We start from the raw sequence: 72,089 nt of genomic DNA on the forward strand, positions 1-72,089 counted from the left end.
TGGCCCCTCCCCATCCTGAATGGAAAGATGTGGGAGTGGCTAACACAGCCACACATCCCACCCTTTAAAGAGGAACTCCAGTGAAAATAATGCAATAAAAAGGTGCTTCATTTTTACAATAATTATGTATAAATGATTTAGTCAGTGTTTGCCCATTGTAAAAGCTTTCCTCTCCCTGATTTACATTCTGACATTTATTACATGGTGACATTTTTACTGTTGGCAGGTGATGTAGCTGCTGCATGTTTTTTTGGCAGTTGGAAACAGCTGTAAACAGTTATTTCCCACAATGCAGCAAGGTTCCCAGACAGGAAACTGCCAGGAGTACGTACTCAAGAGTTTCTTGTGGGAGGGGTTTCACCACAATATCAGTCATACAGCGCCCCCTGGTGGTCTGTTTGTGAAAAGGAATAGATTTGTCATGGGAAAGGGGGTATCGGCTACTGATTGGGATAAAGTTCAATTCTTGGTCAGAGTTTCTCTTTAAGGACAAGAAAATGAGGTTATATTAATTTGTGTGGTTGGTTGTAGGGCTGTGCAGCAACCTGACAAAGCTGCACAGGCAGCCCTGTGTTCTGAAAAATGGCCTGGTCACTAGGGGGTTTAAGCCTGTAGTCTTGAAGTGGTTAAAAGGAAAAAAAATATGGCAGCTTTCATAGATCTCTTACCTTGGGTTCCCTTTAAAGGGATACTGTAGGGGGGGTCGGGGGAAAATGAGTTGAAGCTACCCGGGGCTTCTAATGGTCCCCCACAGACATCCTGTCCTCACGCATCCACTCCCCAATGCTCCGGCCCCGCCTCCGGTTCACTTCTGGAATTTCAGACTTTAAAGTCTGAAAACCACTGCGCCTGCATTGCCGTGTCCTCACTCCCGCTGATGGCACCAGGAGCGTACTGCGCAGGCCCGGTATGGTCTGTGTCTGCACTGTGCGCTCCTGGTGACATCAGGGGAAGCGAGGACACGGCAACGCAGGCGCAGTGGTTTTCAGACTTTAAAGTCTTAAATTCCAGAAGTAAACCGGAGGCGGGGCCAGAGCATCGTTGAGTGGCTGCATGGGCACAGGATGTCTGTGGGGGACCATTAGAAGCCCCGGGTAACTTCAACTCATTTTCCCCCGACCCCCCCCCCCCCCCCCCCCACAGTATCCCTTTAAGGATGATTGTATTGAGGAATATAGTAAACTGGCGGCGGTGTCTGTTAACAACCAGTTTGGCCACAAGCCAGGTTGGACCAGACTGGGAAGTTTGTCCTCCACAGGGTGAATATGATCTCTGAGTCTCTCCAGCTCACCTGCATTTGGGACAGTTTGGGTCAGCAAAGCAGAAGAATTACTTATAACTACCAGATTGTACTTTATTAAAAGCCTAGAGACTGTAGGTGTACATAATTTTTTTTATCTATTAATGGTCTAAAGAGGCACAGATGGAAAGCTACATACACACTTTTAATGGTCTTTTGCCCAAAATGATCTCAAAATCATCTTAATTTTAATTGGCCAATTCGACCACCTCCATGTAGTATAAGGGCCACCAGATTTTGTATACTATTAACATCCTTAGCGGTAATCACGAGTTCAGCTCAGGGTAGGAAAAACATGTTAGGAGCGGTATCCGCGAGCTGAACTCGTGGGCTGTGCAGAGCAATGCGCGGAGCGGGCGTTTTAACTCTCCGGGGGATCCCCGACGTCGGCCGCCATTCTACTTCCTCTGCTCCGAGGCTCTGCTTCTCCTTGGTGAGATTGCCGTCTGTTGTCATGACTACAGCCAGCAATCTCACTAAAAGGTTACAGCGCCACCCAGAGGGCGGAGGGAAAGCTGCAGCGCTGGATCCCAGGGAGGTGAGTGATTGCTGGAGCTGTGAATTATGCTGCAGAACTCCTTAGCAGCATAATGTTTTCCAGGTTTTAGGATCTAAAAGCATGCAAAAAAATTGCACCGCTTTTAGACCCTAAAATCCGGAAAGAATCATAACATCAAGGGGGTTAACAGATTGGGTAGGTAAGCTCTCATACTACACAGAGGTGGTAAAATTGGCCAATGAAAATTGGATGTGTATGCACCCTTATGCTAGGTAAGCTGCCACCACTTCTTATTTGAGTGCGAGAAGACGCTATGCTAATTTGCTAGCTAGTCCTGTAGGAAAAAGGGTTATTTCAACAACCTCACTAGATATAACACTATATTAATAAAACAGTTATGGCAACGTTCTCTCTGAAAGGCAGGATTCTTGGCAGAGGATATTCAGAACCACCGCGTAAGACAGAAATGGATTAACCATTTATTTCATAATGATTACAGAGTCGACAAAAACATCTAACAAAAAAATGAGATTTGATATAGCAAAATATAGGGTGTAATTAATGTAGAAATAATAGCTAGATAAAGTCTGCGTAGTCTATGGAAATACGGTGTCCTTTGATAATGGGTCCAAGAAGATGATAGAAAGTTATTTTGTTCATAGTCCAATACTCAGATCCAACTGGGATAGCAGATGGATCTGTGATGGAGGGATCAGCATTGAAGGGCCCTTGTGAATCTGCAGCAGAGACTTTGAGCCCTCCTTGCTGGGGTGGAGATTATAATGAGAGATGGGCAAACTCTGCCACATGATCCAGTTCTGCCCCCCTCATTAGAGCAGAAAGAGATGTAAAATGTCGCTAAATATCATACCTCTGTGGAAATACATCAGACAGTGTAGATCCGAATAATTATGTATTTATCAGGTTCTCTGGTGTTCGTAGGTATCACTGCACTGGCGTAACAATAGTGGCTGCAGCCCCTGCATCCATAGGGGGGCCCGGCCAAGGCCGGTTTAGGGGGCAGGAGGGGTCGCAGCATGAAGGGAAAGCGTGGCCACACATTGGCAGGGAGGGGGACAGTCCCCCCTCCTCACCTCGGGCTCTCCCCTCAGCGCTCCCCTCCAGTATCAATCAGTGGCATCAGCCGGCAGGCAGGAACACACCTCCATGCGTTTCACGTGCTGGAGGTTCCGCTCTCTGACGCTACTTCCTGTTTAAAAAGGAAGTAGCGTGAGTCACTTAGAGATCAGACCTCCGCGGTGGATGGAGGTATGTGTTCCTGCCCGCCGCCTGCTGCCACTGATTGATCCTGAAGGGGAGCGCTGAGGGGAGAGCCCGAGGTGAGGGAGGGGGGACTGTCCCCCCTCCCCGCCGATGTGTGGCCACCCTTTCCCTTCATGCTGCGACCCCTCCTGCCCCCCAAAATGGCCCTGAGCGGACCTGGGCCAGGGGGGGCATCAACATTTTTGCAGGGGGGCCCGGTGATTTCTAGTTACTCCCCTGAAACATTGATCAGCTTTTAAAACAGAAACCTTATCTCTGTAGCAGAAGGGGCTGTAAGGAATATTATGACACATTCATGTTGTGTCCAGCGACAATCCCACAAATTGTCATGCGAATGGCATTAGTAGAAATATGGAAATACAATAGAACTTATTTTATCCATTTCTAGGTTAATGAAAGTTCACATCAAATTCCTTCTCCCTCTTTCCTCCTTTGGCATCGGTTTTCTATTCTCTGTGAAGCTGCCAGGGGGAAATTTACAACTTTGTTCTGGACTCTACCTTGTCAGTTTTCAGTGTGATCCCCACATCAAAAATTCCTGCTAGGATCCGAGATGTCGCTTAGTTGGCTCCAGTACAAGTTTTTTTTTTTGTCACCTTTCAGTTAAACAAAAACACTTCCTATAGAAGGCATTAATAGGCTGCTTTGGTGCTAAAGAGGAGAGGACCCAAACAATGGACCAGGCAATTGCACTAAGCTGTGACAGCTCTGGATATTAAAGGGGTTCTGTGAGTTATTAAAACAACAAAAACTGACACTTACCTGGGACTTCTATCGGTCCCCTGCAGCTGTCATGTCCCGTGCCGTCGTCGTACGATCCTCCATTCCAGGTCCACTTAGCCTTCTGACGCAACTGCGGCTGCGCGGCCTCGGGAGCTCCCGCTGCGTCCCTCGGAGCTTATTGCGCAGGCGCAGTACGACAAAACATCATACTGCGCCTGTGCAATAAGCTCCCGGAGACGCGAGCGGGAGCGCGCACTATTCGTCTAACTAGACAAATAATTGACAGTTGCCGGTGGCGGGGAACGGAGGATCAGAGGAGGACGGCGCGGGACATGACAGCTGCAGGGGGCCGATAGAAGCCCCAGGTAAGTGTCAGTTTTTAATTATCCACAGAACCCCTTTAAGATGTTTACAAAGCCCCCCTTTGACTTTGCCTCAATCAAATGATTCATGTGGCTTCATGGTGGAACCGGTCCTGGTTAGTGTCCTTGTACAGGTGGTGCGCAAAAATCAGACCTGCCTTTTTGAACAGTTTTTTATATATGGCCCAGTCCTTGCAATATTGTCACATGACATCCTCATATTGGCATCATCATCATTATATTATTATTAGTTTACTTTATATTTATAGTGCCAGCATCTTCCGCGGTGCTAATTATGCAATATTCCGCAGTGTACTGCCACTAATAACCAGCCTGGGTAATGATCTAATTATTTGAGCTATTATCCTTTTTCTGTGGGAAGGTGAAATGCTACTAATATAGGATTCCAAGATTTCGTAATGATGACCAAACCCCATAAAATAACAGCTCCTGCTTCCCTGACAATATTATGTAATAACCTTTGACAAAACCAGCACGTCTGTAACATGCGGCCGGTGCAGTGTCAGACTCCTTCAATAAAGTGTTACAGAGAGCAATTATCTTACTACACAGGAAGTCAGCTGTGCGTGGGAGAAATGTGTCTCTCTTCAATAACTACTTCATCTCACTTGCCTTCGCTAGGAACGGAATCATATTTTCTCATTTTCAGTTTGTTTGTTTTTTCTCTTTTTGCTATAAGCAAAAAGATGGGTGTGCAAAACACACTGAACAATTTCAGTATCTTCTACATTTTGTTTCCTAAAATATTGTTTAGTTGTATTAAAACTTCTTTCACATCCAGGGCTGGATTTCTGGAAAGGCCACAAAGGCCCGTGTCTTGGGAGGCTGCAGCCCGAGGGGTCACCTGGACATGGAAAAGGAGGTTGCTACGTACGAAAGAGGAGGCGGCAAATGGGGAGCAATACATGAAAGAGGCATGCTAGTGCCCAAGGAAGCTGTTCATGAAAGCGAGAAACTGTACATGGATAGAGGGGGCTGCACATGGAATGGGAGGGGCTGCAGCACAAGGAAGGGGAGTCACAACACACTTGGCCTAGGGGCGCAAAAAGTATTAATCCGGCTTTGTTCACATGTGCCGGATTTAAAGAGACACTGTAAACTCAAAAAGTTCCCCTGGGGGGTACTTACCTCGGGAGGGGGACGTCTCAGGATCCTAATAAGGCTTCCCACTCCCTCCTCTGTCCCACGGGGGTCTCGCTGCAGCCCTCCGAACAGCTGCCCAACAGACCCGACTGTTAGTTCAATAATTACCTTTCCAGGCTCCAGCGGGGGCGCTGTGGCAGCTTTCGGCTCCGAAGTAGACGGAAATATCCGATCTCAGTCGGGTCTGCTCTACTGCGCAGGCGCCAGAAACTTGCGCCTGCGCAGTAGAGCAGACCCGACGGCGATCGGGTATTTCCGCCTACTTCGGAGCCGACAGCCTCATTAGGATCCTGAGGGGCCAGATATGGTGAGTAGGAGGATGGTGGGCTAATTGGAAACCCAGAGCTTTCAATTTGGCACAGCAACCACATTGGATATGTGTGTGTATTGCCTCGCAGAAAAAAAAAAAAAAAGCTCCCTTTGGTGTTTTGTTATTATTGCCTCCTTCAGCTGGTCCAGTAAGTTAGCAAAATACTTTCCGGTGATACTAGACCCCAGAGGTAGGTAGTCCACCAGCAGTGCTGTCTATGTCCCCAAAAGGAGACCATGACTTTTTTGGCCGATTTCTTGGTGCAAAACTTCTTCGGTCACGGGGACCAGGGACGCTCATTTGGATTCCGCGGAACTGAAATTTCCACATTTCCATTTGGAAAATAGAAATCTGATTTACAGCAACTCAATAATTTTAGCCCAGTCCCAGAAATCGGAAGCATTTGATCAATCAGAGAATGCGTCAATTTTAGACCAATCACAAGACTGATTTCCCGTCTTTCCAATTTCCGTTTTGATTTCTATTTTTTTTTTTTTTTGTCATTTTTTTGCATTCTCTAATACAAAAAATGACAAAATACTTTTCAAAAATCGGAAATTAGAAAAAACGGAAAAATGAAAATAGGAAAAACAGAAAATCAGAAATGGGCGGAAATCAGAATTTCTGCAGAATTGGAAATGGCCATTACCAACCATCCCTAACAGGGACCCACTACTGTGGCACCATTCCTTTGTTTCTTGGGTTTTAGGATCATAGATGTGGAGCCAGGTTTCATCCTCAGTCACTAACCTAGCCAAAAAAGTCCTATGTAGCTTCAAAATGGGCCGAAATAGCTTTGGATTCTTCGTTGCCCTTTCACACTGGTGCAGTGCATCAAATTGACTCCAGTGCGGTCCACCAGAAGTCCTCGATCTGACGCTGGTCCAGAACTAAGTTACCATGCGGCTTCTGTGGCGACTTGAGGCGATCTGCGTCAGCCTGGAAGTGATGTTAGTATGGCGACGCAGGGGTTTTAAAACATTTTGCTCACTGTTTAAACATTTTGGCGCTCCCTTTACTGGAAACTTGCATATGTCTGGATTAGTGAAGTTAATAACAGGGCTGTGGAGTCGGAATCGAGGAGTTGGAGCAATTTTGGGTACTTGGAGTCCGAGGTTTCATAAATTGAGAGTTGAAGTCGGATGATTTTTATACCAAATCCACAGCCCCGGTAAGCATTTAACTAAGGAGTCGATGAGTCGGAATTGGAGCCATTTAGGGTACTAGGAGTCGGTGGTTTCATAAACTGAGGAGTCGGGAGTTGGAGTCGGATGATTTTTCTACCGACTCCACAGCCCTGGTTAACAAACCCAACACACTCCCATGAGATGTCCAACATCTATTCAAGGATATTCGCCAGTCCTTAATAATCAGATCATGGACAGCATTGCAGGTTGCCAGGTCAGTTGAGGTTTGGAGGCTTCCACTGCAGGCCTCATCTTCAACTGTGAAATGCCAAATCTTGAAATGAGATATCCAGGTTATGGCAGTACTGTAGGAAGGACACTTCTATCCTTGTCTTTGTGCCATCTCAGTGTAAATATGTTTTGCTGACTTTCCCTGGAGAAACAAAACCTTCATGATGGCCCGTACATAACTCCAACAACGAGAAACGTGCTTGTGTTGTGCCTCTGCCATAACAACTTCTCACTAGAAAAAAAAACTGTTGTAAGAATAGCAAACACCTGATATTTACACAGCTACATACTAAGATACTAGGTAATTGGTATGTAATTGATATTACATTTTTTAACTTTGATACAGTTGACCATGACATCTTGATAAGCAGGCTACAGGAATACTGCGGCTTTGATGGCATAGTTCTAAAGTGGTTCCAATCCTTCTTGAACGGCAGAACCCAAAAAGTGTCTATGGGGCCCTTACTGTCCACCTCTGTACCACTTAAAGAGACTCCGTAACAAAAATTGCATCCTGTTTTTTATCATCCTACAAGTTCCAAAAGCTATTCTAATGTGTTCTGGCTTACTGCAGCACTTTGTACTATCACAGTCTCTGTAATAAATCAATGTATCTTTCCCTTGTCAGACTTGTCAGCCTGTGTCTGGAAGGCTGCCAAGTTCTTCAGTGTTGAGGTTCTGCTATGCACTCCCCCCTCAGGGGGGAAAGAAACACACAAATGATCTCTTGAGATTCAAAAGGAATGCTGTATACAGCCTGCTTGTGTATGGATGTATTTTCTATGTGTGGACATACTGTACATCAACCTACTTCCTGTTTTGGTGGCCATTTTGTTTGTTTATAAACAAACTTTTTAAAACTGTTTTTAACCACTTTTAATGCGGCGGGGAGCGGCGAAATTGTGACAGAGGGTAATAGGAGATGTCCCCTAACGCACTGGTATGTTAACTTTTGTGCGATTTTAACAATACAGATTCTCTTTAAGTATGGGGTGCCCCAGGGCTCAATCCTTTCTCCCCTGCTTTTAACAATTTACATGTTACCACTTGGAAAACTAATCCAAAAACATGGCCTAACTGCTATGCTGATGACACCCAACTATATCTTTCCTTCAAGCCTGGTGTGAAAGACCCAACTCCAACTACAGTATAAACGCCTGCTTAGGCGAACTACAGGAATGGATGAGTGACAACTGGCTGAAACTAAATGCAGACAAAAATGAAGTCCTTCTGATCGGAGGGCAGCGCATGACAACAAACCAACCTAACTTGCAGTCTTCACCACTGAGAATAGGAGACACGGATCTACACAGCTCTGATCATGTGCGTAGCTTGGGAGTTATAATTGATGGGGATTTAAACTTCAGAACTCACATCTCTTGAAGAACATCGCAAAATTCAAGCATCTCATCCCCCCAGAAGATCTGCCAACCTTAGTTCATGCCTTCATCACATCCCGACTGGACTACTGCAATGCTCTCTACACTGGTCTTCCAAAAAAAGGACTTGTACCGCCTAGAGCTGATACAGAATACTGCTGCCAGACTGTTAACCAACCAACCCCATCACTGCCACATAAAGCCAGTCCTGCACTCCCTTCACTGGCTACCTATAAAATGGAGGGTCCTATTCAAGATCGGCCTACTGACATTTAAAACCCTGAATAATCTGGGCCCTGGACACATGAAAGATATGTTACAGCTGCGTAGCAATCCCCGCAATCTCAGATCCACTGGTTCTAATAATCTAGTCATACCCAGAGTCCACTTGGAAACTTTTGATCCCAGAGCCTTCTGTCATGCTGCTCCTACGTTCTGGAACTCCTTACATCAGCAGATCAGGACAGCTCCGTCCCTGGACGTGTTTAAATCCAGACTAAAAACCCACCTGTTCAGTTTGGCATTTGCAGAAATATAACTTTTGTTGTGTGAATACGTCATCCTACTACCAATTACTGAATCTGAGTGAGCCTAAGCGCCTGGAGTCCTATGGGAGAAAAACGCAATAGAAATGTTATTGCATTGTATTGTAATTAACTCCAGTCCACTTTAAAATAACTTTTATACTGGTATAATGTATACTAGTATACCCTGGCATGAGATTTTTTTTAGTTTGGTGTTTAAAAAAAAAAAAAAGTAGCGCTATATTTTAATTTAGGGTGCTTCCATATTACTCATTTAAGAAAGCCTAATTATATATGAACCTTAGCCGCTACCAGTCCTTGTTCATTGAAATCTTTGTCCTGTTTCTGGCCTGTTATCCCTGCCGGGGCATAGATTTCATTTACTGAAATCCTCTCACCGCTACCGCTGATCGTGCCGCTCTCCCAACACTGCAGCCCACTCCTCCTGCTTTCGGTATGACAGCAAAGCTCCATGAACCAATCAGGAGCCGATTTCATTGGCTTCTAGTCCTGACCCTGTGATCACTGTGATTGGCTGTGATTGACTTAGTGATTGCAGGGTCAGGAGCCAATGAAATCGCTGCTGACCAGCTCATGGAGCTCTGCTGTCATATCGACAGCAGATCCGGTGGGTTTTTCGGGTGATGGGTGAATGGCAAAAGAGACGGGTCCATGCTGCGTGACGTCAGCAAGCCCATTTTCTAACCAAAAAGTCTCTGGTCCTTAACGGGCCAGAGACTGCTGGTCCGAAAGTGGTTTAAAGAGGAATTGTAACCAAGGATTGGTTAAGGAATCTTTACCTTCTCTTGAATAGATCGGGGGGGGGGGGGGAACCCCTCCTACAGTGTGGTGTCAGGACAATGGTCCTGACAGTTTGCTGTCTGTGAACCTTGTTGCATTGTGGGAAATAATGGCTCTTTCCGACTGCCATATCACCAGTATCTCCCTCTGTGCATATGTATATCTATAAAGAACAAAACAAAAATAAAACAACTTTTTAGCCTATCTTGTTAGGTGGTGTGGTTATACGTAATGGCAGTTGGTGCTGTCTAGTTTTTTTCATGTCTGCCAGTAGTAAAGATGACATGCAGGCTAATTGAGGATCAAACAACATGAACAAATTACATGGCAAATATCAATCATTTCTTGTTCTCTCTTCTATTGGTGGGCAGCATGGTGGCATAGTGGTTAGCCACCATCCCAAAAACATACAGATAAGTTAATTGGCCCTAGACCATGATACATTTACACTACACGATACATACATCCTCGCGTCCTAAGGGAATTAAGTTCAGTTATCAATAAACCCCTGTATGTTATCTTTTGTGACTCTTTCAACTGGCAGAGTTCCAGTGGATTGGCGTACAGCCCACTTTTCCCATTATTTAAGAAGGGCAAAACATCAGATCCGGGAAATTATAGACCTGTAAGCTTAACATCAGTTGTATGCAAACTATTTGAGGGATTACTAAGAGATACTATACATGACTTCATAGTAGAAAATAATCTTATTTCTCAGCATCAGCATGGGTTTACTAAAGACAGGTCCTGTTTGACTAACATGCTCAGCTTTTATAAGGTAGTGAACGCTAATATGGATATTGGGAATGCTGTAGATGTGATATACTTGGACTTTGCAAAGGCCTTCGACACTGGTTCCTACAAAAGTCTGGTGCAAAAGTTGAGGATGCAAGGACTGGGGAAGAGTTTGTGTGCATGGATAGGGAACTGGCTAATGGACAGAAAACAAAGAGTTGTGGTCAATGGATTTTACTCAAAATGGGAGACTGTTAGCAGTGGGGTCCCACAGGGGTCTGTACTGGGTCCACTACTTCATTAATGATCTAGTATATGCAGTAGAAAGTAAAGTTGCTATTTTTGCAGATAAAAAATTGGGCAGAATCATCAGCACACTGGAAGATAGTGACATGTTGCAACGGGATCTGGATAGGATGGCTATATGGGCACATAAATGGCAGATGAAATTCAATGTTGAAAAATGTAGTCATGCATTTTGGTCATACCAATAGTCTAGCACCATACAAAATAAACAGGATACAGTTGGGGACATCAAACTTGGAGAAGGACTTAGAAGTACTTATCGACAACAAGTTCAATAATCGTATTCAATGCCAAGCCGCTGCAGCTAAAGCTAATAAAATTTGAGTATGCATTAAAAGGGAGATAAAATTGGGGGCCCTGGGGCCCCTCTTTGTGTAATAGAAATCAGTGTGTGATGGCTAGAGTGGGAGGGATGGAGGGACGCACTTTGGTGTCTCAGTCTTGGGTGCTGGAGGACCTTGACCCAGCTCTGTATTCATTTTTTTCCCATTTAGCTAAAGTCCTTCTTAACCAGCCTGGCGGTATGGACGAGCTCAGCTCGTCCATCACCGCCGGAGGCTGCCGCTCAGGCCCTGCTGGGCCGATTTTCTTCAAATAAAGAGCAGCACACGCAGCCGGCACTTTGCCAGCCGCGTGTGCTGCCTGATCGCCGCCGCTCTGCGGCGATCCGCCGCGAGCAGCGGCGATCCGCCGCGAGCAGCGGCGATCCGCCGCGAGCAGCGGCGAAAGAGGGTCCCCCCAGCCGCCTGAGCCCAGCGTAGCCAGAACGAAAAGTTCCGGACAGCGCTAAGGGCTGGATCGGAGGCGGCTGACGTCAGGACGTCGGCTGACGTCCATGACGTCACTCCGCTCGTCGCTATGGCGACGATCTAAGCAAAACAAGGAAGGCCGCTCATTGCGGCCTTCCTTGTTTATTCTGGGCGCCGGAGGCGATCGGAAGAACGCCTCCGGAGCGCCCTCTAGTGGGCTTTCATGCAGCCAACTTTCAGTTGAAACCCTCCCGCAGCCTCCCTGGCGATCTTATCAGAACGCCAGGGTGGTTACAGACTCTTGTAGAGGTCTGTTATTTGGGAACATTATTGCTACACAAATTATTACTACACAAATGTTCATAGCCCCCAACTGTCCCTCTTTTGGAGGGACTGTCCCACTTTGGGAGGCCCTGTCCCTCTTTCCTCCTCATTTGTCCCTCTATCAGGACTGATGTACAGATTTATGTAAATATATGTATTTTTCTACTGAAAAATGTGTTTAACTGACTCTAAGCTTTATTTCCATCCTTTAAATTAATTTATTTCTTATTTTAATGTGTTAATATGAAGGAAAATAAACCAGGATAGAAAGGACCAGTGTGGTTTGAATTATAAAACATATTTTTCTTATAAAATTTTTATGGTATGCCTGACTAGGGGTGTTTTGGGGGCATGATTAGGGGTGTGGCTTAAGCGTCCCTTTTTCTTATCTTTTTCATGAAAATGTGACTAGAAATGCCTTCATTTAACTCATCACAACCTTACACAGAACAGAAATCTGCAGCCTAACTCGGATTTCTTTTAAACTGGGAATAAACCGGTTTATCACAAACCACCTGTGCACACGTGCAGAACGCAGTCACTGAAGGTTTTATTGCTTTGGCTGTTGTTTAGCAGTTTTATGATTCCTTATGGGTATTGTTATATAATAAGTGTTCCAACACTGTAATCTCTAACCGTGTAATGTTTAACCCCACAAGTGCCTTTCTTGTAGTCAGGAGCAGTGCTTCCTCAGTAGTAAACCTGGCAGTAGCCCAGGGCTCCAAGCATTATAGGGGCCCCAAGACGGACTGCAGAGGATCTTCAAGGGAAGTGTTTCTCAAACCTGTCCTTGTGACCCCCCAACGGTGCATGTTTTGTAGGCAACCTCACCTATGCACACAGGGCCAGGCAGAGGCGAGAGAGGCTCCAGCCTCAGGGCGCAGTGTAGGAGGGGGCGCACAACTCACTCAGCTATCATTCCCCTATTGGCCTCAATTCATAAAAATGTGTTCGGTGAAGTAAATCAGTGCGGGGAAACTCCGCGCTCGGTATTTCAGACTTCTGGGTGGTCATTTATAAAATGTTGCCAGTTGCGATAGAGCGGAGATTTCCCGCTGTAGGCTGGCGGTAGGCTGTCGGGAGCCTTGCGGAAACACAGGAGCTGGCTGAGTTCCTCAGTGTGCTGCTCTCTCTGCTGCTGCTTGGGAGGTCTGTCCCATTGACTTACATGTACTCCACACTCTTCTCGCTACATCCGAGCAAGCGGTATTTCCCGTCCGCATACCGCTTGCTCTAATTTTTATGAATGGACATTTTGTTACATTTCCACCTAGAATCGCCGCATAAGGCGGTGATTTATCACTCTGCTCCGGAATGTCAACTCCGCATGCGGAAACAGCCTTTATGAATACACATTTTGTTCAGTGTTCGGTAAAATCGTCTGTTTTCAGCATTTCCGCATGCGGGAATGCTTTATGAATCGAGGCCATTGTGTCTGAAGTAAAGAGAAATAAGAAAAGGGGATACATGGCAGTGACTGCAATCCAGATAACTAGAGATTGGGGGGTTGGGGCCTCTTGGTCTAATAGCAATCAGTGTGTGACGGCTGGAGGGGCGCACTTTGGTGTCTCAGCCTTGGGTGTTGGAGGACCTTGTCCCAGCTCTGTATGCACAGATGGGGTAGTTAGGGTCTCAGTTGGTCTCACTTTGTTATTGATAGTGCCCGCTTCCCCCGTCCATCCCAACTTACTCCCCCTCCGCTCTCTCTCCAAATCGCCGCTCTCAGCGCAACTCCAGCTAGCATGCCACGCTAGCTTTATTAGTGGAGCGCACACGCTGGGAAGGGAGGAGGCGGGGGAGTGTCCGTTCTTCTGCTGTCATGATGCGCCGGCAGAAGGGAAGATTATAGGACATATTGCGCATGCGCAGCGCAGTATGTCAGGGTTAGGGGTCAGTAGAGTCGGCCGGTACCGGCAGCTGTGGGAACCAAGCGGGGTCCGACGGCAGGGAGCGAGGGAAGCGGAGAGTATGTCTTTTTTTTCCCTACGCATAGCAGCATTTATTTTACCACAGCCTGGTAACTATAACAAGTAACTTGTCTATATATCTTCTCTAAAGTTTAGATAGTTTACACAGCAAATCTAGCTGCAAACCGCTTCAATAGAATATGATTCCTGTGATACAGTGACAGCAGCCATGTTGTTTGTAACCATTACACAGAAGCAGGCTTATCTGCATCTTGAGCAAAAAAACCTAATCCCCCCTCCTCCTCCCTCCTCCCCTCTGCCTCTGAAATCTCTGGCTAGTAATACCTCCCCCTCTTCCTGCCCAGATTGAGTTCCCATGCGCCCTTGCTACTGTCTGAAAGTGCCTTGGCTCTCTGAAAACCTGTGGGCGTGGCTTCTTTAGTTTATAGGGAATTAGAGTATTAAAACAAAAACAAAAAAGTATTTGGCTTGAGGAATGCCCTATAAATAATAGGAAAGGAGCACAATTATGCAATGAGTAAAAGTTCATCTCGGATCCAACACTGCTCAAGGGGGTTGTGCTCAAATTCTAAAAGGCGCCCCTATATCCCTGATAGCAATATTAGGCAATCTTTGTGTCCCCTTGCAACGCCCTAGATGGCAGTAATAAGCAGCCTTTTTGCTCCACTACCCAATGATAGGTTCCCCCTATTAGAGTGCACCCTACAACCACTTGTGGAGTTCTGCCTCCTATACATTACTATAAGCAGCCAATATTCTGCTCTCTTTTTATTGGTTACTGCTGGCTGCATTGCCTACACAGTGTATACAGTATACGGTATGTATGTCCCATTTTACAAATGTAAGCACTTTAACCTTCTGAAATAATCATTAGCGATCATTCTGGGTCACAGTTTAGGTACAACTGTTGTACAGGGTCCCTCTCCTTTCTGTAGGTCTGTGCATTGGGGTCGCTCTCCTTTCTACAGGTCTGCTGTATTGTATGATACTGGATCTGGTTTCAGCAGAGACCAGGTACAGTTCAAACCTATGAAACTGTCAATCACACATTGCTTCTGCCCATACCCTCCCATGCTCCCACTTAGGACCCCACTCACCTGCTCACTCTATTAGCTAAAGACACACACACACACACACACACACACACACACACACCACACACCACACACCACACACCACACACCACACACACCGACACACACACAGACACACACACACACCACACACCACACAGACACACACACACACAGACACACACACACACAGACACACACAGACACACACACACACACACACACACACCTCCCAGTTAGAGTCTTACCTTTTAAGTGTTTAAGTGACAACATAATTGTTTATTGTTTGAGCAGGTATTTATTTGTGGATACATTTTCATAAGATTTAATGTTATTGAATTTCACAATTTATATGCTAGAAATTAGGTATAGTGTATAGTGTATCTTGACACATAGAGTTGTCTATTGTGCTTGTTCTTTAACGTGCCCTTTGCATAGTTCCTTTGTCACTTTTATTCTTCTTTAGATCCCATTCAGACCACTAAACCATTTTTTCTGCGCTCCTGAGAGCTTGTCACCACTGGAAGAAGGCCAAAGTATCGAGCCGTCACTTAGAGAGGGTAAGGTCAGATTTCTGAAAAGGGCAGAAAGGCCACAGAGGGAAAGGCATTGGGCGGCTGCTGCCTAAGGGGTTAGTGTCAAGTAGAAGAGGGGTTGCTGCATATGAAAGAATGGGTCTACACAAGGAATGGGAGGGGGATGTAGGGTGTAAGATTGAGCTATTCTTGCCCTACAATATCTATCGTCTGGTTGGCTTTATTTTAGCATGTCATACTATTATTATTTAATATTTCTATAGCGCTGACATTTTCTGCAGCGCTGTACAGAGTATATTGGCCTCGATTCATCAACACTTAGCAAATTTGTTAACAACAGTTTGGTAAAATACCGAATTTGTTAACTTCATTTCAGGATTCATCAAAGTTATCTACAGCTGTTAGCGAACATTCGGTAACGATTCGGTAACGATTCGCTAAAACGGAATAAAGTGCAATTCATGAAAAAGAAAGTGGGTGTGGTTTAGCGTTACATTTAGGATTAGTTATCTCCTTCACTGCTCTGTCGTTATTCCTGTCAGATCATTGCTGACAGAGAAGGTGGAGCCATTTGAAGTGGTTATGTATCAGCTGAGAGTGATTCAAAGGCGCAGAAGGGCAAGAATAAGGTCTGCAACCATATAAATTTGTAAGAGAATAGACTTATTTGCTATAACACGACATCTGCATTTCTCTTGAATCATCTTGTAAGAGAACACAGGCAGTGTCAGGGTTAACTAATTTTGCTAGCTGCACTATAATTTTTTTAGAAAAGGCTCCTAACAAATTGTGGGATTGTCCCAACCACTTTTAGAATCCTGGTCCAGGTGTAAAGCCCTATTCAGAATGTTGCTACGTAGTGCTCAAAGGACTGCCTTTTACCCACAATTCCATGGGAATCTTATGGCCTTGTGTTAAATTACCACTGTAAAATGGAAATATCGACACGTTACCGAATGGTTACCGAATTGTTATCGAATTCACACCGAATGAGGAAAAACCTTGATGAATACAACTAGAAATCGCTAAACTTCGAATTCGGTAATTTAACAAACTGGAAAAAGTTATCTCAAAGAGAATGATGAATCGAGGCCATTGTCTTGTCATTTAACTGTCCCTCAGAGGGGCTCCCAATCTAATCCATACCATAGTCCTATGTCTACGTAGCTATCATGTAGTGTATGTATCCTAGTCTAGGCCAGGGCCAATTTAGGGGAAAGCCAATTAACTTATCTCTAGGTTTTTGGGATGTGGGAGGACACTAGAGTGCCTGGAGGAAGCCCACACAGACACTGGGGTTTGAACCGGCGACACAATGCTGCAAGGCGAGAGTACTAACCACTACCCCACCATGCTGCTACTATATAGAGAATATATTCTTCCCACCCACCCATTGCTCCCTTGATATTTTTAGAACATAAGGCTATTGGAAAAGTAGAATGTGTGAAGATTTGGCCAGCTATAAATAAACTTTCACTGATGGAACTGCTCCAAACTGACTCACTGTAAAGGTGCCAGGCCTGGTTCCATTGGCTGACGGGCTATGAACTGCGCTTGTTGATGGATAGAACAATGGAAAGTTGATTGAGAGGACCTGTATTTATAGTGTTTCATTAAAAGGTCAATGTTCTTATCCAGTAAAACGTCTGACCTGGTAAACACAGTTTTTATCTTCTCCAGTCTCAGAAATTGCTTACAGACAAGGGCTCTGATGCAGTAACTAGCGGTAATATTGCTGTGCAGAGATAGCGCACAGCAATATTACTGGTACTACCGCAGCATTGTACCGCAAGCTACGCTATTACCACGACCCAAGTAGCCCTTACTAATGTAGTTACTAATGCGCATTACTGTAGCGACAACACACAAGGTACTCTACACAGCAATATTAGTGCTTGTTAGTGCATCAATTCACTGTTCCTCCAAAGTTTTCTCCTAGGAGATAATTCTCCATCTTCTGTTTAAAAATAACTTTTCAGCAGTCTGCAATTGAAAAAGTACTGTCAAAATTATTCTGTGCATTTTCTTGCTGGCTGGTGGCCTGAAACGGACCTGAACTCTTGCACTGGACAGGAGGAAACCATAGAGCAATGCACCCTGTATGTATTTAGAGAGTTTAGCCTGTCTAATCCCCTCCTCATCTGTGACTAATCACAACTGTAATTTGATCTCTCAGCGGTGTCAGCTCAGGAGTTTCATCTGCCACAGCAGAGCAGCTAGTTTGTAAACACAGGATGTTAACACTATGTCTGCTTCCATGAAAGCAGGAAGTAGACACGCTGATGATTTATTGCAGGATCTGTATCAGCTGTAACAAAAGAAATGCTTTTCTTTAAAGGCTAATATGCTGTTGCTTATCTTTTAAAGTAGAGTGGAAGTTCTGAGTTCAGGTCCGCTTTAAAAGGCATTTTGATGACAAGTTGTGAGAATAATAACACCTAGGAGAAAAAGTTAATTGAAAACTGTGGTTTTGTAGTTTATCAGGTTATATTGCCCATGGTTATATCAGGGTCACTGGTCACTTGAGATGCCACTAATAATGTTTCAGTCCAGTGTCCCTTTCCTACCATGTCACCTGCAAGCTTCCAAAAACACCCACACCATGACTTAAAGAGACTCTGAAGCCTAATAAAATCCTTGTTTTTACCTTCTAGTTATGTTCAGCAATATCGGGAGTCCTGAAACGCCGTATTCCCGTGGCTGAACGAGGGCTTTATACACCATAAAATCCCGGGGCAAAATTCCACAACTTTCCATTTCGTGGATTTTGCTGCCCGGGGAGGCAGAGCTGAACACTGTAGCTCTGCCGCTACTGGAGTCAATCTGCATGTGGATCTCCGCCTCTCCCCGCCCCTCTCTGTGAAAGAAGACTGAGAGGGGTGGGGAGAGGTTGCAATCAGAGAAGATTAACTCCAGTAGAGGCAGAGCTACAGCGCTGAGCTCTGCCTCTTACAGGAAGCGCTCCCCCATTTTTGCCACTGGGATTTCGGGGGTATAAAGCCCTCGTTCAGCCGCGGGAGTGCAGCATTTAAGGACTCTTGATGTTGCTGAACATAACTAGAAGGTAAAAACAAGGATTTTATTAGGCTTTAGAGTCTCTTTAAAGTACAACTGTAGCAACATATGGGATCCGTGGCTTAGGTCGGAGCATGGCTCCCATATACGCCATCAATTGGGGAATAACATCATATGATAATTACACTGGCCCCTGTATCATATATTTCATTTTGTCTACAAGACTGACTTCCTACTCTACCCATTTAAGAATAGGCCTAAATTACCTAAGCCACAGAACAACATAATCAAACCACAAGATTATATATATGTCATGGCATTCCGACACCAGCATCAGTATTACTATTGCTATCACCAATCGTACATTATGTGCTTTTCTTTATGTTATATGTCATATGTTATTTACTTCTTCTTTACCTCTACAATATGGGGAAAATTCCCTCCAGAAGGACTGATTGTTACTCCTTTTGTCATATCTGTTGAGATGATTTCTATTTTATGGTTTTCCTATATCTGTATGTAAACCTTAACATCTTCAATAAAGCAATTTTGAAAGTAAAGTACAACTGTAGCAAAATAAGACATAAAAAAGACTCATACTTACTAAGGATGAGATAATCAGTGGCTAGGCTCACACTAGATGGGATAACCAAGTTGTAATTAAAGTGTCCCCTTTTACTTACTTGGGGCTTCTTACAGCTTGTAGGTCCCTCACTTTCCTCCGGGCTTCCTTTCTTGATCTACTATGCGGCCCAGTAAAATCTTACTTGATCGTCATCCCGTGGCCAGGAGCATTCTGTGCATGCGTCGTCACAAGTTTTAATGAATTGTTACATAGTTACATAGTTATTTTGGTTGAAAAAAGACATACGTCCATCGAGTTCAACCAGTATAAAGTACAACTCCAGCCCGTCCCCCACATACCCCTGTTGATCCAGAGGAAGGCGAAAAAACCCTTACAAGGCATGGTCCAATTAGCCCCAAAAGGGAAAAATTCCTTCCTGACTCCAGATGGCAATCAGATAAAATCCCTGGATCAACATCATTAGGCATTACCTAGTAATTGTAGCCATGGATGTCTTTCAACGCAAGGAAAGCATCTAAGCCCCCTTTAAATGCAGGTATAGAGTTTGCCATAACGACTTCCTGTGGCAATGCATTCCACAGAACGTTCCCAGCTATAGGAGCGTGATCAAGGAAGTGTGCTGCTGGGTCAGTGCGTGTGTATTAGTAGTATGTGACTTAGCTAAGTCGCAGACTTTACCTGGCTCTACAGCAGATCAAGCAAAGGGACTTGGATAACAACAAAGAACCTAGAAGACTATGTGGGCTGGTAGAAGCCCCAGGAAAGTACAAAGAGACACTTTTAGTACAAGTCAGACTTCTTTAATGGTGCAATTTTTTAATTTTTTTTTTTTTTTAAGCGTTCGATTGTATTTTAGATGAGATCATTCAGATTGAAAGAAAAGATTGTATTTAATCAATCCATGGCTTTAAGAATCCAACTTGTGATCACATCTTAACCAGTAGCGATCGATGAAACTAAGCTGCCATGACCATTTCTTTAGGGAAATGATTGATAATGCAGTCAACGTTTTTCTGTTTACATTCAATATGAACTGATCTGGTAGAAAATATGATTGCTCAGTAAAAATTGTGCCATTATTGGACAACTTTAGTCAAATGGCAATCAACTAAGATAGTTATGTAAACCGTAGCATATAATTTTGGGATGCATTAAAAGGGAAATAAAAACTCGAGATGCTAGCATAATATTGCCCCTGTTTAACTCTCTAGTAAGGCCACATCTGGAATATGGAATTCAGTTCTGGGCACCACATTACAAAAAAGATATTGCAGTTTTAGAGCAGGTGCAGAGACGAGCAACAAAATTGATACGTGGGATGGAAGGTCTCGCTTACCAAGAAAGGTTAGATAAACTGGGTTTATTTAGTCTAGAGAAAATACGCCTTAGAGGGGATCTAATTAACATGTACAAATAAATCAGAGGGCAATATAATAGCTTGGCGGATGAGCTTTTTGTCCCTAGGCCTTCTCAAAGGACTAGAGGACATGATCTGCGCATGGAGGAAAAACGTTTTAGCCATTTATTTAGGAAAGGGTTCTTTACAGTTAGAGTGATTAAGATGTGGAATGCATTGCCACAGGAAGTCGTTATGGCAAACTCTATACCTGCATTTAAAGGGGGCTTAGATGCTTTCCTTACGTTGAAAGACATCCATGGCTACAATTACTAGGTAATGCCTAATGATGTTGATCCAGGGATTTTATCTGATTGCCATCTGGAGTCGGGAAGGAATTTTTCCCTTTAGGGGCTAATTGGACCATGCCTTGTAAGGGTTTTTTCGCCTTCCTCTGGATCAACAGGGATATGTGAGGGAGCAGGCTGGTGTTGTACTTTATACTGGTTGAACTCGATGGACGTATGTCTTTTTTCAACCAAAATAACTATGTAACTATGTAACTATATTACTTTTTTTTTTAGACAACAGGGAAGAATTGGCAGCGCTCCTAAAACCACAAGGCCGACTTTGTTGGTGGTCATTTCAGATGCGGCCTTGTTTTAGGAGTGCTGCCAATTCTTCCCTGTTGTCTAAAACAAAAGTGTAAACCCTTTTATGGCCATCTGCCCCCATGTTCACACTATGTTTGTAATTAGAGGTTAGGGTCCCTTCCAGAAGGATAACCTTATCGCGGTAGAAGGTGCATGAAAACTGGGGGGGTTAGGGTTACTCACCACCAGGGGGAGGTCTTAGGGTTAGGCACCACCTGGGGGGTTAGGCATCATCAGGGGGGACTTAGGGTTAGACACCACCAGGGGGGTCTTAGGTTTAGGCACCACCAGGGCAGTCTTAGGGTTAAGCACCACCAGGGGGGTCTTAGGGGCAGGCACCACCAGGGGATATTAAGGGCAGGAACCACCAGGGGGGGTCTTAGGGTTAGGCATCAGCAGCGGGGTCTTAGGGTCAGACACCACCAGGGGGGTCTTAGGGTCAGGCACCACCAGAGGGGGATCTTAGTGTTAGGCACCACCGGGGGGGGGGGGGGGGTCAAAGAGTCAAGCACTACAAGGGGGTCTTAGGGTTAGGCACCACCAGGGGGGGGGATCTTAGTGTTAGACACCATCAGAGGGAGATCTTAGTGTTAGGTACCACCAGGGGGGTCTTAGGCTTAAGCACCACCAGTGAGTCTTAGGTTTAGGCACCACCAGGGGATCTTAGGGTTAGGCACCACCAGGGGGATTAGGCTTAGGCATCATTAGTGAAGGGTTCTGTGTGACAGTAGGGTTAGGTTAAGCTATAGTAAAGTATCAGTAACAATTACCGATATTTTACTAATCTGTAAATTTACTGATATTCTACTATTGGCATTCACGTGCGCATTGTTTGCCACCTTCTAAACTCAAGCCTATAGGAGAAAATGCATTTTTCAAAAATTTAATATGTTACAGTTAGACGTAATTACATTATAAAACACAAAGAGTGATACTGCAATGTACAACAAAAACAATTCACTTCCTGCATACCACAGAAAATAAACAAAGCTGGACATTTTGATTGGTTGAGAGCTACATGCTCGATACGAGGTTCTTTCACCCAGTGAACCAGCCCAATAAACTGTCAAGGCACGTAGAACACTACATAAAAACTGCTATGCTACATACTGTACAAGCCTATATGATACACCAACAGTACAAAAAATATTTAAAGGGCAACTGTAATGAGAGCGATATGGAGGCTGCCAATTAAGGACCAGGCTATTTTTGGCTGATCTGTGCTGTGTGGGCTCTTCAGCTCACAGCACAGATCCGGATTGAGCCAGGGAGATGAGACTTCCCCCCCCCTCTTTTTTCCCCACTAGGGGGATGTACTGCTGGGGGGGGGGGGGTCTGACCGCCACAACTCTGTGTGGCCTAGCGGGGGGGCTCCTCAAAGCCCCCCTCCGCAGCGATTTTCGGCCTCCCTCTCCTTCCCTCCCTCTCCCTCTCTCTGCGGGCGGCACAGGACGGCGATCCGGCCTGTACTGAAGCCTATCAGATGCCAGCGATCCCCGACCAATCAGAGGCCGGGGATCGCCGATCTCCTTTACGGCGCTGCTGCGACGTAAACACAGGGAATTTCTTCCCCGCGTGGTTACATTTAGCCTGCGAGCCGCGATTGGAGGCTCGCAGGCTGTTCACGGAGACACCCTCCGTGAACTGACATGGAGCGTCCGCTCGAATGAGCGGCCGTTTCCATGCAAATCCACTTACGACCTGCCGCCGCCTATCGGCGTTAGGCGGTCGTTAAGTAGTTGCCTGTCAGGACCTGTTGATCCTCTGCCTCTAATGCTAGGTACACACAATACACTTTTCCGACAGACTTATTGTCAGGCTGATTATTTCTAACAGGTCCGATCTGATTTCTGATCGATTTTCTGTTCATTCCTATGTAAAATAGATTGGAAAACCAATCAGAAATGAGATTGGACCTGTTTGAATTATTACATCTGACAGTAATTAGATTAGCTGCTTGCTTGTTTTTGGTATTATTCAGACACTACTGCAGCCAAATAGATCAGCAGGGCTGCCAGGCAACTGGTATTGTTTAAAAAGAAATAAATATGGCAGCCTCCATATACCTCTCACTACAGTTGTCTTTTAACTTATCCTTCATCATCATCATTTACTTTCTTCCTATGTGTAAAAACATTTACATTGAGACCTAAATCACCTATGCATTCAATAGTGATCATGTTAACACAACTACAAGTTGGTAATAAAAAAAAATGCAATAAAAAAAATCCTATTAAAAATGAATACAGTTCAGTACTTAATTTATCTCCGCTTCTTCCTCGAGTTGCCCGTGAGCAGCTCTGCAAGTCGTCACAGTAGAGAGAATATATCCCCTTAGAAAAATATTATTTTGGAAAAACCTGCTGCTTCGAATGTCACATGCCCACCAGACTTGAAAGATTGACTGCAGCACTCCTTCCAGCATTGTCAGCTCAGACTTGTCTCTGTAGTCCTCTACAAATCCTACTGCCGTTCCTTCCCGTGTCTTACAAATTCCAAAGACTTTTCAGCTGCAAACTTTAGTTTAGAAGATGGCAGTCTGAGAACAGTGCAAAAATAAAGGCAAACTTTGACATTCTGTGTCCTCAAAAGTTCGGCTGTCACCCCGTTGTAGACATCTGCTCGTCAGTGCTACACGTATTGACTTTTAGAGTACAAACTTGATGTCTTTGACGTTTTCCGTATGATTCCTCCTCCAACAGGGGCACTGGCGACGGATTTCGAGGGCACAGTGTAGCTGTACTGTTTCTCCCTCGGTCTGCAAAAGCAGCACAAGATGATACCCCCAGCAATAAGGCACAAAGCGGTTGTCCAGCCAATGTATATGGCTTCCCCCAGCTCTCTCTTCTGGGCTACGTTGACTAGAGGGTTGTAGAAATCCCTGATGATGTTGTTGGCTGTCCATGATACTGGGATGAGGACCACGATGCCGGCTACGATGAAGATGATTCCGGCCAGCAGGAGTATAATGCCTTTGGTGCGTTCGTTGTCTCCCGAACACTGCGTGCACCTCATGCCGATGATGGCGATCATTAAGGCCACGAAAGACAGGCATACGGCAATACACATCAGCGCTCTACCCGCTTGCAAGTCCGGCGTCAGGGCGAGCAGAGAGTCGTAGACCTTGCACTGCATCCTGATGTTTGCTTGCCGGATGCAGTTCATCCATAGTCCTTCCCATTGATTTTCAAAGACAATGATATTGTTTTCTATGAAAGCGGTCACCCGCCACTGTGGCATTCCCGTCACAGCGCATACGCCTACCAGGCCAATCAGTGCAATGACCAGGCCAGCGATTTGCATGGCCCCCTTTTCCACCATGGTTTAGAGATCTTTCTTTAGCAGTTGATGGTGAAGAAGAAGGAGCAACAAGTGCCTGCAGAGCAAGCTGTCCTCTGAGGATAAAGCACAACCTCCAGCACCTGCAGCCGAGCCAAATCCAGCAGAGACTGGCTGAAATTTTTATGTGCAGCGCAGTTTCTAAAATTGAAATACCACCAAGAGCAGCAGCAGGACTCGTCTGTCAGGTTGGACCAGTTCACTGACCAATGACATGATAGCATGGAGGGGTGTGTTTATACCAACAAAGGATTCTTCATCTCAATAACTGTAACCTCTCTCTGAGCTCCTAGCTGTTTCTGTTCTTACACTACATCATGACACCTGACAGGGCAAACAGGTTTTTTTTTTAGCGAGAGGGCCAGGCTGCGTGCATACAGTTCCTCCACTGCTTCAATAAACAGCAAGTATTTCGCATAGATGGACGCCTTCCAAAAAATGCCGGGAAAAAAAAAAAAAGATCGTGATAAGTGACAAACAGGTCTCCGTGCCCGAGAACTGCATTCTTCTCTGTTGTACTGACCTGATTGGACAGGTTGGGAGGTTTAAAGAAAAACACGTTTATGTAAAAGAAACAAAACCTGACCAAGGCCCATGCAATACTGTTTGTTTGTGCTGCCTCTAAATTCATTGTAAACTTTGCACTGGACGGTTTTGATAGGCTGAAGTGCCCTTGTAGAGCAGTTAAAGTTTAAATCCAGACACAAAGTTCTGTTATTGAATTCATTTATTCTCCTAGGAGGTCAATTTCTATTTTCTGTTTACTTTTCAGCACTCAGTTGCTAAAGTACCAAAAAGTAGATGAAAAGGTACTGTCAAAACTGTTCTCATCTTCTTACTTGCTGGTTGCTTAAAGTGTACCTGAGGCGTAATAAATAAACTAGAAAAATCATATAATTAGGCCCAGTTACCACTAGCGCCAAATGTGGCATTAATCTGCGCGGAATATGCAGCGTTTTCTCATAGGCGAGTTGGTTGCGCTGCCTATACTATCAACTGTTTGCCATCCGAATCACACTGTCACCTGACCGCAATGCAGATCAGGTGACACGCTGGGAGCCATACATGGAGGACGCCGGAATTGATAACTACTCACAAAGGCGGGTTGCAGAGGGGCCACCGACCACAGGAAGCGCCTGAGGAAGGGTGACGCCCGAAACATGTTGTGTACCTTGTCATGATGTGGTTGCTGTGAATACAGTGATTAAGAAGCCTTTCTGAGTGCGGTCTTTATTTGTATGAACCACAGGAAGCAGGTGGAAACCACAAACCCGACTCCACTCGGGGTGGTCCAGCCGGACCTGGATGTGGTCGCTCTCCTGAGAAAAATGACAGGCATCCACCGTGGTGCAGACCACGTGTGGTCTGTCTCAACCCCTCCAACCAGAATATGTAGGAGGGGTATATACTGTAAACACAATTTGGGGAAAGAGGTGCCGTGGTGTATATAAAATTCTTTAAAAAAAAGTTTAAAATTGAGAAATACAAGGTAGCTTAACTCAATGACTAAATCTTTGTAATAACAAAAGATTTTATTTAGCACAGGCAAAGCGTTTCACGGTCTGAGTCCGCTTCCTCAGGCCAATAACAGTGGCAAATGAAATAAATCTCATCAGCATAGGGAGCCTCTGTATGGTAAATAAAATCTTTTGCTATTGCAAAGATTTTATCATTGAGGTAAGCCACCATGTATTTCTCAATTTTACATAAATAAAGTGTCAGCATTATTTTGTGTATTTTCCTGGTTCAAAGGCATTTTATTGATAAGGAGTGAAAATCTCACTAAGTAGAAAACTTAGGAGAAAAAGTGAATTCAGGGACTCATATGCAATTAACCTTCTTTTTCTCAATGTTTCTACTTAGTTTTCTCCACGTTAATATTTTCACAAATTGGCCCATATGCAATTACCTGTATTTTTCGCCGTATAAGACACTCCGGCATATAAGACGCACCCAGGTTTAGAAGGCAAAAATCAGGAAAAAAAGAAAAAACTAAACCTTGGTGCGTCTATGATGCAGGGGCGTCTTATGGACTTTTCACCCCCCAGTTACTCTACATACTATTACACTGACCACATAAGGGGACAGTGTAATGATTGCCTATTCCCATGTTGCCTGCCTGTGTTCCCCTATGTGGTCAGTGTAGGGATTGGCTGTTCCTGTGTCCCCCTGTGCCTGCTGTTTCCCCCTGTGCCTGTCATGTCCTCCTGTGCCAACCATGCCCTTCTGTGCCAGCCATGTCCCCCTGTCAGTATCCCTGTGGCAGCCATGCCCTCTGTCAGTGTCCCTGTGCCAGCCATGTCCCCCTATCAGTGTCCCTGTGGCAGCCATGCCCCCCTATCAGTGTCCCTGTGGCAGCCATGCCCCCCTGTCTGTGTCCCTGTGCCAGCCATGCCCCCCTGTCTGTGTCCCTGTGCCAGCCATGTCCTCCTGTTAGTGTCCTCCTGCCAGCCATTTCCCCCTGTCAGTGTCCCCCTGTGCCGTCCATGTCCCGCTGTGCCGGCCATGTCCCCCTGTCCATATCCCCCTGTGCCAGCAGCGTAATTACAGTATATAGTAGGTGCTCGCAGCATGGGTAGCCAGGGATAGGTGTAGCCAGTAGTAGGTGCTCGCAGCATAGGTAGCCAGGGATAGGTGAAGCCTGTAGTAGGTGCTCGCAGCACAGAGAGCCGGGAGGGAGGGAGAGGGGATGCAGCAGCAGGGATAAATACTCACTTGCCAGCAGCAAAGTCCTTCACGATGTAAGGGCTTCATTCTACTTCCTATTCTTGCATCATCTTGTAATAGCACCCAGGGGGTGCTGTTTCAGGGAAATGTGATACAAGAACAGGAAATACAATGAAGCCAGTACATAGTTCAGGACAGAGCTGGCTGTCTGCAAGTGAGTATTTGTATCCCTTCCGCTGTTCGTCCGCGTCGCATCCCCGCCACTACGCCGCCACGCCCATCCACCACCGCCCATCCACCCCGGCGCACGTGTACTGATTGCGTAATCACCGCGCGGCTAATTAGGACTCACCGGCCAGCGATGTTCGGCGGCTGCAACAGCGGTAGATGGGTGAAGAGGATCCCGAAGCAGGACTGGAGCCAGGAGCGTGGCGGCTGTAGCAGCAGGCATCGGTGGATGGCAGAAGAGGATCGAGAAGCAGGACTGGAGCCAGGAGCGCGGCGGCAGGAGCAGGTAACGTATATACCGCTTCCCTGCGCACCTCTGCATTCCAAAATCTGTACCTTCGCCGAATAAGACGCACCCACTTTTCCCCAACAATTTTGGGGAAGAAAAAGTGCGTCTTATACGGCGAAAAATACGGTAACTTTTTCTCCTACATTTTTTCCAAGGTGTTAATTTTTTATCATTTTTCATTGTGTATTTTGGAGAATGCCACCACATTATGTGTATTTTGGGGAATGCCACCGCATTATGTGTATTTTGGGGAATGCCACCACATTGTGTATTTTGGGGAATGCCACCGCATTATGTGTATTTTGGGGAATGCCACCGCATTATGTGTATTTTGGGGAATGCCACCGCATTATGTGTATTTTGGGGAATGCCACCGCATTAGCTGTATTTTGGGGAATGCCACCGCATTAGCTGTATTTTGGGGAATGCCACCGCATTAGCTGTATTTTGGGGAATGCCACCGCATTATGTGTATTTTGGGGAATGCCACCTCTAGGGTTGCCACGGTATACCAGTATGACGATATACCGTGGTTTGATTGTGCATGGTAATCATACCATGCACAATCTCGGTTTACCGGGTTTAGGGGGCGGGGCGACGCGACTGGATGGGCGGGGCGGCGTAGTGGCGGGGATGCGACGCGGAGGAACAGCGGAAGGGATACAAATACTCACTTGCAGACAGCCAGCTCTGTCCTGAACGATGTACTGGCTTCATTGTACTTCCTGTTCTGGTATCACATTTCCCTGAAACAGCACCCCCTGGGTGCTATTATAGATGATGCAAGAATAGGAAGTAGAATGAAGCCCTTACATCGTGAAGGACTTTGCTGCTGGCAAGTGAGTATTTATCCCTGCTGCTGCATCCCCTCTCCCTCCCTCCCGGCTCTCTGTGCTGCGAGCACCTACTACAGGCTTCACCTATCCCTGGCTACCTATGCTGCGAGCACCTACTACTGGCTACACCTATCCCTGGCTACCTATGCTGCGAGCACCTACTACTGGCTACCTATGCTGCGAGCACCTACTACTGGCTACCTATGCTGCGAGCACCTACTACTGGCTACCTATGCTGCGAGCACCTACTACTGGCTACCTATGCTGCGAGCGCCTACTACTGGCTACCTATGCTGTGAGCGCCTACTACTGGCTACACCTATCCCTGGCTACCTATGCTGCAAGCACCTACTACTGGCTACACCTATCCCTGGCTACCTTTGCTGCGAGCACCTACTACTGGCTACACCTATCCCTGGCTACCTATGTTGCGAGCACCTACTACTGGCTACCTATGCTGTGAGCACCTACTACTGGCTACACCTATCCTTGGCTACCTATGCTGTGAGCACCTACTACTGGCTACCTATGCTGTGAGCACCTACTACTGGCTACACCTATCCCTGGCTACCTATGCTGCGAGCACCTACTACTGGCTACACCTATCCCTGGCTACCTTTGCTGCGAGCACCTACTACTGGCTACACCTATCCCTGGCTACCTATGCTGCGAGCACCTACTACTGACTACACCTATCCCTGGCTACCTATGCTGCGAGCACCTACTACTGGCTACACCTATCCCTGGCTACCTATGCTGCGAGCACCTACTACTGGCTACACCTATCCCTGGCTACCTATGCTGCGAGCACCTACTACTGGCTACACCTATCCCTGGCTACCTTTGCTGCGAGCACCTACTACTGGCTACACCTATCCCTGGCTACCTATGCTGCGAGCACCTACTACTGGCTATCTATGCTGTGAGCACCTACTACTGGCTACACCTATCCCTGCCTACCTATGCTGCGAGCACCTACTACTGGCTACACCTATCCCTGGCTACCTTTGCTGCGAGCACCTACTACTGGCTACACCTATCCCTGGCTATCTATGCTGCGAGCACCTACTACTGGCTACACCTATCCCTGGCTACCTATGCTGCGAGCACCTACTACTGGCTACACCTATCCCTGGCTACCTATGCTGCGAGCACCTACTACTGGCTACACCTATCCCTGGCAACCTATGCTGCGAGCACCTACTACTGGCTACACCTATCCCTGGCTACCTATGCTGTAAGCACCTAGTACTGGCTACCTATGTTGCGAGCACCTACTACTGGCTACACCTATCCCTAGCTACCTATGCTGCGAGCACCTACTACTGGCTACCTATGCTGTGAGCACCTACTACTGGCTACACCTATCCCTGGCTACCTATGCTGCGAGCACCTACTACTGGCTACACCTATCCCTGGCTACCTTTGCTGCAAGCACCTACTACTGGCTACACCTATCCCTGGCTACCTATGCTGCGAGCACCTACTACTGGCTACACCTATCCCTGGCTACCTATGCTGTGAGCACCTACTACTGGCTACACCTATCCCTGGCTACCTATGCTGCAAGCACCCACTACTGGCTACACCTATCCCTGGCTACCTTTGCTGCGAGCACCTACTACTGGCTACACCTATCCCTGGCTACCTATGCTGCGAGCACGTACTACTGGCTACACCTGTCCCTGGCTACCTATGCTGCGAGCACCTACTACTGGCTACTCCTATCCCTGGCTACCTATGCTGCGAGCACCTACTACTGGCTACACCTATCCCTGGCTACCTATGCTGCGAGCACCTACTACTGGCTACACCTATCCCTGGCTACCTATGCTGCGAGCACCTACTACTGGCTACACCTATCCCTGGCTACCTATGCTGCGAGCACCTACTACTGGCTACACCTATCCCTGGCTACCTATGCTGCGAGCACCCACTACTGGCTACCTATGCTGCAAGCACCTACTACTGGCTACACCTATCCCTGGCTACCTATGCTTCGAGCACCTACTACTTGCTACACCTATCCCTAGCTACCTATGCTGCGACCACCTACTACTGGCTACACCTATCCCTGGCTACCTATGTTGCGAGCACCTACTACTGGCTACACCTATCCCTGGCTACCTATGCTGTGAGCACCTACTACTGGCTACCTATGCTGCGAGCACCTACTACTGGCTACACCTATCCCTAGCTACCTATGATGCGAGCACCTACTACTGGCTACACCTATCCCTGGCTACCTTTGCTGCGAGCACCTACTACTGGCTACACCTATCCCTGGCTACCTATGCTGCGAGCACCTACTACTGGCTACACCTATCCCTGGCTACCTTTGCTGCGAGCACCTACTACTGGCTACACCTATCCCTGGCTACCTATGCTGCGAGCACCTACTACTGGCTACACCTATCCCTGGCTACCTATGCTGCGAGCACCTACTACTGGCTACACCTATCCCTGGCTACCTTTGCTGCGAGCACCTACTACTGGCTACACCTATCCCTGGCTACCTATGTTGCGAGCACCTACTACTGGCTACACCTCTCCCTGGCTACCTATGCTGTGAGCACCTACTACTGACTACCTATGCTGCGAGCACCTACTACTGGCTACACCTATCCCTGGCTACCTATGCTGCGAGCACCTACTACTGGCTTCACCTATCCCTGGCTACCTTTGCTGCAAGCACCTACTACTGGCTACACCTATCCCTGGCTACCTATGCTGCGAGCACCTACTACTGGCTACACCTATCCCTGGCTACCTATGCTGTGAGCACCTACTACTGGCTACACCTATCCCTGGCTACCTATGCTGCAAGCACCTACTACTGGCTACACCTATCCCTGGCTACCTTTGCTGCGAGCACCTACTACTGGCTACACCTATCCCTGGCTACCTATGCTGCGAGCACCTACTACTGGCTACACCTATCCCTGGCTACCTATGCTGCGAGCACCTACTACTGGCTACTCCTATCCCTGGCTACCTATGCTGCGAGCACCTACTACTGGCTACACCTATCCCTGGCTACCTATGCTGCGAGCACCTACTACTGGCTACACCTATCCCTGGCTACCTATGCTGCAAGCACCTACTACTGGCTACACCTATCCCTGGCTACCTATGCTTCGAGCACCTACTACTACGCTACACCTATCCCTAGCTACCTATGCTGCGAGCACCTACTACTGGCTAGACCTATCCCTGGCTACCTTTGCTGCGAGCACCTACTACTGGCTACACCTATCCCTGGCTACCTATGTTGCGAGCACCTACTACTGGCTACACCTATCCCTGGCTACCTATGCTGTGAGCACCTACTACTGGCTACCTATGCTGCGAGCACCTACTACTGGCTACACCTATCCCTAGCTATCTATGCTGCGAGCACCTACTACTGGCTACCTATGCTGTGAGCACCTACTACTGGCTACACCTATCCCTGGCTACCTTTGCTGCGAGCACCTACTACTGGCTACACCTATCCCTGGCTACCTATGCTGCGAGCACCTACTACTGGCTACACCTATCCCTGGCTACCTATGCTGCGAGCACCTACTACTGGCTACACCTATCCCTGGCTACCTATGCTGCGAGCACCTACTACTGGCTACACCTATCCCTGGCTACCTATGCTGCGAGCACCTACTACTGGCTACACCTATCCCTGGCTACCTATGCTGCGAGCACCTACTACTGTCTACACCTACCCCTGGCTACCTAATGCTGCGGCCACCTACTACTGGCTACACCTAGCTACCTATGCTGTGAGCACCTACTACTGGCCATACCTCCCAACATTTCAAAGTTAAGAATCGGGACACTTAGGCCACCCCCCCCCCCATAACACCTACCATAAAGTTCTTTGCATTTTTTTTTTTATGAATAATAGCCACTAATATTTTTTCATAAATATTTCCCCCATGGGGAGAAGGGTGTCCGTGGGTGGGTGGGGAAGATGGCCGTGAGAGTGGGGAGGAGGGTGCCGATGCAAGAAACAAACAAATGATCGAGGCGCCAGCCGCGCCGAAGAGGGATGCGGGATGCCTGTCCTTATATGCTATCTCCCTTCTTCCTTTGGAATCTGCCCCCTGCGTATCCCCCCTGCTTGCAGAGTGCGCAGCTAAGCGGAGCGGGCTGTCAGCTTACCGGTATCCATGGACGCGTACCACCATCTGGCTTCCTGCTTCCTGTGACGTCACAGGAAGCAGATTGAAGCCGGACATCGGTATGCGTCCATGGATATCGGTAAGCTGACAGCCCGCTCCGCTCAGCTGCGCACTCTGCAAGCAGGGGGGATACGCAGGGGGGCAGATTCCAAAGGAAGAAGGGAGATAGCATATAAGGACAGGCATCCCGCATCCCTCTTCGGCGCGGCTGGCGCCTCGATCATTTGTTTCTTCCTCCCTGCCCACTGCCGCCCGGGACTTGGGTGGGTCATATCGGGTTAGCGGGAGAGTCCCCCCAAATCGGGACAATCCCGCAGGATTCGGGACGGTTGGGGGCTATGCTACTGGCTACACCTATTCCTGGCTACCTATGCTTCGAGCACCTACTACTTGCTACACCTATCCCTGGCTACCTTTGCTGCGAGCACCTACTACTGGCTACACCTATCCCTGGCTACCTATGCTGCGAGCACCTACTACTGGCTAGACCTATCCCTGGCTACCTTTGCTGCGAGCACCTACTACTTGCTACACCTATCCCTAGCTACATATGATGTGAGCACCTACTACTGGCTACACCTATCCCTGGCTACCTATGCTTCGAGCACCTACTACTTGCTACACCTATCCCTAGCTACCTATGCTGCGAGCACCTACTACTGGCTAGACCTATCCCTGGCTACCTTTGCTGCGAGCACCTACTACTGGCTACACCTATCCCTGGCTACCTATGTTGCGAGCACCTACTACTGGCTACACCTATCCCTGGCTACCTATGCTGTGAGCACCTACTACTGGCTACCTATGCTGCGAGCACCTACTACTGGCTACACCTATCCCTAGCTACCTATGCTGCGACCACCTACTACTGGCTACCTATGCTGTGAGCACCTACTACTGGCTACACCTATCCCTGGCTACCTATGCTGCGAGCACCTACTACAGGCTACACCTATCCCTGGCTACCTTTGCTGCGAGCAACTACTACTGGCTACACCTATCCCTGGCTACCTATGCTGCGAGCACCTACTACTGGCTACACCTATCCCTGGCTACCTATGCTGCGAGCACCTACTACTGGCTACACCTATTCCTGGCTACCAATGCTGTGAGCACCTACTACAGGCTAGACCTATCCCTGGCTACCTTTGCTGCGAGCACCTACTACTGGCTACACCTATTCCTGGCTACCTATGCTGCAAGCACCTACTACTGGCTACCTATGCTGCAAGCACCTACTACTGGCTACAACTATCCCTAGCTACCTATGCTGTGAGCACCTACTACTGGCTACCTATGCTGCGAGCACCTACTACTGGCTACACCTATCCCTGGCTACCTATGCTGCGAGCACCTACTACTGGCTACCTATGCTGCAAGCACCTACTACTGGCTACACCTATCCCTAGCTACCTATGCTGCGAGCACCTTCTACTGGCTACCTATGCTGCGAGCACCTACTACTGGCTACACCTATCCCTGGCTACCTATACTGGGAACACCTTCTACTGGCTACACCTATCCCTGGCTACCTGTGCTGTGAGCACCTACTACTGGCTACACCTATCACTGGCTACCTATGCTGCGAGCACCTACTACTGGCTACCTATGCTGCAAGCACCTACTACTGGCTACACCTATCCCTGGCTACCTATGCTGCGAGCACCTACTACTGGCTACCTATGCTGCAAGCACCTACTACTGGCTACCTATGCTGCAAGCACCTATTACTGGCTACACCTATCCATGGCTACCTATGCTGCGAGCACCTACTACTGGCTACACCTATCCGTGGCTACCTTTGCTGCGAGCACCTATCCCTGGCTACCTTTGCTGTGAACACCCACTACTGGCTACACCTATCCCTAGCTACTTATGCTGCGAGCACCTACTACTGCCTACCTTTGCTGTGCGCCAGAGCCGGGACAAGGTCCTCCAGCACCCAAGGCTGAGACACCAAAGTGCGCCCCTCCATCCCTCCCACCCCAGCCGTCACACACTGATTGCTATTAGACTAAGAGGTGCCACAGGGCCCACAACCTCCCCAACACCTTGATATCTAGTTATCTGGCTTGCAGTCACTGCCATGTATCCCCTTTTCTTATTTCTTTCTGCTTCAAACACAATTAGGAATGACAGCTGAACGAATTCTGCGCCCCCTCCTACACTGTGCCCTGAGGCTGGAGCCTCTCCAGCCTATGCCTCGGCCCGGCCCTGCTGTGAGCACCTACTACTGGCTACACCTATCCCTAGCTACCTATGCTGCGGCCACCTACTACTGGCTACACCTGTCCCTGGCTACCTATGCTGCAAGCACCTACTACTGGCTACACCTATCCCTGGCTACCTATGCTGCGAGCACCTACTACTGGCTACCTATGCTGCAAGCACCTACTACTGGCTACACCTATCCCTGGCTACCTATGCTGCGAGCACCTACTACTGGCTACCTATGCTGTGAGCACCTACTACTGGCTACACCTATCCCTGGCTACCTATGCTGCGAGCACCTACTACTGGCTACACCTATCCCTGGCTACCTATGCTGCGAGCACCTACTACTGGCTACCTATGCTGTGAGCACCTACTACTGGCTACACCTATCCCTGGCTACCTATGCTGCGAGCACCTACTACTGGCTACACCTATCCCTGGCTACCTATGCTGCGAGCACCTACTACTGGCTACACCTATCCCTGGCTACCTATGCTGCGAGCACCTACTACTGGCTACCTATGCTGTGAGCACCTACTACTGGCTACACCTATCCCTGGCTACTTATGCTGCGAGCACCTACTACTGGCTACCTATGCTGTGAGCACCTACTACTGGCTACCTATGCTGCAAGCACCTACTACTGGCTACACCTATCACTGGCTACTTATGCTGCGGCCACCTACTACTGGCTACAGAGGGGGGCCCTGGGTCCAAATAATTGTATAATATCATATACCGTCATACCGTGGTATTTTTTTTTTTTTTATGTTTATCATACTGTGGAATTTTATACCGTTGCAACCCTAGCTACCACGTTATGTGTATTTTGGGGAATGCCAGGGAAATGCTGCAAAATTATGTGTGTTTTGGGGGGAAACTGCTTAGCGCTGGGAGAATCTTCTGTTTTTTTTCTTTTCCTATAGTTTTTAACCATTACCCATACTGAGTGCTCGGATTCGCTGAGATCTATCCGGCAGCTTACATCAGACTGTGTCAATACCAAACGGTGGGTCAATATGGCCACACCCACTTTTGCCATGGGGCACCTTTTTGCACCGGCAATGCCCTTTGGGGGGAAGGGGGGGACATAGGTCTGAAGTGCCTAGGGCAGCACAAACCCTAAATACAGCCTTGGTTACTTTTACCCTTTGAACCCAGTTTCTTACAGTGACATGAGATGCAGAGAGGGGGAGGTGACTGTGTTGCATAGTATGTGGGGAGGCGTGGCTTCATGTTGTTCATGTCATGTGACTGCAGTAGGCTAGGTGTAGACTGATAGAGGTTTATAGAGGAGACCAACAACAATCAACTGATGTGCCAGGTGTTAATTGCAAAAATAAAATCTTCTTCTTACATTTTTATGCACAAGCTATAAAATAATAAATGCATTTAGATCTGGGGCTTTAAGTGAGCTGCAGTACACTGCTGTGCTCTGCCTATGTTCTGTATCACCCTCCCAGTGGGAATCGGTCCCTTGAAATTGCTCTCAATTGTTGACACCTGCGCTTCTCCGCCTCTTTAGGTAACTCAATAAACCTTCATAATGACGCTAGGAAGTCTGCCATAGATTTATAGGTGGTAGATGTCAGCCAAGGTGTCAATTAACCCGGGTCATCTATGAGATAACAATCTTCAACAGCATTGGTGACTTGTTCCACCTACTTCATTTAATGAATTGAAGTATTATAAACTCGTGTTTTATGACCTCTTTCTCCTTCTTTATGCGGTTCAGTCTACGGCCATAAACCAAAACTGCCTACTCATGAGTTTTTAAAACCAGAAGATGAGAGGGTGAATGTTTAAAGGGGAGCTCCGGGTGGGAGGCAGAAACCACTGAAAGCATTAATACTCACACCTCCTTTAAAGCTCCTGGTGGTTCCTTCAACCTCCAGCCTTCAATGATGGATTCAGGTGATGCACAGCTTCCCTTTGCCTATTGTCCTCTCCCTTAAAGAGGAACTTCAGCCTAAACAAACATACCGTCATTAAGTTACTTTAGTTATGTTAATTAAAATAGATAATATCATCTCTTACCCACCATGTTTTAAAAGAACAAGCAAATGTTTGTGATTTCATGGGTCAGCCATCTTTTTCATGGGGGCAGCCATCTTTTTGGTTGAAAGGAAGTGACAGGAAGCATGAGACACAGTTCCAACTGTCCTGTGTCCTGATCACCCCTCCCAGCTGCTAGGCAACGAGAACAACAACATCAGAAATCCCATCATGCTTTGCACAGCATCAGGGGAAAAATGCCCGGGCAGTTTTCTTTGATGGGGCGGAGCTTAGCTTCTGTACAGCTAAAAATGTGGCTTTGGTAAAAAATTATAACGTTCTGATGCTGTGAAACTGTTAAAGAAACACCAATCCTTTTCAGTGCTGCTGAGTAGATTTTTAGTCTGGAGGTTCACTTTAACCCTTTAGAAGGTAAAGACAATTGGCCAGGGCTCTCTTCCCCCTTTGTCTCACAATGCTGTATAATGTGCGTGCATATCTTCCACCATTATGTAAAAATCTGCAATTGATTTGTTCACTGCACAAGCTGCAATCCACCATTGTATTGTACTGTTAACTGTAGTATTTTATTATTATTTTATATTATTATTTAGTATTTATATAGCGCTGACATCTTCTGCAGTTCTTTACAGAGTATATATAGTTTTGTCACTTAAAGAGACACTGAAGTGAAAAAAAAAATGGTATCATGAATTGGCTGTGTAGTAGGGATAATTACTAGAACATTGGTAGCAAAAAATATTCTCATATTTTTATTTTCAGTTATACAGCTTTTTTTTTATAACATTGCATCATTCTCTAATACTTGCAGATTACACATTAATCAGCATTCTAAATGGTTTTTGCAGAACCGGCAGTGAAATTTTGACCTCTCCTGAACTGTTTTCTTCAAAAGAAAAGCACAATACAGCTGAGATAACCTAATCAGAAGTCAGAGCTCTCCACAACTTTCAAAGTTGGAGCTCAATGGCTATTTGCATAGATAACAACTGGAGTTTCTTAACTCTACCTGTACTGGGAACAAATATTAGACTTATGTCTCCGCTCCTAATGCTTTATTTCTTAGCTCTACTATACAACCAATTCATTATATTATAATTGTTTTTTTTTCACTTCAGTGTCTCTTTAACTGTCCCTTGGAGGAGCTCACAATCTAATCCCTACCATAGTCATATGTCTATTGTAGTCTAGGGTCAGTTTTAGGGGGGAGCCAGTTAACTAAGTGCTGAGAGGAAACCCATGCAGACACGGGGAGAACATACAAAAACTCCTTGCAGATGTTGACCTGGCTGAGATTTGAACCTGGGACCCAGCGCTGCAAGGTAAGAGTCTTCTCCACTAAGCCACCGTACTGCCACTATTGTTACACCTTTAATTTTGTACAGCCCCATGGAAGATAATGGTGCTATATAAATCAATAATAATCATAATAATATTGGACCCTAGACAAGATACCAGCCAAGGCTCACACCTGACCTTTTTGGTCAATAAAGGGTGGGGGGGCACAGAAAGTGTCCAGGACACCAATCTTGGCTTGTGGATGATCTGGCTTTGCTTCTCTACAACATTTTGATACTCTTTATCAGAGGTCCCCAAACTTTTACGGTCAAGGGCCGGGTCAAAATACCGCAGGGGGGCCGGAACATACATAATCTAGGTATTGATTCCCGCCCAGTCACGCCTGGAGGAGAACTTCCTGCAGCAGCCATTCAGTCATGCGGCTCCCCGAAGATCATCTTTGTGCACCAGTGAAGCATACCCAGGTGCCAACCTGCCCTCCAATAGGACAGCAGTGTCACCTGATGCAGAATTGGATTGGAAGCCAGGGAATGACTGCTCGCTGGCTTCTACAGTATGTAGATGGGTGGTGTCAGCATTGCTATTCTATATGTGGGCTGCTGATATTTAAGGGTGCAATGGGCCACATACATAAGTTATATATTTTGGTTTAGGGGGGCCAGTGAAAAAGCTTCGGGGGCCGCATTCGGCCTGCGGGCCTTAGTTTGAGGACCACTGCTCTTTATGATGCCACTGTGATAGCCAGGAAGCAGGAGCTAGGGGGGCCTGGTCCGGTACATAATCATGTGATCGGACAAGCCAATAAGAGAAGTACAGTTCAGTTACTTCATAAACTAATCATAGGCTTCTTCATGAATTCACCCTGTGGGAATTTTTTTTTTTTTTGCTGGACATCTGCCTTAAAGGAGAACTGTAGTCAGAGGTATATGGAGGCTGACATATTTATTTCCTTTTAAGCAATACCAGTTGCCTGGCTAACCTGAAGAGCCTCTGCCTCTAATACTTTTAGCCATAGCCCCTGAACAAGCATGCAGCAGATCAGGTGTTTGACATTTTTGTCAGATCTGACAAGATTAGTTGCATGCATGTTTCTGGTGTGATTCAAACACTTCTGCAGGCAAATAGCTCATCAGGGCTGCCAGGGAACTGGTATTGCTTAAAAGGAAATAGATATGACAGCCTCCATATCCCTCTCACTACAGTTGTCCTTTCAAACAAACCTGAAATGGTGAAGGGAGTTAGATACTCAATTCATTATTTGCAAGCCTCTGAATGGTCCAGAGGCCTCCAGGGTCCTTGCTGAATCTACCGTTCCTAGGCAAGGTCTTCTCTTCTGTCCACAATCCCGGCCATGGATGAGCAAGCAAATCAGGACTGGGCTTTAGTGAGTAAGGTTTGCACATGCCCAGTAGAACATGGCCACTCATGCATGACTTTTTTTCCTCTGTGCACAAGCGTTTCCTACTACTGGGCATGGACGGACCTTTCTTAAGCATGTCCAGTCCGGATGCGCTCATCGGCAGCGGGAATGGCCATGAGAAACTTATTTCACAAGCTTTTGATACAGAGGTTGACAGGGACCCAGCTCTGGAATGGTGGGCTAAAGGAAGATCTGGAGAGCTTTTGGACCATCCAGAGGCTGCCCACTAACTCACCTAACATTTTAACTTTGTATCATTTCAGGTACACGTTAAGTCCTGGTAGTACCAATGGAGTTCACTCACAAAACATATCTCCTTAGTTGTCGCTTCTTATCTGTTTTTCACCTTATTCATTCAAAATCTTCCATGCATCAAACTAGCAACACGTAGTAAAAACAAGTTGAGAAATTAAGAGATGAAGTTAATTCAGAACTATTTATTTTGAGTGATTTTTTTGTTTCTTGCATAGTAAGTGCAGATTTTTTTTTCCTGATCTGGTAATCAAACCCATGACCTAATGCTTCACAGGCAGAGGCAGTACCTCTGGACCTTATCAGCTGACTCAATAATTTTTTTTTACATACATAACATAAGAAATAAGGAAAAATAATTTTATGAGATTAATCAACACCAATATTCAGCTTTTTAAAATGATGAACATGTCCTCAGGGGTCTTCTAACTTTTTCAAGTCATGACACAGCACTATGTGGCTTCAGATGTTTGTGACATATTCATAGTTTACATACATAAACCATGACAATATTAAGCAGTAAGCGAGTAAACAGCCGAGTGTAGGTGACACATGAACTGTGTTGTGTGACACAGAGATAGGTCACTGCACACAGTGTCAGAAGCCAAGGCATAGTCTCTAGAAGGGTTTATGAAATCTCATATTGCAGAATTAGTCCATTGCTTGATAAGCTCTGTTTTTAATCTTGAAACTGCTACCTGGGAAGACTTGTATATATTGCAGAACGATATCTGGGAAGGGGGGTGTGGGGGGGGGGGGGGCTAACCAATACATCTGTCAAGGTGAGGAGGAGGGGGGGGGGGGCAAGGGAGCTAACCAACTATTTATTACTGCTATCTGGGAGGGTTACCTGCTACTACTGATATTTGGAGGGGGCTGCCTAAAGCTAGGTACCCACTGCAGAACTCAATCGCTGGAAACAGCCAATGAATGAAGTTTCCCCTAACTAAAAATCTTTAGCGATGGGATGTAGGCAACAACAATAGACCGAAAGTAGAATGCCAACGATGGGATAGTTACACGAAGAAGGATGCAGAGAGAAGTTCCGTGGGCTTTAGCAGAAAGAGACAGTACTTTAAAGATAAGTGCACACAGGGGACATTGAACACATTGATCCGCTTTGATCCATCATGATGGTCTTCAAATTGCACAAACATCGTCGTACATTCTCCCACCTAAAGGGAGTTACTTAATGTCAGTTTGAACGATTGTTCATCTGTAATTTCAACAGGTGAAATCTTGCCGTGGGTATGGACCTTAATAGTGATATCTGGGGGGCACATGGCTAATACATTTTGTTATCTGAGGGACACATGGCTACTTAAACCTTGTATCCAGAGGCACAGGATAACTTACTTTTGTATCTGGGGGCACATATCTAATTCTGGTATCTGAGGGCACGTGACTATGCAATTTTTGGATTTGGGTAACACATCTGCTTCATTCTGGTACCTGGGGGACACACAGCTGTCTAATAATTTCAGTGCAGCCTGCTGTTAAAAGCCTCTGTTAAAAGCCTGCTGTTAAAACTGCCTCTGTAGCAATATAACACATTGCAGTCTCCTTTTGCCCGCTCGGCTAAGACATTCCTTATTTCACCTTCAATCAATAATTGACAGTTGGGAGGACTCCTGCCTGGGGCTCTGCCTGGTCTTACTTTGGCTGTGACTCTAGGTTTGTTAAAAAAAAAAAAGTCTACTTTTATTTAGAAAATGACACATTATAAAGTTCATTGACATGAAAAATTGCTTTTTTTATAACTTATTTTTTATCATTTTTTAACATCAGATAACAATCACTACAGTATCAACATATCAAGGTGCAGAATATGTAAGTGTTCAGGGAAATACAGAGACAAATCCATTGACCAACAAAGGTAATCTTTCAAAAACGTACAGTATAACCTATAAATGTATATCTGGACTCCTAACACCGCCTTTTGCTCATACCCACCTTTGCAGTGTTACATAGTTACATAGTTATTTGGGTTGAAAAAAGGCATACATCCATCAAGTTCAACCAAAAAACAAACTGTGTGGTTGTTTTTTTTTGTTTTGTTTTTTTTAGTTTTTCTGTAAACTGTGTTGGTAGTATGGCCATTGTGGCATCATCTTGCAGTCAAGTCCTTGGCAGACTTGTGGGAGCCAGCTGTCCCTCCTCACTTGCTGCACTACCTCCTCCCCCACCTGCAAGGAGGAGCAAAGTGTTATCTCCAACCCAGCACCCTCCTGGCTCCCATGATTGGAAGGGGTAGTGAGCTGCAGCTAGCCCCACCTCCCCACCTGTAAAATAATTGCAACAATTACATACTTGCCTAAGGAGAGGGAAGCCTCTGAATCCTAATGAGGCTTCCCACACCTTCGCTCACCGAGACCCCCTTTAACATCTGAGCCACGCTCCCCTTTTTGTCACGAGCAGCTCTTTGGTACTGTGCAGGCACGGCCAGTGCCATAGCAATAGAGGGTGCAGAGGTTGTGACCACTCGGGGGCCCTTGGGCCAGTGGGGTCTTGAGGGGCCCTCCTTCAATGGCAGTATTAGCACTTTATTGGTCCTGTGCTGGTAATGATCACTTCTATACATGTTTTGAATAGTGGTAATCATTAACAAACTGTTTCCCATCCCCTTCTTGCACCTCCAAAACTGTGTCGGTCCTTGGCAGGTTTCAGTGCACCGTATCAATTGTTGTGCATAGAGTGCTTGGGGGACCCAACGTAAAACTTGCACTTTGGCCCCAAGCTCCTTTAGCGCATCCGTACTTGCACAGTATGGCCTCATACATGCTTGAAGTGGAGCTTGGCCTCGATGATTGCTGACAAGCCCTTGTCGGCAATCTTCTGGGAGTCCATGCTCGGAGACTGGGGAAGGGAGGACACCAAAGGAAGTCTAATTAATGGGGGAGTGCACAGAGTGTAAGCGTCTCAGGGCAGATGAGAGTGACTAGACCAGCCTGTAAGGTGATGTTCGTACACACAAAAACTAATCCGCTGTCTCATGCACATATATTAATTTTATTAGTAGCCTTGGCTGCATCTTGCTGTGAAACAGACATTTAAAACCAACACAATTAAAATATAACTACCTGGCCAGGAGTGCTTATACTTTAATAGGGGCCTGACCTACTCATATGTGCGGAGCGATCGCCCAGCCTCAGCCTACGCAGAAAGCAGCGCACTGAGTTCGGTCAATAGGGCCCTCTGCCACCACCAAAACACCGCACGCTGTGAGATGTTATTCTATTTGGAGCAGTCCAACAAGCTGAGATTCTTGTATCCTCAAAGCGGTTTACTTAATGCGCCAATGTATAGAGTCAATAGGCTTAGATGAGCAAACAGCAACTGGCATGTGACATTATAGATCCCGTGCATCAAAGTCACTTTGGGGGTCAGAGCATCTATCACTCATATGATTGTGGCCTAGGCCTTGATACTTGCGCAACTTTTGGTGGTGAGCTCCGGCTCACATGACTACATGACCTCCAGTGCACTGGGTTCCGGATGCCTCTTCAGCCGCGCTGTGCGCTCCTGCCTCCAGACGCTTGTTGAATTGTATGCCGCTATGGGATCCCACCCTGGTTGTCGGAGTATCGCTCAGCGTGCCGGCGTTTCCTCGTGGTGAGCCAGCGCGAGCACTCCGGCGGTAGCCACGCCTACCGACGCGTTTCGCCCCGCCCACGGGGCTTTGTCAAGGTAGCGAATGATTGAAAGTCTGACTGCTCCTCCTCTTATGCTGCAACGACATCACTCCGCCTCTGGCTTGGAATCACCATAGTTACCCGTGAATGGTAATCTCTCAACCTTAAGAGCAGGGCTGAAGCTGCGCATCGGAGAAGCATGTCATTTTACTCATATAACGGAAATCTCATTACCTCAGTTGAAATACCAGATAGTGATATTACACAACACAGCTTTTTATTATTTTTTCTCTATTTTGCCTTCTTTTTTTCTTTCTTTTTTTCAAGAGACAAACCAAGAATATGTAATAAGGACCAATACGAGGAGGTACTTTTTTTTGGGGCTACAAAAAAAAAAGAAAAAAAGAAGGCAAAATAGAGAAAAAATAATAAAAAGCTGTGTTGTGTAATATCACTATCTGGTATTTCAACTGAGGTAATGAGATTTCCGTTATATGAGTAAAATGACATGCTTCTCCGATGCGCAGCTTCAGCCCTGCTCTTAAGGTTGAGAGATTACCATTCACGGGTAACTATGGTGATTCCAAGCCAGAGGCGGAGTGATGTCGTTGCAGCATAAGAGGAGGAGCAGTCAGACTTTCAATCATTCGCTACCTTGACAAAGCCCCGTGGGCGGGGCGAAACGCGTCGGTAGGCGTGGCTACCGCCGGAGTGCTCGCGCTGGCTCACCACGAGGAAACGCCGGCACGCTGAGCGATACTCCGACAACCAGGGTGGGATCCCATAGCGGCATACAATTCAACAAGCGTCTGGAGGCAGGAGCGCACAGCGAGGCTGAAGAGGCATCCGGAACCCAGTGCACTGGAGGTCATGTAGTCATGTGAGCCGGAGCTCACCACCAAAAGTTGCGCAAGTATCAAGGCCTAGGCCACAATCATATGAGTGATAGATGCTCTGACCCCCAAAGTGACTTTGATGCACGGGATCTATAATGTCACATGCCAGTTACTGTTTGCTCATCTAAGCCTATTGACTCTATACATTGGCGCATTAAGTAAACCGCTTTGAGGATACAAGAATCTCAGCTTGTTGGACTGCTCCAAATAGAATAACATCTCACAGCGTGCGGTGTTTTGGTGGTGGCAGAGGGCCCTATTGACCTAACTCAGTGCGCGGCTTTCTGCGTAGGCTGAGGCTGGGCGATCGCTCCGCACATATGAGTAGGTCAGGCCCCTATTAAAGTATAAGCACTCCTGGCCAGGTAGTTATATTTTAATTGTGTTGGTTTTAAATGTCTGTTTCACAGCAAGATGCAGCCAAGGCTACTAATAAAATTAATATATGTGCATGAGACAGCGGATTAGTTTTTGTGTGTATGAAGTTGGTATATATCCGCTGGCTCCTTATAACCAAGTTTGCACTGAACCACTAAGGGGTGGCTCTCCATACCTAATTAATGTTCATGATATTGCTAATATATTGGATGAGACACCCTATATTTAAGCCAAATTGGCAGAAATTATAGTAGCAGCTTGCTGTGAATTTGTTTTTTTATTCAAAAGGAAATCCCTTCATAATCTCATTAAGTTGTTTCAAATTAGATAGATATGGCCTACATGATAAGTGAAGATATTGAGGTAGACATTGATTCTGCTTTTCAGGCGGAAAATTCAGAATTAGAACAAGTAATAACTAGAAGAGATGATGGAAAAGAGGACTTGGTTCCACTTTTCAGGGAACATAAGCGATTGACCCTCAAATCATTACGACGACGTTGGAATATAGCCACACTTGAATCATACATCAAAGCACGTGTTATCCCGTGGGGTATAAGGGAACGGATTGTCCCGGCTGAACATTTGAGAACGGAAAGATTCATGGCAGTTTGGAAGGAGGGATGCATTGAAAGGGGATTGAGAATTATGAAGATGATAGTTGAAGAGGAAACTTTACAAAATGAGGAGTTGAAATTAGAAATTGAGACAAGTAGGTTGAAATTAGAACCGTATAGTGAGTATAAAGAATTTGATAAATTAAATCATCAGTTAAAAGTAGAGGTGGAAAAGACCCAAAAAAAGATAAAAAGGGACAAACAGATTAAGTTTCAGGAGGATGTAGCAAGTTGGAAACAGGGGCAATTTTTTGAATGTGACCGAGGTAGACCTAGAAATCGATCGATGAGTAGACGTAGATCTAGAGATCCAAGTGACAATTCGGGGGGAGCCCGGGGTGGAGACGTTCCAGACAGAACACAGGTTATTTTTTTAGATCAAGAGATAGACACAGAAAATGAGGAAGAAGAGGTAGAGGGAGGAGAGGTAGAGGTGAAGGAAAAGGTGAAGGGAATCCTAAAACAAGACCCACAGAAGGTGACAAGGAATCAGAGGAAAGAAGAAAAAATAGAAAAGAGGGTACAACCAATCAGGAAACAGAACAAATAGAGTCCAATAATGTTATGAATCTCACGTCTTATGATTTTGGCCCTGATGTATATTCCCTTCTATCACATGGGTTAACGTTTGCACCCACAAGTAAAGGCGATCCCTTTCAGGTCTACAAAGACCTGTGCTTTTTCTTGAGACGTGTCCAGCTCTCCCTCACCTATGGTAAAGACAAGCATGATGAGAAATCCTGTGATGATCCACCTCTGTCACTGGGTAGCTTGCAAGATAGAGATGCTTTGATAGCTCTGGAGAGCCTAAAGGATGAAGGGGACCCCTATGTGCCAGACCTGGATTCTCCAGATGAAATACTTAATCCCCTACCAGTCAGTGTACGAACCAAATCAAAATATATGCCACAATTGACACATCGCTTGTCTACATTTAAGGAGTTGGTGTGTAGAGATTTTGGTGGATTGCAGTGGACACCATGTAACCGTAGTAAGAACTTAACATCTGGAGAGGAGCAGGCCCTTAAGTATCTTAGGAGTTTGTCTGATGTAACAATTAAGCCAAGTGATAAGGGCGGAAACGTTGTATTGTTGCCCACTACATATTATGTGGAGGAATGCATGCGACTTTTAAGTGATGAAAACACATATCTGAGGTTGATGTCGGATCCTTTCCCCATGATTAAATCCAGGGTAAATCAGTTGCTGGACGATGGTTACGGCCAGGGGGTTGTGTCAGAAAAAGAGCATGATTATTGCTGGGTTGATACTTATCGTATACCTGTATTCTACACAATACCTAAGATTCATAAAAATCCCACACGCCCCCCTGGCCGACCGATAGTGTCCGGAAATGACGGACCCTTGGAGAAATTGGGGAGAGTTCTGGACTTGAAGCTCAGAGATATGGTTGAAAGGTTGCCATCATATGTAAAGGACACTGGCGATGCCCTGCGGGTCTTGGATACAGTTGGGATAGGTGAAAGTGACCTCATTGTGAGTGTAGATGTGGAGTCGCTTTACACTTCAAACCCTAACGATGTCGGTATAACAGCCATGTCCTTTTTTCTAAATGAACACTTCCCTGAGTCTAGGCAGCATAACCAGTTCATTTGTGACGCGCTCGATTTGGTATTGAGTTTGAACTGCTTCTCGTTTGATGGCCGTTTCTACCGCCAGATCAGGGGCACGTCGATGGGGGCGTCCTGCGCCCCAGCCTACCCCTGTCTCCATCTAGGCTTCTGGGAGAGGCGGGACGTTTACCCCTTGGACCTCTTCCGGAGACACGTGTCGCTCTGGTTGAGGTTCATTGACGATGTGCTCCTGGTCTGGCGGGGTACGGAGTCCCAGTTGGCAGCGTTTGTGGAAAGGTTGCAGTGCAATTCACGAAATATACGTCTGACTTACCAATTTGATAAGGAAGCTTTGTCCTTTTTGGACCTAATGGTTAAAAAGCAGGATGGCAGGATAGTGACATCTACTTTTCGTAAACTGACGGCTGGGAACACTTTGCTGCATTATACTAGTTTTCATCTCCCCTCACAGAAAAAAGCCATTCCCAAGGGTCAGTTCACAAGAATAAAACGTAATTGCTCATCGAATGAGGATTACCTTAGAGAAGCTGGTGAATTAAAGGCCCGATTTAAGGAACGAGGATATCCTGGCGGTTTAGTGGATGAGGCAGAAGAGATGGTTGCTGGAAAAGAGAGAGACTCCCTAATTTTTGGTAAAAAAGAAAGGAAAAAGAATTCCCCCAAAGATAATGAAGTAATAAGATTTGTATCTGATTTTGGCCCTTATTGGCATGATCTGCAAAAATCGTTCCAAAAGCACTGGCATGTCCTGATGTTGGACACTGAAATAAAAAAACGAGTCGGAGACAGACCATATATGACAGCTCGTAGAGCAAAGAATTTGAAAGATCATCTTGTGAGGTCTGAGTTTCACTCTATCCAGCCTGGAACTTGGTTGGACAGATATCCTAAAAGAGAGGGGATGTTCCCCTGTGGATCCTGTGTAAATTGTAGATCTGTAGAGAGAAGCAAGAACTTCACAAACCATGATGGTACAGTGTCTTTTGAGATAAGAGACAATATAAATTGTAACTCTACACGGGTAATATATGCCATAAAGTGCCCTTGCAACCTCCTTTATATAGGAAAGACTAAGAATCGTTTGAGTAAGCGTATTGGTGACCATGTAGGAAATATTCGCAATGGCGATATGGATAGCCCCTTGGGGAAACACTTTAGAGACTATCATGATGGTAAACCTGATGGACTTACGTTTAAGGGCATTATTAAACAACATGTACCCTTTAGAGGGGGTGACATTGAGAAAGAGCTATACAAGATTGAGCAAACTTGGAATTACCGTCTTGGAACATTGATACCAAGAGGACTCAATACAGATTTGAATTTGGTATATTTCCTGTAGCCCCAAAAAAAAGTACCTCCTCGTATTGGTCCTTATTACATATTCTTGGTTTGTCTCTTAAAAAAAAGAAAAAAAGAAAGAAAAAAAGAGGGCAAAATAGAGAAAAAATAATAAAAAGCTGTGTTGTGTAATATCACTATCTGGTATTTCAACTGAGGTAATGAGATTTCCGCTATATGAGTAAAATGACATGCTTCTCCGATGCGCAGCTTCAGCCCTGCTCTTAAGGTTGAGAGATTACCATTCACGGGTAACCATGGTGATTCCAAGCCAGAGGCGGAGTGATGTCGTTGCAGCATAAGAGGAGGAGCAGTCAGACTTTCAATCATTCGCTACCTTGACAAAGCCCCGTGGGCGGGGCGAAACGCGTCGGTAGGCGTGGCTACCGCCGGAGTGCTCGCGCTGGCTCACCACGAGGAAACGCCGGCACGCTGAGCGATACTCCGACAACCAGGGTGGGATCCCATAGCGGCATACAATTCAACAAGCGTCTGGAGGCAGGAGCGCACAGCGCGGCTGAAGAGGCATCCGGAACCCAGTGCACTGGAGGTCATGTAGTCATGTGAGCCGGAGCTCACCACCAAAAGTTGCGCAAGTATCAAGGCCTAGGCCACAATCATATGAGTGATAGATGCTCTGACCCCCAAAGTGACTTTGATGCACGGGATCTATAATGTCACATGCCAGTTACTGTTTGCTCATCTAAGCCTATTGACTCTATACATTGGCGCATTAAGTAAACCGCTTTGAGGATACAAGAATCTCAGCTTGTTGGACTGCTCCAAATAGAATAACATCTCACAGCGTGCGGTGTTTTGGTGGTGGCAGAGGGCCCTATTGACCCAACTCAGTGCGCTGCTTTCTGCGTAGGCTGAGGCTGGGCGATCGCTCCGCACATATGAGTAGGTCAGGCCCCTATTAAAGTATAAGCACTCCTGGCCAGGTAGTTATATTTTAATTGTGTTGGTTTTAAATGTCTGTTTCACAGCAAGATGCAGCCAAGGCTACTAATAAAATTAATATATGTGCATGAGACAGCGGATTAGTTTTTGTGTGTATGAAGTTGGTATATATCCGCTGGCTCCTTATAACCAAGTTTGCACTGAACCACTAAGGGGTGGCTCTCCATACCTAATTAATGTTTAAGGTGATGTTCGCTGCAGTGTTATAGATGAACTCTCAAGGCGTGCTCAAGCCCTGGATGTACACGTTTATGGCTCCAAAAGAGTGGAGAGAGAGGGCTGGCACTGTGATTCAAAACTCTATCAATGCACGTAAAAGCACTTACAGTTGCTTTGGTCAGGCTAGGCTAAAAAGTGGCTAAGTGGGTGCCAGGTTGAAGGATCCTGGGAAAATGACCGTTTCGCCCCCCCCCCCCCCCCCCCCCTGGCTCTTGTATACTGTGGGTTCTCGTTTTGCCGAGGCACAAAACGGTCATTTGCCCAGGATCCTCCAACCTGGCGCCCACTTAGCCACGTTTTAGCCTAGCCTGACCAAAGCAACTGTAAGTGCTTTTACACAGGGGCATTGCTAGGATCCTAAGAGATTCGGGGCACTTTTGAGCATGCCAGGCAAAAATGGGTTGTGGCCATGCAACAATGTGGGTGTGGTCATGGGTGGAGCCAAATTTTCATGAATTTAACTAAGTAGGCCTGCACAGCAAAATATTGGATGAAGCCCCCTCTCTCCATTAATACAAAAACAAATGCAGCATATCACATAAATAGGCAGTGTCACTTCAACATATCTACGCAGAGTTACCTTGCTTCTGCGCTGGCTTTCTGCTGGGGAAGGGGGGGGGGGGGGGGGTGGCTTGCCACCAGGTTATCAGGCAGTTCTCTCATAGCATTTCCTGACATTCTACTGGACCCCCTCCCATGCTCCCACGGGCCTCCCATTGAGGCACCACAGCCCCAAGCATGCCCCCATAGAAGGACCACAGCGCCCAGCATGGCACCACAGTACACAGTATGCCCACATAGAGGCACCACAACACCCAGCATAACGCTGATTGATGCACCACAGCTCCCAGCATTGCCCATCATTGAGGCACCACAGCTGACTGCCTGCGGGACATCCATGGCACCCCAGAATAGATCCAGGGCACGTGCCACTGATTCGGGGATAGCAACAACCTTGCTTTTACATGCATTAGTAGAGTTTTGAATCACAGTGCCAGCCCTCTCTCTCTCCTCTCTTTTGATGCCTAGTTAGGATCCAGAGGCTTGCCTCTTTAAGTTTGATTTCTAAGCACCACCAATTGCAACCATAACTGTAGACAACACCCCAATAACCTCGACCACGAAGGCCCGTTGCTTGGGGGTTATACTTGACTCAGAGCTCTCCTTTAAACCTCACTTTGCTTCATTAACCACCACCTGCTATTTCCAGCTCAAAAATATATTCCGTATCCGTCCCTTCCTCACACAAAAGGGCCACCAAAATGCTTGTACATGCTTTAATCATCTCCCACCTAGACTACTGCAACACCCTGCTCTGTGGTCTACCAAAAAACAGGCTAGCACCTCTCCAATCCCTTCTAAATTCAGCTGCCCGCCTCATTCACCTTTCCACATGCTCTTCCAATGCAGCCCCACTGTGCCGTTCTCTCCACTGGCTACCCATTACCCAGAGGTTCCAGTTCAAACTCCTGACTCTAACATACAAAGCCTTTCACGAGTTGTCTACTCCATACATCTCCTCACTAATCTGTAGATATCGTCCCTCCCGCAACCTTCGCTCCTCCCAAGAAATTCTCCTGGCATCTAAGCTGATCACCTCTTCTCATGCGCGCATCCAGGACTTTACACGAGCATCACCCCTTATCTGGAACTCTCTTCCACAGCCTGTACGTCATGCTCCAAACCTGGACATCTTCAAACGCACTCTTAAAACACACCTTTTCAGACAAGCTTATAACATTCTATAGCCCTTATTTACTTATCTGTTCACAATGTAATCAGAGGCAAAGGGTCACCGCCTCATCCATCCTCCACCCCCCTACCTAGTGTGTCCCCCCCTACCCTTTAGATTGTAAGCTCACAAGGGCAGGGTCATCCTCCTAATATCCTCCTAATGCTTACTGTTTTTTGAGACTCTGCTGTACATTTTTTAGTTGTATCTATGTTCCCCTTGTCGTCTTATTGTGCTTTGTAAAGCGCTGCGGAATATGTTGGCGCTATATAAATAAAAAATAATAATAATAAGCAGCTGAGTAATGATATATCCTTGCAAGTTCCTTTAATAACTTGGTAAGGCTTAACTGTCTTACCGTCCAGGCTTGCTCTGTGCTTGGGTGATTGGCGTTTATCTGCTCCTCAGACTGTGGAGACACAAAGTCTGTAGTGCAGAGCAGAGAGGGGAGAGAACTTGGTGTGTCTATCAGCATGGTACATCCATGCCAGGAAACCTACAGAAGGGTTTGTAACTGATAGTGTTTCTCAGAAAGATTCATCTATAGCTAGAGATCCCACTCTGCACACAGCTGGAGCTGAGCCTGGAATGAGTGGAGTTCTGCCCCTTTAATATCTGAGCTAAAAATATGTTTACACAAAACTGCAGTTTAGTGCTTTGTAAACTCGGGGGCCAGTCACGTCAGGCACAAGGCTGGCTAATTTAGCACAAGCCTCATTTGTAAGACCTGGGAGTGAAGAAGGAACAAATATGTATAGGTAGGGAGCTGTTTTTGTATAATCATATCAAATGTTTCGTAAAACTCATCATCATATGAAGCGGTAACTGATAACATTAACCCCCTTGTGACAGCCTGACTGTAGAACACTATGAAGGGTGCCAGGTGCACGCATTGGAATAAACTCGGACGAGGCAGCCATTATATCTACCTCCCAAATTTTTGAGTTAAGAGAGACACTTAGACATGCCCCTGCCACATGTCTAGCCATGCCCAACCACACTTTTAGTCACACACATTACAAAGCATTCATCATTCAAACCATGGGCTCGATTCACAAAGCGGTGCTAACCCAGTTAGAGACTTTAGGCATGATAACCATTGCACCACTCTGGTGAAAAGCCAGTTTAGGCGTGATAAGTTTAGGCATGATAAGTTTAGGTGTGACAAGTTTAGGCATGCTAAGTTTACATAAGTTTAGATCGCTTGCAAAGTCCCGCACGCAAAGCAGCGCCATTAAACTTTATACGAAGTGCACCAGACTTTGCTAGCGTAAAACTTTTGATCAGCTGTGCACTGCGGTGCGAACGCAGTTGGTGCTTAAACTTATCATGCCTAAACTTATCACACCTAAACTTATCATGCCTAAACTTATCACACCTAAACTTATCATGCCTAAACTGAGTTTAGGCGTGATAAAGGGCTTTTCACTAGCGTGCTAACTGTTAGCACCGCTTTGTGAATCAGGCCCTATGTCTATTAACATTAGTTGTTTTTTTTCATAATATTTAAAAGTAAAAAAATATTTTAACTACTTGACCATTTCAGCGCTCCTCCCATTTATTTGCCAATAACTTTATCACTATATAACACACTGAAATGATATATATCTTGTTTTTTTTCTCCAATAATTAAGCTTTCTCTGGGTGGTACTTTTTGCTAACAATCATTTTATTTTATATGCATTTTAACGGGAAAAATAAGAAGAAAAAATGGAAAAAATTTATTATTTCTCAGTTTTCAGCCATTATAGTCTTAAAATAAAATGTGCTACTGTAGATAAAACCCACACATTTTATTTGCCCATTTGTCCCAGCTATTACGTTTAAATTATGTCCCTAGTATGGCAACAATATTTTGATTTGAAAATAGTATAATGACAATGTGGAGTCAGTTTACTATATTCCTAAATGTAATTTCATTTTTATTGTTTACGCTATATCACTAATTACAAGCTCTTATTTGCAAAAATAACAGTAATATACCCGCATGACATACGTATTAAAAATGTTGGTAACTAACCAGTAAGGTAACTATTTGTATTTTTTTTTCAAATGTTTTATATTTATTTTTTACAAGTGTTTTATTTTGGTAGCTATGGGGAGGGAGTGTCAAGGGTTAATTCATGGGAGAACTATTTATTTTATGTATGTAGGTGTCTTTATTTACTTTTTTGCCACTAGATGTCCCCCACTTTATTCCTGTGTACTGTGAACAGCACGCAGGAAGTGTTGTGTGTGTTTTTACTTTAATTTTGTCAGTGACCGGTAGTCATTGATTACAGGTACTTTGATTTGGCTTTGGGAACGCATGTTCCCATTTACCAGTATACTAGCAGGTGGTGGCGAGAATGCGGTGGGCAATTGCGCCCAGGTATGTATATCTACCCCCCCTGGAGCTAAGATGAGGTCTCAAGGGGCATAGATATACTGTTGCCGCTCCAACAACTGGTTGAAGGATAGGAATAAAGATATGTGCGTGAGTCCTGAAAGAGGGATACATGAGGAAAAAAGAGGCACAGAGAGATTTAGTTCCCAATCCCAATGAGGGACTGTCCCTCCAAAAAAGGGACAGCTTGGAGTTATACCATTAAGGAGAAGCGTGCCCCTCCCTTCTCCACTATAACAAAAAATGCTCTCTTCCCCCACATAATAACAAGTTCTGCTTCCCCCTACAACTAGTGCTGCTGTCCCACCCACCCAACCATTTTAACTGCCCACCTTCAACTCCTTTCCACTATAATAAGAGCCAAACCCCCACCCCTTTCTCAACGTAAACAACTGCTGTGTTTTTTTTACACTCCCCACCTCACATCTATGGCTCTATCTGCACAGAGTTTGTATGTTCTCCCCGTGTCTGTGTGGGTTTCCTCTGGGCACTCCGGTTTCCTCTCACATCCCAAAAACATATAGATAATTTAATTGGCTTCCCCATAAATTGGCCCTAGACTACGGTACATAACACTACATGATACATACATACATGTGACTATGGTGGAATTAGATTGTGAGCTCCTCTGAGGGACAATTAAGTGAGAAGACAATATACTCTGTACAGCGCTGCAGACGATGTTGGCGCTTTATAAATACTAAATAATAATAAAGGGAAAGAGAGCGCACAGGGCTTTTTTTTCCTTTTTTTTTTTTTTTTTTTTACTGCTGAGCTTGAAATACAGCATTAATATTCACAGAGTAAATGTAAATGTGTAACCAACCCCAGAGAGCGTATATTTAACAGTAATGTTAATAATAATTATTATTATTACCTCTTAGATTTCTCCTCCAAGATTCTGCATGTAGAGAATCTATTTGCTCAGTAATTAAATACAGGATGCAGATTTATTGCTCTGGAGATAAATTAGACGCAAGTGCTCTGCTTACGTGATTTAATAACGTGAAAACATTAGCAAGCAGCGAGCTAGCAAAGCAAATTGCATTTTAATGATATGTAGCTTTCAGGAGGAAAAAAAACGATTAAGAGTAAGGGTACCTCCTGTGAATAAACATGAATGTTACCATGTCTAACTACAGTATATGTAGGGTTAGGGCTGTTTCTACCATTAGGCACTTAAAGTGAAACTCCGACCAAGAATTGAACTTTATCCCAATCAGTGGCTGATACCCCCTTTTACATGAGAAATATAATGCTTTTCACAAACAGACCATCAGGGGGTGCTGTATGACTGATTTTGTGCTGAAACCCCTCCCACAAGAAGCTCTGAGTACGGCGGTACTCTGGGCAAACTGCCACAATGTAACAATGTTCACAGACAGGAATTAGCTGTTTACAGCTGTCTCTAACAGCCAAAACAGCTAGCAGCAGCTACATAACCTGCCCACAATAAAAATGTCACCATGTCAGAATGTAAATCAGGGAGAGGAAAGATTTTACAATGGGCAAACACTGACTAAATCATTTATACATAATTATTGTAAAAATAAAGCACTTTTTTTACGACATTATTTTCACTGGAGTTCCTCTTTAAGGCCACGGGCAGAACATTGTGGGAAGGAACATAATACACATTGTTTTACATTTTCTTCTTAATTTACATGGACCAGTAGGAATCTCCAAAAGCGAATCCAAATATTGCACTGAATTTCTTAATGGAGACCCCAGGGATAAATTCAAGTGACCACGATTTGAGCTCCTGGTGATTTAAGTGGTCCGCTGTGTTGACATGAGACGGTGTGCAGCAGGATGCAAACAACATAATAGTAGAAAAGAAGACTACAAGAACAGAAGAAAAGAATATAAAGATCAGAAAAAAAGAAATACATAGGAACTGCAGTGAAAATGACATTAATAAAAATTGCTTATTTGTCTACTCTACGATATTAATTTATAGTTCATTTGGTTAGTGTTTGCACATTGTAAAATCTTTCCTATCCCTGATTTACATCCTGAAATTTATCAAAGGTGGAGACCTCTTTAGTTCCGCCTGGTGATCTGTACAGAATGTTTTACTGAGAGTTCTCTGCACAGAGGGAGATATTGCTAGCTTGGCAATTGGAGAAAGACGTTAATTTATCACAATGTAACAAGGCTCACAGACAGGAAACTGTCAGGACCATTGTCAAGACATCTCACTGTGGGAGGGGTTTCACCACAATATCAGCCATACAGACTTCCCCCTGAAGACCTATTCAAGAAAAGGTAAAGTTTTCTCATGGGAAAAGGGGTATCAGCTACTGATTGGGATGAAGATTAATCCTGGGTTCAAGTTCCTTTTTAAGTACAGTATACATAAGAAAAAGATGTCACAAGAAAGAAAGGAACATACGAAGAAAAAAGGATGGCGAACATGCAATTATAAGAGTGCAGCTTCAGGTCTACCTCAGAAGGTGTTGGGTAAGTTACCCCCTACCTCCTCAAGTGGAAGGTTTGAGATGAGCTCCTTTTTCTGGTCCACTTGGCAAGAGCACTCAGAAAAGGAGGGAGGCTTAGGTGCCCATCTTCTGCACACACTGCTGCAATGTTGGGGATCATAAGGGCTGGTATCGCTCAGGGAGGAGGAGCCCCACATTGGTGGGCTACAAATTCACTGGGGAAAACCAGCCTTCTTGCGACATTCCTAATGCATAAAAATCAAAAAAGGTCCGCACACTCACGTGATCCAAAAATCAGGGTTTATTCAACCAGCGTGACATGAACAGTCCACTCCATACACCGACGACTCGTTTCGGGGCCCCGTGGGGTCCCCTTTGTCAAGGTACAACAATACAGAATGGTAACAGCATGTAGACTGACAGTGCAACCTAATAAGCAATCAGTGTATCTCATAACCCCTCCCACCAAATTCAAACCCATCCAGATTAGCATATGTCAACAAATCTTTCCACATGAAGCATCAAGCATCCTGTTAATATCAACAACGATCACCTTATATGAATGGCAGACCTTGCCTCCCCTCTGCATACCTTCAGTGTGCTGCACCGTAATTTGTCCCCAAACAGCTGGAGTCAGCCTCTCGCTGTGACATGCATTAGGCGGACATCCCGTCTCTCCCGTTATGCTCCGCGCGAGGGGGTATGACAGGCACTCGTGTGAGCCTCTCACCGAGCGCCACATCATCCCCCTCCATTGATGGCCGCATATGCTGCGCAACGATTGGCTCATGCTGGGTGCACTGTGATAGACCAGGCTCCCATGCCCACGTGGTGGTTGCCAAGCAACCAAGTCGCCGTTGTGGCGCGTCATGCCTCTGTAAAGGCGGACTCATCGCAAATCCGGAGTTTCGTCCAGCCCCGCCTCCGCATGAGAGGGGGCTGAGCCGAGAAACATAAACGTCACATGCCGAGGTTGCCGGGCCAACCAGTGGCCCCCTGCACCCTCCGCATAGTCCGTATGTGCATGTCACATCTGGAGACACAGCCATATTCACACCACCCGCTGCAGGTGCCCCCCCTGCAGCACGCCGGTGAACATAGTAATAATTCCTGCTGGCCAGGGGAAACACCATAACATTTCTCACCTATATGTTCAAATTGCCATCATATAAATGCTTGGCACATACCGCCCACCTTAGCCAGCAAGTAACTGGCAGCAGTGGGCAACCTCTAACCTGGGTAGCTATATCAACAGATTTGAAACCCTGGTGGGGATAGAATAAAGAGAACTGAGTACTTACATACCACAAAGAAAGAAAGACCCGAAAGTGAACACACCGTGAAGAACGGCTAAGAAAGATTCCCTAATCACCGGGAACAGAAAAGAAACCTGAAAAAAAGAGAGAAAAAAAGTATAAATATAATACCTATATATACACAATTTACATTTCTACATTTCTCCAATATTTACAGCACTAAATTACCTTACAGGTAAGAAACAGGCCAGACCATTAAACGTATTCAAACCTGCTGGAACAACCGTATTTAAAGTATAAATCCAAAAAGCTTCCCTTTGCAATAACAGACGTTTGCGATCCCCTCCGCGTCTGGGTGCTTGGACCCATTCAATCACCATTCCCCTAAGGGAATGAACCTGGTGTTTCTGTTCTAAAAAATGAAGAGCAACAGGCTTTGTGGAATCGGGGGTCTCCCCTTTCTCGACTGCCCTATACATTATCCGAATGTCGCTTCGATGTCGCTGAAAACGCTTCTTAAAGGGGCCAGTGGTCTTGCCAATGTAGGCCATCCCACATGGACATTTTAACATGTAGACCACATGGTCCGTGTCACAATTGACATAATCTTTGATCATGTATTTCTTCCCACTATGTGGGTGAAAAAACGCACTTCCCGTTATCAGGGAGTTGCAGATGTTACACTTGCAACACCTGTAACACCCCTTGCGTTCCGAAAACCTAAAAGGTTTGTGCATATATTTCTGCCAAGGGTCCGCCTGAACCAAAGTGTTCCGGATGTTCCCGCAGTTTTTATATGCAAAAAGCGGTCTCTCCTTCACCACTGGGGCCAATTTCTTATCAGCCTGCAGGATGACATTGTTTTTTTTCACAATTCCTTTGATCTGTTTGGCCATTGGTCCAAACGTTTGTACAAATGGAATGCTCTCAACCGAACGATTTGCTCGCGTTGCCTCGTCCAATCTCTCCTTGGCCTTATCAAGCGCCCGGGACAGAGTGGACTCGGGGTACCCTCGTTCCAAAAACCTGTTCCTCATGGACATAATCTGATTATTCCTCTCCTCGTCGGTGTTGCAGATTCTCAGAACTCTAAGGAACTGGGAAATCGGCAAAGATTCGACCAGGTGTGGAGGATGATAGCTTTCAGCTCGCAGCAAACTGTTGCGATCAGTGGGCTTTTGATATAGAGTGGTGTTAAATACCCCAGCTCCCTTACTGACCTTAACATCCAAAAAAGTAATGCTCTCCTCAGACATCTCTGGATTAAAAATAATACCCTCCGCTATGGTGTTAAGAAATGCCACAAATGCCTGTAATGTTTGTAGATCACCCCCCCAGATCAGAAAGACATCGTCTATAAACCTGAGCCAGCATTTGGCCTCTTTTTTAAACAAGACATTAGGATAGATATATATCTCCTCCAGGTACCCCATAAAGAGGTTTGCGAAGGAAGGGGCTGCCGAGCTGCCCATCGCTGTGCCTTTAATCTGTTCATACCAACTGCTTTCAAAGCGGAAAAAATTATTAGTCAGAACAGTTGATAAACAGTCAATAATGAATTCCGCAGGCACCGATTCACTCTGATCCTGTAAAAGAAAATGATTAACAGCCCTAATGCCAGTGTCAATAGGTATACTTGTATATAATGCTGAAATGTCCATAGAACACAATATCAACGAATCAAGGTCCCCCTGAATTCCTCTCAACTTACTCAGAAAGTCATCCGTATCCCTCAGATACGCTGGTAGTTCTTCCTAATGCATATGTACATACTTTAAGGCAAAAGAATATGAGTGGCAATCTAACGCTTACGTCAAAAAAGGGGGTCGGGAAAAAAGGGTGCAGGGTGTAAACGATAAGCACTAATAGCGTGTATAAAAATATTGAGCTGTATTTCGTTTAAAAATGTTTTACAAATTTATAAATCATTATATAATGTGTATGAAATTGGCAATTGTGAAAACGTTACTCTTCCCTGTTTCAAAAGTGAAACTGTGAGAAAACGCGGAAAAGCCGCCGCAAGTACTCAGAGTAAGGCGGCTGATTCCGCGTTCAACATGGCAGCTTGCGCGCAGGGACCTGCACTCACTGGCCTGACGGAGCGCGGAGAAACCGCCACATGCCCAGAGAACAGGGCAGCGGATTCCGGACCGCATCCGACGCGGCGGTTTGCACGCATAGGCCTACTTCTGTCTGTACTGCTGAACGCGGAGAAAACGCCGCACACTCGGACATCGATGCGGCGGATTCCGCATCCAAAACAGCAGAGACATTACAACACATGTATGGTGTGGCTGGGACTGATAGTCCACACAGATTCAGAAGGACGCGTGCGCGTGCGGAGAGGCAGAGCACCAGGTCGGTCAGCTGACAATTCTTTCAGGTTTCATTGGTCCAGCACTTAGGGGAGGCGCAGGAGAGCGCTGGTGTATACAGTGGTGTGAAAAACTATTTGCCCCCTTCCTGATTTCTTATTCTTTTGCATGTTTGTCACACTTAAATGTTTCTGCTCATCAAAAACCGTTAACTATTGGTCAAAGATAACATAATTGAACACAAAATGCAGTTTTAAATGATGGTTTTTATTATTTAGTGAGAAGAAAAGCTCAAAACTTACATGGCCCTGTGTGAAAAAGAAATTGCCCCCTGAACCTAATAACTGGTTGGGCCACCCTTAGCAGCAATAACTGAAATCAAGAGTTTGCGATAACTTGCAATGAGTCTTTTACAGCGCTCTGGAGGAATTTTGGCCCACTCATCTTTGCAGAATTGTTGTAATAAAGCTTTATTTGAGGGTTTTCTAGCATGAATCGCCTTTTTAAGTTCATGCCACAACATCTCAATAGGATTCAGGTCAGGACTTTGACTAGGCCACTCCAAAGTCTTCATTTTGTTTTTCTTCAGCCATTCAGAGGTGGATTTGCTGGTGTGTTTTGGGCCATTGTCCTGCTGCAGCACCCAAGATCGCTTCAGCTTGAGTTGATGAACAGATGGCTGGACATTCTCCTTCAGGATTTTTTGGTAGACAGTGGAATTCATGGTTCCATCTATCACAGCAAGCCTTCCAGGTCCTGAAGCAGCAAAACAACCCCAGACCATCACACTACCACCACCATATTTTACTGTTGGTATGATGTTCTTTTGCTGACATGCTGTGTTACTTCTACGCCAGCACCTTCCAAAAAGTTCAACTTTTGTCTCGTCGATCCACAAGGTATTTTCCCAAAAGTCTTGGCAATCATTAAGATTTTTTTTAACAAAATTGAGATGAGCCTTAATGTTCTTTTTGCTTAAAAGTGGTTTGCGCCTTGGATATCTGTCATGCAGCCCGTTTTTGCCCAGTCTCTTTCTTATGGTGGAGTCGTGAACACTGACCTTAATTGAGGCAAGTGAGGCCTGCAGTTCTTTAGATGTTGTCCTGGGGTCTTTTGTGGCCTCTCGGATGAGTTTTCTCTCTTGGGTAATATTGGTCGGCCAGCCACTCCTGGGAAGGTTCATCACTGTTCCATGTTTTTGCCATTTGTGGATAATGGCTCTCACTGTGGTTCGCTGGAGTCCCAAAGCTTTAGAAATGGCTTTATAACCTTTACCAGACTGATAGATCTCAATTACTTTTGTTCTCATTTGTTCCTGAATTTCTTTGGATCTTGGCATGATGTCTAGCTTTTGAGGTGCTTTTGGTCTACTTCTCTGTGTCAGATAGCTCCTATTTAAGTGATTTCTTGATTGAAACAGGTGTGGCAGTAATCAGGCCTGGGGGTGACTACAGAAATTGAACTCAGGTGTGATAAACCACAGTTAAGTTATTTTTTAACAAGGGGGGCAATCACTTTTTCACACAGGGCCATGTAGGTTTTAAGTTTTTTTCTCACTAAATAATAAAATCCATCATTTAAAACTGCATTTTGTGTTCAATTATGTTATCTTTGACTAATAGTTAACTGTTTTTGATGAGCAGAAACATTTTAAGTGCGACAAACATGCAAAAGAATAAGAAATCAGGAAGGGGGCAAATAGTTTTTCACACCACTGTATATACTGGGTGCTGGTCATTCCTCTGGTGTCTGGCGTTGCGATCACTACGTGGTAGCACTCAGACCTTGTCAGTATCTGTGTTATATTAGACCAGTTTCCAAGGTGTTGATGACCAAGGAACTCACACCTTAGTCTAGGAATTGTTGATTATTTGTTATGACTTTCTGCATTCCTGACCATTCTTCTGATCTCTGATTTTGTACCTTGTCTTTCTGATACTCTGTTGCCAAACTCTGCTAGCCTTAGGATTCTGCATCTGTCTTCTGTCTCTGTACTTTATCTGTCCGTGTGTTAACGACCTGGCCTGCCCGACCTCGAGAACTATCTCTCCTGTTAAGAGAGAGTTCAAAGATTTGTCAGTGACACTCCCTGATTGGTGTCACTCACGTTCTGTCCTTCCCCTCTCAGCCTGACTCCTCCCTGCGGAGAGTTCAGACTAACGGAAGGAACTTGTTGCGGAGCAGTACTCCTTATTGCTCTAGCACCTGATCTTCAGGTGCGGTCCTCAAAGTATTACTGTTGCACCAATACACTCTCATCATTCAGGTGTCCAGAGGTTAGAGATATATCTGATTATTGGTGATACTGCAGATCATCAATAATCGGGTATATATCTGCATTCTCGGTGATACTGCAGATCACCGGTAATCAGACCCTCTCTGTGTTACACCGATCGTTACAGAAACTTATAATTGCGTTTCTTAAAACGATAATATATGTTTAATCGTTGTAATTGTATATTATTGTGAATAACCTTCATTTATTGTTTCTTCTTATAATAACATCTGGAAATATTGTTTATAACGATGATATAAATATAACTATGTTCGTAATAAGTGTTGTAAAACATTAGTAAGTATTACTAAAATTTTACTAAAACTATACCTAACCCTACTCTCACACAGAACCCTCCCTATACCTACCCCTAACCCCTAGACCCCCCTGGTGGTGCCTAAACCTGAACCCCCCCTGGTGGTGCCTAAACCTAAGACTTCCCCCCCCCCCCTGGTGGCGCCTAAACCGAAGACCCCCCTTAGTGATCGCTTTATTGTGTGGAGAATAATGTTTTAAAAACAGTAAAGGATAAAATATATTACAATTTACATTACGTACTGATCTCTTTATTTTGTGAATAATAATGTTTTACAAACAGTAAGGGATACAATTTTTATAACGTTTTAGTTAAATAGGTTCAATATGTTTAGTATTTTTATAAACGTTATTTGTCACGGGTGCATTTTCTAAACGTAAATCATCACAAGCAGTTATAAAACATTAAAAATCTCCGGGAGCCGCTTGTAAAACGTTATTATTCTCAGGCGCCCTTTTTTCCTGTTCGGCGCCCATTAAACGATATTTATAATGGGAGTGAATGGCGGCGCCCATTTTGTCCACTAGCTGCTTGCGCCCTTTTTTCCTGTTTTCCAATCTAACACCTTACATTGTTACATAGTTTGGTTGAAAAAAAAATACTTCAAACAAGTTCAACCCGAAAAAATAAGTAAAAAATCGAATTTGTACTTCACTGTCCTGGACCCACACACATCCCAATTAATCCAGAGGAAGGCAATAATCCTTACAAGGCTTAGGCCTATTAGCCTTAAAAAAATTCCTTCCTGACTCCAGATGGCAGTCAGATAAAAATCCCTCGATCGACACTGCAGGAATTGCCTAGTAATTATAGCCACGAATGTTCTTCAGTGCAAGGAAAGCATCCAAGCCCACTTCAAATACATCTATGTCCACTTAAATGGATCTGAGCACCATAGTTAAAAAATTCATCAAATTAACACTCCCCTCCCCCGGGAGGTTCATAGATGGTGTTGGTTTTTTTAGGAGGGGAGGGGGGCACAGAGGCAGGAGCATTTACTTATCTTTTGGTGGCTGCTCCATAGTCCTCAGTGTATGCTGACCTCCACCTTGCTTCTCCCTGTGTTGTAGATGAAGCAGCTCGAAGAAGCTGCTGCTATGTTGCACATCCCCAGCGCACTGCAATGTATGCCAGGAGATGTAGTTCTTCAGTGTTAGTAAACTTTTCGGGCAAGAGATGTATCATCTGCTGCACAAGGAGAAGCAAGATGGTGGCCAGCATATAGACAGCAGGCTGTGTCCCCTTCGGTGGGAGGTTCATTTGAATAGCTAGGCTCTTACACCAGTCCAACAAATTGCATAACCAACCCAAAAACATGACGACAAACCGTTGCCAAACCAACTAAACGACTAACTAATTTACATACTGCTCAAGCAGGCGGAATGACGGACTGCACGATATGGCCGCATTCAAAACAAGGAATAAGTGTTCAGACGGCTTGTACACACATGGCCAACTGCATATCATCAGCCCAACAGTCGTGTGAGTTGAACTGCCTGTTGGGTTGGGCAAACTGCCTGTTATCAGTCAGTTGTCTAGTCATTTGCCATGCCTACACACACCCAACTATTGTCCAACAGACCAAGTTTGGACCATAGTTGGCAGGATAGTTTCACGTGTGTACGAGCCTTACATCATGGCTGCCGTAAACAGACTTTATTTCAGGATTGCCCACAAACTGTGACAGTTCACAGGGATCACTTTTTCTCTGTGCAGGTGGCAATAATTATATTACATTATTCTTATCAAAGAAAGGCCATAAGAAAAACTCTCCTTATCTTGGAAACAGCTGCAAGTTTTAGAATGGGGATTTCTTCACCACCATGCGGGATATTTTCTGTTACCTTGGTGGAACTATTGGGACTTCTGACAGGTTCAGTTACAACTGTCTGCAACTGATTAATTGTAAAACGACCCTTAGCCAAATGCTGAATGCAAATGTAGACATTCTGCAGTACAGACCCGAGTTTGGCAACGCTAACAACATTGCAATCCATCCATAAAGCACTTGAACTAAAATCATCTCTTTAAGACCCTGGTTAATATCTCCCTATCGATCGACGCTTGCATTGCAAAAAACATTAGCGAGATGGAACATAATGTTATTGAGCCGCTCATCGGGACATGGAAAAACAAACTGATTGCCATTCTCCGGATCGCTTGATAGAAAAGGTAAATCAGTTCTGGAGGCACGTGCTTTACTGCTAACACGTACGGTCTGGAATAAATGTTAATTATAAAGGTCTGAGGTTTTTCTCTTCTCCCCCTCCCGGCGTGTGTCATGTACAGACTACGGTAGATTAAACCTGAGCGGTATAATCCTAATATTATGCTGCAATTATACAAGGGTTGCCAGTGTTAATTTCAGGTTGTACGCAGGCCAAGTGATGTTATGTATTGAGATACTTGGATAGATTGCCTCCTATGAATATAAAATAGCCTAGGCACACAAAGTCATCTTCCAGCTACGCTTGCACGCTGCAGTTTTTGAAGCACAATGGGGCTCATTTATCAAGATAGCTGCCAGGAAAACTGGAGCTAAATTCAGCAGGGGTTATTATAATGTCATACTCGGTATTAGAAGCGATCAGCAAGAGCCTACTAATTCCACCTTATATGCAAATCAAATATGAGTTGGATGCGTCTCGGCATTGGGCCAATCAAAATGGCCAAAACCGGCAAGGGTAAACTGAGTGAGTATACTTTGAAGGGATACTTTAGGTCAGGATTGTCAAACTCAATCACGTTAGGGGCCAAAATCTAAAGCAAGGGTCCCCAAACGGTTTGGGTCAAGGGCCGGGTCAACATACTTCAGACTACTGGGGGGCCGGAGTATACATAGAAGTTTTTGCGGGCCAGACAGTGGTGCATACTAAGGTGACAACCTTCAGTCCAATTGGACAACAGTGTCACCTGATGTGGAATTTGATTGGAAACCAGCGAATTACTGCTTTCTGGCTTCATTCTATATGCAGACCACCAATATTTAAAGATGTAGCTGACTGTGTCTATAATACATTTTCTGTGTGGGGGGCCAGTAAAAAAGCCTCAGGGGGCCACATTCGGCCTGCGGGCCTTAGTTTGAGGACCAATGATCTAAAGCATAGTCTAAAGGTGGCCATACATCAGGCGGTTGGGCATGCTTCATAATATCTGCTAACTTGCTGGATCGGGTGCGCAGCAGTAACGTCGGCGAGCGATATCAGGACAAGCGATGAAACCCCCAGCGCTGTTCCCGCACGGTATATGTATGTAATGTGTACATGTACTGAAATGGGCGTTTATGCATTACCTTGTGTCGCGGTGCCCGTCCTCCTTCCACCGCTCCTCTATTAGCTGCATATACACTGCCGGCGCATTGCACACCAGCGTGTGATGTCACCACACCACGCCAGCATCGTGTATGCTGCTAATTGAAGAGAGGAGTAAGACAAATGGGCACTGTCTGCGACACAGGACAGGTAATGTATAAATGTATATTACAGCACATTTATACATTATATACACATACACACAGCGGCGATGCGGCGGGCCCGGACGATTCCCCAGAGATTGCATGCTGAAATTGATTGGGAATCGGCCTGCAGTGTATGAGCAGCTGAAAGATCTTGCTCTAATCTGATTCGATTACAGAGAGATTTGTCGCTTGGTCGAATCTGCCCATCATCATGTATGGCTGCTTTTAGTCGCGGGCCAAATTTTTGATCAGGATTTAACATCTATTGAACAGTCTAAATCTAAGTGACGTTACTACGCCTCCTTCTGCAGACTGAGCAGAGCAGTGGAGCAGCTTCCTTGGTGCTCATACACGGTACAATAAAAATGTTCGATTTTCCAGTTTATTCGTCCAAAACGATCGAATCGAATGGTCAAAAATAATCTTTTTAACCAAGAAAAACAAACGATTATCCATTTTTTTCAATAAAAATCTGATTGAACATATTTGAAAAATCTGTACTGTATATTCCATCTCATGGAAAAATTGAACTAAATGATTGAATCGAAAAAAAAATGTACCATGTATGGGCACCATAAGGTGGCCACTAATGATTTAATCGTTTCCATCCAATTTTACCAAATCTATGTAGTATAAAGGTGCACAATGATGGTCCAATCTTTTTTGCCCAATCTTACCATTTCTATGTAATATAAAGCCTGTTACACATCAGAAACGTGCAGGAGAACGGCTCCTGCAGGCGTTGCGGCGTGTCGTCGGGAAACTCCGGTGCGACGCTGAGTAGCGGCGGTAGTAGTTAATTAACCCGAAGGGGAAACGGCGATTCCCGGCGATAAAATGCGACGGGATGCGTCGTATCGCAACGTATCGAAACGCAGCGTCGGGTGTGAAAGGTAAAAGGAAAGTCTATGGACTTTCCTTTTACCTTGGTTAACGCAAAGTATAGACCTTGCGTTAAAACGCGTAAAAAGGGCTCTGGTGTGAAAGAGCCCTAAGGGAACACCTAAAGTATCCATTCAATATATTCACTCAGATTACCCTACTACATAGATGTGGTAAGATAGGACAAAAAAGATTGGATCATTAGTGGCCACCATAAGGGTAAATTGAGTGAATACAATGAATGGATAACTTCAGGGGGCAACTAACAGTCCAATTTCTAGCGAAAAATCATTCAAGCGATCAGAAATTCTGATCGGATTGGTTGTAAATAATCTCCACTGATGGGCACTATCAATTTCGAACGATTATAATAACAAGTTGTATGATTGGATTTTCGTCAAACCAAAATTTGGATTTTCTTGTTGGTTGTGATAGGAAGCAAAGATTGGTTTGTTGATGGTGTAGTGAACGATTTCACTTTCAGAATTTCTGATCGCTCGAATGATTTTTCGCTAAAATTTGGAATGTTAGTGGCCACTTTAGACAGTCCCTTATAATGAATAGAAATGATAAGATTGGATGAAAGAGATTGGCTCATTAGTGGCCACCATAACCACATTCTCTATGCTGCATGCCACGTGATCGGAAGTTGTGTGCGACTGCCGGGAAGAAAAGACACATCACAGGTGCAGGTAAATATTACCCTGCCCCGCTGCGCCACTCTTCCACATGGGGAGATGGTAATGGGGAGAGGGGGTGTGTGTTTTACCAGCCACATAGTGGATTGTGGCATTTGGATCCCAGATGTGGGCCTCATTCTAATTTTGGGCCCACTGTTGCTATTTCTAGCCAACGTTTGGCATACTTTATAAGCTCACCATTATTTCTATTTAATAAACATCTTTACAACTGAAAATACCCCACTGATACAATTTTGATTGTATAATTGTATTAAATTAGCAAGAGTCTTTCTTTCAAATAAAAGCATCTGGTTGCTGCGGCAACAGCCACACCCTTGTGGCAGTTTGCCTTGCTCCAGTTTCCACAGGATTTTTTTTTTAAGCAAACCTGAACTGAAAATTAAAAGTCAAAATAAACATTCCCACATCATACTTACCTCCCGCATTGTGCACTCTTCAATCTCTTTTTCCTCTCATCCATCCTGTTTGTCCACTGTGATCAATGGAGTTCTCTGTCCTCCATTTTGAAAATAACCATTACCCCATAACAGCTTCCTGGTCAGCACACTATTAAACTGTAATATCACCCACTTGAGCCATAGGAAAACATGGACATTACCTTGAACATCAGTTGTCCTTTCAGTTATAACTGACAGCAACTGATATATAACTGAAAGCAACTGATAGGCCCAGTGCACACCAAAAACCTCTAGCAGATCTGCAAAACGCTAGAGGTATTTGAAGCAGATTTCAGAGCGATTCTAGGCATGTGTAGAGACGTTTTTTTAAACATGCCTAGCGTTTTTGGAGCGTTTTTGTGTAGCAGATTACAAATATTGTTACAGTAAAGCTGTTACTGAACAGCTACTGTAACAAAAACTCCTGGAAAACCGTTCTGATCTAGCGTTTTTCAGAGCGGTTTTCCACTTTCCTATACTTTAACATTGAGGCAGAAACGCCTCTGAAATCTCAGAAATGCTACAGCCCCCGAGTTTGCGTTTTTGGAAAAAAAGAGCCGCTCTGGTGTGCACCATCCCATTCACTTTCATTAGCCAAGCGGTTTTCCCCCTGCTCCAGAACCGCTCTGGTGTGCACCAGCCCATATACTATATTGCAGTTCTGACAAAATCTTGTCAGAACTGGAAGCAATCGTTGTTAGAAGAAAATGGTGAGCTTCTGAGAGGGACTGATGGCAAGGTAAGTATGTAATATTCACTTGCAGGTACATCATGTGTTTATTTTAAAGGACCCCTGTCGCGAAAATCTTAAAATTTAAAAAACATGTAAACATACACATATAAGAAGTACATTAGTTTCTTCCAGAGTAAAATGAGCCATAAATTACCTTTCTCCTATGTTGCTGTCACTTACAGTAAGTAGTAGAAATCTGACATTACAGACAGATTTTGGGTTAGTCCATCTCTTCATGGGGGGTTCTCGGGGTTTCTTTATTTTTAAAAGCACTTAGTGAATGTCTTTTGCTCCGTCCAACTGCCTAAAAAGTGTATGGTGAGCAGGGAGGCTGGCCAGCATCTTTGTATAAATCTTTTTCAGGGAGTGTCTTTATAAAGAATAAAGGCCATACTGAGAATCCCCCATGAAGAGATGGACTAGCCCAAAACCTGTCGGTAATGTCAGATTTCTACTACTTTCTGTAAGTGACAGCAACATAGGAGAAAAGTTATGTATGGCTCATTTTACTCTGGAAGAAATGTACTTCTTATTTGTATGCCTTTTAAATTTTAAGATTTTCGCGACAGTTCCTCCTTAAATAATTTTACTCGGTTCAGGTTCACTTTAAGAATATTCTTAACTCTAGAGAAATGGTTTAATTTTCTCTAGTGATTTTTTTGTTTTTTTGTTCTTGGACTGCTGTTTCCAGCCTTATGCATTTTTACATCTCTGAATATGCCCTCTCTCCCAGCATCCAACTAATAATAATGTATTTAACGGCAAGCCCAAGAGCCACACAAATATTAATATTTGACTGGGACGTTCTGTTCCACCGTATTGATCCTAATGAATGATGATGGCTCGTATAGCAAAATGGGTATATTTCAATATCTAATATTTTCAGATGGCGAGAGCAGGCGACTCGAGTATTAAATTAAGCCAGGAACAGGATAATGAAAAAGCTATTCATTTAAACATATGCGTGTATAGAAATCCCATTATCTCCGTCCTGGAAGGGATTTTCGACTGCGAAAATAAAGAACAAAACATCTTTTTTATTCATATAACTCCTATTTGCTAAAGTCTAAGTAGAGCTGTGCCATTTCCATTTCATATTTGATATGAAATATTCACTCACCGTGTGATGAATACCAATGCGAAAGGGAATATTTGGCCACAGAAATAAGACATTTGTCTTCCATGTAGCCAGGCTGAAATCCAATAACAGCCTAATAGTATTGGAAATATATATATATATATATATATATATATATATATATATACATATATACATATATACATATACATATACACATATACACATATATATATATATATATATATATATATATATATATATATACGTTTTTTTTTTGGGGGGGGGGGGTGTTTAATCTTCAGGATTACATGTTATCTCAGAGAGCTAAAATATATAAACTATTTACCTTTTTTATCTACCCCCTGCAGTCAGAAGCCCAGTTCTCTGCCAGGAAAAAGTGTTATGGTTGTAATACCTTATCAGTAAGGGCCTGTTTCCACTACACGCAGATTGGATGCAGAATGGATGCAGAAAAGCTGACTCCAATGAATGTCTATGGGAAAATCTGCATCAGAAAAATTGCGTTTAGTGGAAACAGGCCCACAGGCATTCATTGGAGTCAGTTTTTTTGCATCCATTCTGCATCCAATCTGCGTGTAGTGGAAAAAGGCCCTTAGGCTTTTTTGTTAGTTAATGTGTGGTGGTATGATTATTTCTGGATTTTAGGGTTACGAGCTTATCGACCCTAAAAGCAGAAAAAAAAATCCTACCGCAGTGAGATCTGCTGCAGCAGCCCCTGCACAGACTTATCTCCCTGGCATCCAGCGCTGCAATTCTCCCTCCGTCTTCCGGGTGGCGCTGTACCCTTATGAGATTTATGTCTGTCATCGTGACGACAAATGGCAATCTCAGGGGATTGAGAGCCTCCGAGGACTGGAAGAAGAATGGCTGCCAGCGTCTGGTTCCTGGAAGAGGTGAGCTAGAATACCTCCCAGCAGCTACACCGAGTCAGGCTCAGGATTGCTGCTCCTGACTCCTTTTTTCCACCCCAAGCCCGACTCTGGCTTATCTCCAAAAAGGTTAAAGCACAACACATTTCTCACTGCAGCCATCTGATTGTGTATAACTGGTGCCTAAAGGTGGCCATACACTGGTCGATTTGCCATCAGATTCGACCAACAGATAGATCCCTCTCTGATCGAATCTGATCACAGAGGGATCATATGGCTGCCTGTACTGCAAACAGATTGTGAACCGATTTCAGCCTGAAACAGGTCACAATCTGTGGTGGTAGTGGTGCTGCCGCCGCTCCCCCCCCCCCCCCCCCCCGCATACATTACCTGCTCTGCCGGCGCGAGTCCCCTGGTCTCTGCTGTCTTCTCCGCTCTGGTCTGGTCTCCGGCATGCTTCACTTCTTCCTGCCCGGCAGGAAGTTTAAATAGTAGAGAGCCCTCTACTGTTTAAAGTTCCTGCCGGGCAGGAAGAAGTGAAGCATGCCTGAGACCAGACCAGAGCGGAGAAGACAGCAGAGACCAGGGGACTCGCGTTGGCCGGAACAGGTAATGTATACCCGCTGTATTGCATCGGTTGTCGGGCATTCGAACGCCGCTATTGATGCACTCCCGACCCGCCGGCGATTGAGAAAAATCTTCCACACGGACGGATTGACGGGAATCGACGGGAACGATCGATTTCGGACGGAAATTGATCGTTCTGTCAGCGGTGTGCGCGGCGATTTCACAGCCGATTCGATCACTGTGATCGAATCGGCCGTATATCGGCAAAAAAATTGTTAGGTGTATGGGCCCCTTAATGGACTCTTTCTGACATCTGTATACCTTATCTCAGATGTTATAAGCAGCTCTGCCTTTTCATTACGCTGTACAATGTAAACAGCGTTGCCAGTTTATAAACCAGTGTCAGCCTTCTGGTTTCCTTAACAAAGAAAATATAGTTACTTACACAACTTATGGGAAGACTAAAGGCCCTGCCAGGAAACCCAGCTCACCCTTCCAGCTGGCTGCCAACTTGAGCATTAACTCCTTAAAAAAAATCTATTAGGTTTGTTATGTAGATGATATTGAAAGGTACCTCCAGCCAAGCATCAGCGCACACTGCTGAACCGCAGATGAGATCTTCTTCACAACCAAAACTCTTTCAGCAGAATGACACACACCACCTCCCCGCTGTACGTTGTGGCTGTCTAGACCGATAATGGGAGAGAAAAGTTTTCTGAGCTTGAAAATCTGTCAATTTAGTACCGCTGCCGACAGAGCCGGGACAAGGTCCCCCAGCACCCAAGGCTGAGACACCACAGTGCACCCCTCCATCCCTCCCACCCCAGCCGTTACACACTGATTGCTATTAGGTTAAGAGGCACCCCAGGGCCCCCAACACCTTAATCTCTAGTTATCTGGCTTGCAGTCACTGCCAATGTATTCCCTTTTCTTATTTCTCTCTGCTTCAAACACAATAGGGGGGGATGAGAGCTGAGTGAGTTGTGCGCCCCGTCCTACACTGCGCGGCTGCGCCCCGAGGCTGGAGCCTCTCTCGCCTCGGCCTGTCCCCGGCTGCCGAACCCCCTGCCTGGGCTATGGACGACTCATAATAAATATCGTACCGTGATGAGACCCAGCCTGATCTCTTTCCTTCCAGGAGAAAATGAAGAACGATATTTTCCCTCTTTGTTTCATTATATATATATTCTGATCAATACACAAGAAAGTTAATTTGGGACAGCAGTGTACGCTACA

General features: G+C 45.3%; 1 protein-coding gene across 1 annotated transcript; it reads right to left on the reverse strand.

The window, feature by feature from the left end:
- Nucleotides 1–21,874: 21,874 nt before the first annotated feature.
- CLDN8 (claudin 8) lies at nt 21,875–24,585 on the reverse strand. Its single transcript, XM_068266149.1, has one exon. It carries the CDS (start codon nt 24,324–24,326, stop codon nt 23,637–23,639), a length of 690 nt encoding a protein of 229 aa, XP_068122250.1. The 5' UTR covers nt 24,327–24,585; the 3' UTR covers nt 21,875–23,636.
- Nucleotides 24,586–72,089: the final 47,504 nt, after the last annotated feature.

The sequence above is a fragment of the Hyperolius riggenbachi genome, chromosome 2, assembly GCF_040937935.1.
Source record: "Hyperolius riggenbachi isolate aHypRig1 chromosome 2, aHypRig1.pri, whole genome shotgun sequence".
In the NCBI taxonomy this organism is placed as follows: Eukaryota; Metazoa; Chordata; class Amphibia; order Anura; family Hyperoliidae; genus Hyperolius; species Hyperolius riggenbachi.

Coding starts and splice junctions, on each gene's coding strand:
- CLDN8 (XM_068266149.1), bottom strand. CDS start 24,326: ATGGTGGAAAAGGGGGCCATGCAAATCGCTGGCCTGGTCATTGCACTG.